The 72,089-nt window shown below is 25.4% G+C and overlaps 3 protein-coding genes and 1 pseudogene across 3 annotated transcripts; 2 read left to right on the top strand and 2 right to left on the bottom strand.

The window, feature by feature from the left end:
- The first annotated feature begins 5,720 nt into the window (after nucleotides 1–5,720).
- Nucleotides 5,721–8,506, top strand: LOC145836753 (ubiquitin-conjugating enzyme E2 J2 pseudogene; annotated as a pseudogene).
- An 11,524-nt stretch (nucleotides 8,507–20,030) lies between these two features.
- On the bottom strand, nucleotides 20,031–21,151 carry LOC145836754 (uncharacterized). The gene is made up of 3 exons (XM_082944529.1): nucleotides 21,049–21,151; nucleotides 20,574–20,792; nucleotides 20,031–20,263 (listed from the first exon to the last, which is right to left on the bottom strand). The coding sequence occupies exons 1-3, from the start codon at nucleotides 21,149–21,151 to the stop codon at nucleotides 20,031–20,033; spliced, it is 555 nt and encodes a 184-aa protein (XP_082800655.1).
- Nucleotides 21,152–45,187: 24,036 nt separating this feature from the next.
- On the top strand, nucleotides 45,188–48,127 carry LOC145836755 (uncharacterized). The gene is made up of 3 exons (XM_082944530.1): nucleotides 45,188–45,290; nucleotides 47,526–47,738; nucleotides 47,964–48,127. Exons 1-3 carry the CDS (start codon nucleotides 45,188–45,190, stop codon nucleotides 48,125–48,127), a joined length of 480 nt encoding a protein of 159 aa, XP_082800656.1.
- A 4,363-nt stretch (nucleotides 48,128–52,490) lies between these two features.
- LOC145836756 (polyubiquitin-B-like) lies at nucleotides 52,491–54,397 on the bottom strand. Its single transcript, XM_082944531.1, has 4 exons — nucleotides 54,190–54,397; nucleotides 53,516–53,749; nucleotides 52,947–53,067; nucleotides 52,491–52,530 (listed from the first exon to the last, which is right to left on the bottom strand). Exons 1-4 carry the CDS (start codon nucleotides 54,395–54,397, stop codon nucleotides 52,491–52,493), a joined length of 603 nt encoding a protein of 200 aa, XP_082800657.1.
- Nucleotides 54,398–72,089: the final 17,692 nt, after the last annotated feature.

Below are 72,089 nucleotides of genomic sequence, written 5' to 3' on the forward strand. Positions count from 1 at the left end.
AATTAAACAATTTACACTGAAAACATTATTTATATTTTATAAAATACTATAAAAAATGTTGTTATTTAAAACAAATGACATAAAAAGCTTTGCTTAATAAGTAGATAATGTTTGTTTTTTTATTTATCTTTGTGTGATTTTGGTATTTAGTCAGATAAAAGTTTTGTGGCATTAAGAACTTGTACGCAAACAGCTTATTAAAAGCTGCAAACATATATACTTATAGAAGTTTTAATCTAGTAGTGTTAAAGTCGAGTATTTCAAGCTGGATTTTGTTTTGGTCTAAAAAGTTATTAAAATTTTTAAATAAAAAAATTGAACATAAAAAAGTAAGCTAAAAAACGTGCGGAAAGCTTTTTTTTACAATTTCAAAATTTGCTGAATTGATGCACAAACCTGCAACTTACGTAAGAAAAAGTTTCTAAATTTTCTAAAATTAACTAAAATAAACATACTATTGTTGACTATTTTAATGGAAAAATTTCTTCAAAAGTTAATAATCTCTCAATTATTGTATAATCTTTAAAACATTTTGACATGTATCTGATATAAACAAAACTGGTACTTAAAAAAATTATGTGATTAAGTAAACTTTATAGTTGTTAGTTTCATAATAGAACATAAACTACAAAAATATACAAACTTATCTGTTTACAATCTTCATAAAATCTTGAAATTAGTACAATAGTACAATAATTAGTAAGAGTTGTAAATAGATATAATTTAATGACATATTTCATTGCAAATAATTTACTTTTTAATCAGCATTTTTTCAAACTTTCTAACAGTTAACTTTTTAACTGCTTATAGCTTTTGGAGTTTTAGCAATAAATTCAAAACGTAAAAAACTTGAATAGTTATTTTCATAATGTAAATAGTAAAAGTTTAGTATATAAGTAAGATTTATAGAAATAAATTATTTAAAAAAAAATTGTTTATTTGTTTTCAAATAATAATTTATCGAGTAATTGTGTGAAAACTTATTATAAAAATATGGCAATTATGCTGGTAAATTTAATAAAAGTATCAAAAGACAGTATAATTTTATCGTCTATATTTATTTAGTCTATTATATTTAGTCTATTTTTTAATTTTTTATGCATGTAGTATTAAGAAACTAGAACTTAATTTCATAAAAATAAGAACAAATTGGCAACGTGAGAGGTTTGAAGTTTTAGCTTTAAAAGTTATTAAAAAGTTAATACGATTTTTAGAATACTTTTAAAACTGATTTTAAAAACGTATGAGAAAGTTTAAATATTCTATATCCAAGTATTATTTTTGTTTGTTACAGTTACTCATAATCAAAACTAAGCATTTCTGGTTTTTAGAAAACTATTAATTAAAAAAACACTATAATGCATAAATTGCATAACTAAATATTAAAAATAAACTATATCAAAGCCATTAGGATAAAAATTAGGGTAACATTGAGTTTATAAAAAAAGTGAGAACTATTAACTCATAGTAAAATAGTTGTAATAACTTTACGGTGAGTTATAATACCACAAAAAAGAGCTTAGCTGAAAAGAAGCAAATAAAAATTAGTTAGACAATTCAATTTAATAGTTTTTATTTTATACAGTGTTTCATGCAAATGCGATGATCACGATTTAAAAAAAAAACTTTATAAAGTAAAAAAGACAAAGCCATATATACTACTATAAGTAGCTAAAGATCATAGTAATATAATTAATAGTTCTTTCTTAAATTCTTAAATAAAAATTTTAATTTATTTATTCATGTATATATAAAAAAGTTTCCTCAATACAGCTCGAGTAAGATGTTTAAGATGAAAATAAACAAAAGTTTACTCAATATTTAAAACTCTTAATTTTTGGGTATCTGGCAATTATAATATGCAACAAGAATATGCAAATAAAAGTATTTAAAATTAACCTTAAATGCATATTTGAGTTAATGTAATAATAGTTATATACATGAAGCATTAATTGTCTTTCTTTTTAATATGTAATTACAAATCATTCAGATTTAGTATAATCAAGAATTAAGGTTCCTCGTAAGTCAGCTCCGGTAAGGTAATATTTAAAATAAATTATTCTACTAGCGGACATCAAAGTTTCATTTATTATTAATTATTCATGATCTTAATTTTTATTTCTTGATAAATCTTACGTTAATATTTATGAAATGTTACTAGTTTTTTTTTGTAATTAGAAACTATAAAAATATTTGTATGCTAGTTAGTTTGAATTTTTAGTGAATGTTGAACTTTCTTTTTGTAAAGTTTACTTTAAAAATATTATTGAATTAAAATTTATATAATGTTCATTCTTTAAACCACCATGCTTAGTTATTTTAGTTGTAATTTGTACACCTATAAAACCATTTTTGAAACCTTGAATAAAAAGTTTTTTGTATTGTAAGAAATATCTTTTAAGCAAATCTATTTCATAGTTGTTTGAAAAAAAAATAACTGAGAAAATGAGTTATAATAAGTTAACAGTTTAAACCTGGTATTTAGTCTATTTTATATACATTTTCACTTAATAAATAATAATTAGATCCTAAAACAAAAGTTAAATTCCTTAACAGTTATACTTTATTTTGATTGAAGTCCCAAATAACTCTGGGTTATTTTGGATATTATTATTTTTGTCTTCTAATAGACAAATTTTAAATGGTAAACTTTTCTTTTTTTTCTAAAAGTTTAAATTTCAGGATGATTTTAAAGCAAAACAATTTAAATTATAAAGTGTAATAAAATAGGTTACAAGTTTACTTTATAAACTACCTGGTGATTTTTTTACAGAGGTTTATCATTCCCAAAAGGGTTAGTTAGAATCTTTAGTAATCATGTTTATTCTTGATTATTTTTGTTACTAAAATATATTTTCTAGTAGTTAGATTTTATCAAGTTATATACAATCAAACAGGTTGTTTTATTTGTTTAAAGCTATTTAGTAAGTTAGTAAACTTAATTGACTTCTGTTTTTAGTTAACTTATGTCCATCTCAGTAGACTAAAGTAGTTTTGGCTGTTTTTGTTTTTTAATTTTTTATTTACATAAAAATAAAATTAAGCCTACAAAAGCATTCAGGAGGCATTTATACCAGTTATTTTATAATTTATTTTACATTGGTTAACTCCACTTAAGTAAATTAAATTTTGCTTTTTTTAAACAGACAATTTTATTTACCTAGGCTAAAGTATTTTGATTTAATCAATCTAACATTGAAGCATTTATTACTAAATAATCATTTAAATTTAAAGCTAATACTATTTCATTAACTAAAGGTTTTGAACATTTAAAAAAGTTTAAAAAAAGTTGTTATATAACAAAGTAATGGTATTAAGTTTTAATAGTCTAAATTACATAATCTGATATCAGTGCAATAAATAACAAATTTTCTTTTTATTTCAAGGTAAAAGTATTTATTCATATAAATGCTTGATTTTACTTTAGAAAAAGGTTTGGTTTTAGTTATTTTTACATGTCGCGACACATAATGAATTTGCAGTTATTGCTTTCATTGTAGAATCAAATACCCAATTTTTTGGAGTTATTTATTAAACATAGTTTTTTCTGTCTATAAACTTGATGTTTTATAAACTACTAAATACTTGAAAATACTAAAGCCGCTCCTGCTATGAGGGATATAAAAACCAGTTTTATGTTTTTTATATACCTAACACTCTAATTACAAAATTAAATTTTAAATATATTGTGAAAAATGTAAAAACATCTGTTAATAAACTTTTCTTAAAAGTAAACAAAAGATGAACAGTAACTATATATCAGTTTTTTTATCAAACTGTTGAAAATCTGTACATATTATGAAAATGAAGAATTATTTGATTAAGTAAGTACTTTTACAAAAATGTTGTTTATAATGTTAACTTATGTAAGCTTTAGAATTTTTCGAAGTTTTTTTTCACTAAAGAATTAATAAAAGATTAGAAAAAGGTTCACTCAATGAAATAGTTTTTTTTAAGTAACTTGTTATGTAGGTTTTCTTTTTAAACCTGGTTTTTGTTTGTAACTTTAGTGTTAATCCTGTTTAATCCAACACCTAGGTCTTATGCTAGAGCTTATAAGAGTTTATGTGTATTTTCTTGTTTCAAAAGTTTTGATGATAATTTATGTATACAACTACTGCTCAATTATTTGTTGGTTTTAAAGAATATTACTTATAATACTAGAAAAAGTTGAGCTATTTATTGTTTTTAGTGAGAGAAGCTTGGTATTTTCTTTTTATTACTTATTCTGTTCACCAAAATTTGCATCATAACTTAATAAAATACACAAAAAAGTATTTTTTATTTACAAAAGTGTGTAATACATAATTGTTGTTCTTTGTAAACTAATGTCTAAATTTTAAGTATATTTCATTATAATTTTTCTTTTATTATTTTAATTTTAAAAGGTGTTAAATTATCATTCTATTTATTAACAAATGTCTACTACATTATTTTGTAAAATTTATTAACCATTATTTTTATTACAGTTATCATATTCTTGAGTACAAACTTTAAACAGAGCAAAAAAGTTAATTTTTTAAAGGATGTGTGTACCTAAAATTAACGGCTTAAATGAAAAGCTAATGATGAACGCAAAGTTTTTGACTCAAAAATGCAAATTCAAATTTTTGAACACATTTTAATTCGACCCTTGTTTCTTCGTCTGCTTTGCTATTCAAAAGTGCTGTTCTTAATTCTTTTCCATTTTTTATTGTTAAAAGATGGTCAGTTGTGTTGGTATTTAACAGCTCCTCTCAGTCATTAATGGTAACACTTAAGATCTTTAGATCACGTTTGCAGACGCCTTTTGAATGCAGTCTAAACGCGTTTGCGTTTGCCAATGACCAGTTAGCTGTACAGCAGAGTTTGGTATTTGTTCGGGGACCACTCTCATAACATGATCGAGCCAGTGAATTCTACTTTGGTTGAGTAAAAAGTACATAGTTGTTAGAATGTTTCGTTTCAACATTCCTCATACATTTTCCTTTTGTTGCTACCCATGTCTAAGGATGCGACAAAAGCACTGAACGTAAAGTTTTCTTCTCTTGCACATTCGACACAACAACGTTTCGCTACGATATAGCAGACTACTGGATACTTAAGCACAACAAACGTCAAGCTTAGTAAAAACACAATTTTATTTATTTCAAACTCTTGCAGACAGACGACTAAACAATATAATAACTTTTTCCACAATAACAATTCCTCTGAAGACGCATTAGACAAAAAATTAGAGCAAAGGTGTACAATGTTTTTTTACACTTTTACTGTCCATAAATATTTTCATTGGAACTTTTCTTAATACCCAAACAAATGTCACAGTAATAAATGGAAATTTATCACTATGACAATTTTTTAATATATTTTTCTATTGTAAGAACTTACTCTTCTTACAGGGTTGGTTAAAGTATGTTAATGATTTATTTACTTTTGCTAAAGAAACTAGAATAAATATTGTTTACTGTGTAGCTTATACAATCTATTACAATAAAATTCAATAAAATTAAGTTAAACTTCAGCTTTTCCTATTTTATTCAAACAAAAACGTTAAAAACATTAAAAAGTATTCATATTTTTAGTCATACTATTAACTAAACAATTGTTTTTCATAAGTACTATTAACGTCAGAAGTCTTAAGTATATCCAATATTTATTTTTGACTATTTTAGAAACAAATAGCCTATGATGTTTAATATTTCAAAAAAACATTTTTTAGATAATATAATATATGTAAAATCATGGCATCACCAACGGCTACCAAAAGATTACAAAGAGAGCTTCTAGAACTCAAAAAGAACCCTATACCATATGTCAGAGATGTAAAACCACTAGAAAACAATATACTTGAGTTTCATTTCTGCGTTAGTTTTTTTTTGTAATTTAACTTGAAATATTTCACGTTATCAAAACATAATATCTTTTTTATATATTAATGTATTTTTTTTTTTTTTTTTTTTAGTTTTTTATAAATCAAAACTTTTTAGATAAACATAAAAGTTGTTTTACTTTTTACTATTATTATGATGTATTATTGACTTCAATATCAGAATGAAAACCTGTAACCGTGACCAATAATGATGTTAATTGGCTTGGTTTTGGTAGGTTAAGCTGCTGTTAAATAAGATTAATAATAAAGGTTATTTAAAGTATTACAGACGTTCAGATGGAACACCGGCTTAATTTATATACTAGTACTTACTATAAAAGTGATGTTATAAAACTAGTTATAGCGCACATACTTTATATACAAGATTAATAGACATATTGTAAAATAATTTAAATAAAAGAAATTACAATAAAAGTGTTACCAATGACTTCCATTAGTAGTCACATTTACTCAATACTAAACCTTGTTGACATGGACAGAAAATAAACTCGACGAAAAAGTTTCATAACATTCAATATCAAGATATCCCCTCTCGATTGTTCTTCATACGCTTCGCTAAATCCTATCGTCAACACGTCGTTATGTGCGTTCTCCTTGCTTTTTGCGTCTCACCCGTCAATAATCCGACTCGCATCTGCAAGCCAAGTTTTAAACTCTTTCTCTCAAATTTACTTCACGCATCTTTTTTTCTTCTCAACACGAATTTTGACATCACATAAAATATTGAAATTCTTCAACTTTAATTCTTTTGAAATGATTAATAAAACTAAACAGTAAATTTAATGAGTGGTTCGTTATAAACCTTTTTGTTAGAAATAGATAGAAAAAGTTTATTTGAAATAAAAGAAATTTTAACAAGTTTTTGATAATCTTTTGTGGAACATAGAGAATAAAAAATCCATTATTAACTGTTTATCATAATTTTTATCAGTTTATTAACAACATTGCTCAATAATAACTTCTAAAAAAAGGTTTTTTTTTAGTATAAACAAATTGATTAATAACATTTTTTATCAGATTCCATAATTTATTTTAAACGGTTTGTTTAGTTCTAATTTTTACAAGTACCTCGTCATACAACTACCTCTATCAAATATGCACTATATCCTTTTCTTTTTGAAAATTACACCTAGTTTTATTTACGTGGTAGAATATTGTCATAGTTCATACATACAAAAGTCTTTGTTATTTAAAATTACTAAAAAAATTTTAGTGCTTTGATGAAAGCATTTTGTTATATAGAAAATTCTTTTAATACTAAATTTTTGATTGATCGTAAATCTTGTTGTTATTTATAACATTTGATAAAACACAAAAGTATACAGGTAGAAGGACCTCCAGACACTCCTTATGAAGGTGGATTGTACCACGGTGTCCTTGAATTTCCCAAAAACTATCCAATGATAGCGCCTGAAGTTAGAATGCTTACACCCAGTGGAAGATTTAAACCAAACGAAGCTCTGTGCATCACAATGACTAACTATCATCAGGAGTCTTGGTGCCCTGCTTGGACTGTTGGAACCCTTATAACTGGTAAGCTTTTGTTTATAGTCTACTTTATTATAAAAAGCATACATTTAAACGTTAAGTATACTATAAATACTTTAAAATAAGTAAGTTTTGATAAATAAAACTTTTTTAACTAGAACTATTTAATATTGTACACTTTAGCTATTTTAATTTTTTTACATTTTTTGTTATGTTCGTTTCTTCAATACAGTTATTCACTTTTTATGAAAGTAACCCACCGTAATGTCCTAAGACGGTGTGGGGGTTCACATCTGTTACCAAAACAGCTTCTATACCTGCTTGCTGGGCGATTATTCGAATGCCGAACGATCTTGTTAAGTGACGTTCTCATTCATGTGGCAGTTTTTACTTGTTACTGATAAATAAATAAAGTCCACTGTTATTGATTTTGTCTCAATAAATGAAAATTATATATCACAAACAAAAAGTTAAATGGAAAACAAATATTAAGTTAAACCACAATATCAGTAACTAAACACGAAATGATTAACTATAAATCAAAAATACAAACAATGTTAAGACCTCATAATCATTCATGCGTAGTTATACACAGTATTATTACAATCAATTTTTTACTTATATCTCTTGTATCTTTAACCATGCAGACCCGACTGCCAAATAGTATGAAAAAAGTATTCTATTCTCAAAATCTTTTTATTACAATAGATTAATAATTTAAAGTTTTTTAGATTTACTAGTTAGAAACCAGCTTTTCACCAGCTTTCATCAGCTTAAGAACCAAAAATTAATTCATCCCTTTAAGTTCGAATTTGCTATTTAACAGGCTTGTTATCTTTCATGGTCGACAAGGACACTAATCACATTGGAGCAATGCACAGATCAGACAAATACAAGAAACAACTGGCACTGAAGTCATTACGTCACTGCAGTAATGACGAGCAATTCAGCGAACTATTTCCTGAGTTGAAGCAGGAAATAGATGAAAAGTTGACGGCAAACCCTGAAAAGTACGAAGCTGCTGATGATAGTTTGATCGCCACTGAAGATAAATTGGTTGCCACTGAAGAAAGAAAATCTCGGATGTATCCATTAATAATAGCAGCAGTTGTTTTTGCAGTATCAGTTTTAATTATAGCTTTTACATAATTTCCTAACTAAAGTTTTAAGTGCCAATAAACTTTATTAAAAATATAACTTACCATCTTTATGTTATAAAGAGTTTAATATTTGAATATTTTAAAAACCGTTATGTGTTAGTTTTTATTTAAACTATATAAGTAAAATATTGGATAAACGATATTTACAACTTAATTTTTGACATGAATAAAACAAATTTCTGAAAATAAATCAAAACGTTTTTTTACTTTTGATTTTTATATATTTTACAGAAAGTTTTTTTTAATTGTGGTGCTGATAGAAATTAATTTAATAGTATATTTAACTACTTTAGGTATTTTGTACATCTTTTTTTAAATACAGATAGTAGTTATAACTTTTTAGTACTACAGATATTAAACAGAAATTTGAGACATGATTCTTCCAAAAACATTTCTATTAAGCAAACAACTAAAATCGATTTTAGCTAATATTTATCGATTACTTTTGTTAGCACCTAATTTTAAAATAAAGTTTTGAGTAAGTAGACAGTTATAGGTTTCGTTAGAAAATATTCAATTAATACCAATAAGCAAAATTAATTACAGATAAATTGAAAATTTTTAACTACACAACTGTATAAGTTAATTGGTAATATAACTAAGATAAGCAAACGTACAAAAATAAAACAACCAATAAGTAAAATAAACAAAGCAAAAAAAAAATTGTTAATTCAAAATATTTTTAATTTTAATTATTCTTAACAAGTTAATTTGTACGATAATAATTTTGTAATTTTATAGTTGTATAAAATTCATTAAAACAAATTATACAGTAATCTTCCTTTATTGTACCAACATATATTTTTGTGTGTTAACGAATCAACACACTTCAACTGGGTTCTGTAAAATAATAAATACTGTAATGAAAGAATAGATGCTAAATAAGGTGTATACATGTGTTCATAAAATCAAACTATTTCTACATATTTTTAGAGGTTAATAGTTAATAATAGGTAAATTACTTAATGTTAAATCCGACTGTTATAAAACTATATAGTATTTGTAATTATTAACCTCTAAAATTATTTAGAAATTATTTAGTGAACACAAATTGACAGCCCAATACAGCCCCATAATTATAAAGAACTCAATGATTTACTTAAACAAAAAACACTTTGATTCTAAAATTATGCTAGATAAACTTTTGTGTATATATCAGTTTCACTATGGAACTGTCCTTGCTACAGATCATCAATACTAAAAAGCTTACAAAATCTGCTTATTCAAATAGGGTACTTGTTCAATATGTTAATAGAAAATTTTTGCAGTTTTATAAAGGATATTTTACTAATTTATACTAGGTGAAAGCATTGGAAATAAAATTAAACATATTTTTTAAATTTATAGGAAAATTTTGGAATTTTTTTCTGACTTTAAAGGACTTTTAATTAATTTTTACCATTTGAAGGCTTTGGAAAACAAGGAATTTTGTAAATTTAAACTGACAAAATCTGACTTTTTTTTTTTATTAATTTTATCAAGTTTCCTGACTTTTTTCAAAACCCCCCATTTTTTCCTGATTTCCTGACTAAGTGGCAACCCTGTATATATATTCAGGGATAAACAACTAGTAATAATAAACACAATTGTTCTGTGAATGATTGTGGTAGTAATAAGTTAAATAATACAGCTCGCGAATTGTAATTGAAAAATTGTTACCTGATGGTTTTTCTCACAAAAAGTTTGAAGTTAACGAATAACATTGATGGATAATTAATTGATACCGATTTGCTAGCTCTAATTTTATATGACATAAAATCTTAATGGGAAATGCTGTTTTCTGCACTTAAAATGACATTATTTTGTTTTTATCAACATAATGATAAGATTGTAGTTTTGTACTTGAAAAGAAATTGGTAGTTTTTAAAATATAGTAAAAAGAGGATAACTCTATTAACCGTTGTAGTTTGATAAGCTTAATGCAGAGTAAATAATTATATTTTCATTGCTTACAGGAAATAAAAGAAATTTCACTGCTAAAACCGTGATATCTACTGAAAACGATGCAGAAATCTGCCAAAAAGAAGACATGGAAATCGCTGTGTACTTGTTGTAACATATATGATTAGTAAAATTCTTCTTAAAAAGTGGTTTGGTTCCATCTAAAATTGTGGAAACTATATGTATTCAGGGATAAACAACTAGTAATAATAGACACAATTGTTCTGTGAATGATTGTGGTAGTAATAAGTTAAGTGTTACAGCTGACGAATTGTAATTGAAAAATTATCACCTGATGGTTTTTCCCAAAGTTTGAAGTTAACGAACAAAATTTATGGACAACTAAATTGATCCCGATTTGCTAGCTCTAATTTATGATGACATGAAAACTTTTAAAGAAAATGCTGTTTTGAGCACATAAAAATGACATTATTTTGTCTATTTGTAAGTTTTCATTATACCACTTAACAACCATTAGCTTTTTATTTCAAAGAGTGTAAAAAAAACTAGTTCTAGGTTAAGTTTTAGGAATACAATTATTCTGTAAATCTTGAAGGAATAGATCTTTTACCAAATTTTTTTGCACTTTGAACCAGTTATGCAGTCCCTCAAACATAAAAATATTTCAAGCTAATATTTTTAAAACCTGATTGCTTTTTGAACAGATCAAGAATGAGGTATTGTGTCGAGTTTAAAAATAAAGTTAAAAATAAGCACTTCTATGTAATTACATGAAGAAAAAAAAAATCATAAATATTTAAAAGTGATCATAGAAGAAAACATATTGTTTCTCTTTTCTGCTGAATATAGATAAAAAATTGCCTCTTTGGACAGTCGTTTTAAATGTAGTAATTATCTTTGATAACAAAAAACAATTCACTTTTTAAAAGGACAAAGAAAAATAGTGTATATATGTAATTTAAAACATAAAAAATATATTCATTACAAACAAGAAGTTGATGTGCTGGGAGATGAAACAGTAGAGAAATTCTAAGCAGCACAAATTCTCTCCTGAAAACAAAATCAAGGAAAATATCCAAAGATCACCGTTTGTTGACGATTTCAACGTTTGTACCGATGAAAAAAAAAAAGCATCTTACTTCTGTTAAACTTGTTCTAAAAAAATATCAGAGGAAGTGCGAAAAATCAAGAGGGCAGAGCCGGCCATGGCACACAAAAATGGTCTGCATCTGTTTTGAAAGAACCTGGGCTGCAATTCTACCCTAGTGGACGGCCATCCTATCGTTTTTAATGGGGAAAAATTGTCTTTAACAACTAAGTACGTTTAATATTATTATAAATTGAAATTTTTTAAGGCTTTGAAATTAAAAATAATAATTTCAGAGCATAGAGAGCTGGTTTAGATATTTGAAACACAGAAATATGGACAAAAAACAGAACAGAAGACGGTTAAGACTTAGATAATTATGATGGAAAATCAAGATGGTCGTACCACATTTATCTTGAAAAGATAAATATATCTTTTTTAATACAAAAACAGAACTAGACAGAGTTATCAATCCTTGGTGGGAGATATGAATTATATAAACTTATAGAAAAACCACAAATAGAACCGAAGCTATGCAACTGCAGAAACAGAGAGCAATGTCCAGTAATGAATAAATGTAAATTAGAAAATGTAATATACGAAGCAATCGTCTCATCTGAGAAAAATAAAAGAATGTCATATATTGGATCCACCCGAAGAGCATTCAAAAACAGATTGTACGAACATAGAGTATCATTTCCAAAACCCAACAAGAAGAAACCCGCCAACTGTACACAACTCGCCAACTACATGTGGAAATTATATGAAAAAGGCGAGAAACCCACTATTGAATGGAAAATTCTCCAACAGACAAAAAGCAGATTTAAACCAAACTTCATGTGCTCGATATGTAACCTTGAAAGACTGTTTATAGCAAATGCTAACCAGAGAAAAAGCCTTAATAAAAGAAATGAACTAGTCACGCAATGCCCTCATTACCCTAAGGAATACTTTTAGTTTATTTTTTATCGCATTAACTTAGTTTATTTAGTTTATTTCATTCTATTTAATTATATTGTTACATTGTATTTATGTTTGTATTGTGTAAAGATTTTGTTTTAAAGTTACAACATTCCCGTAAAAAGACCATTTCTGTTTTCTAAAAATCCCCTACAAATCTTAGTATTTACATTTTTTCAAAATCCTAATATATTAAATGCTTAGTAAATAAATTTTCTAAATATATAAAATCTATAGTTAATAAATTATTTAAACTAAACTTACCTATATTTCATTTTAATTTAACTTAACTTTAAAATTTAACTTTTGTAAACCACATATTATTTAAAACTCATATTTCAAATGTAAATATTATTTTCATTTATGTGTGTATTTTTATTTTCCAATTCATCGCCCTGTATACTTTTGTTTTCAGCTTTTTTTAGCGTCTGATGAACTGCTCTGCAGGGAAACGGCGTAACGCAATAAAAGTTTAACAATAAGTTTATATAAGATAAATATATCTACAGGTAGAGAATAAAGTATAATAATTTTATTAACATGTTTTAATCCGTTTAAAAATATTGTTGTTTTTCAAACAGAAGAAACCAAGACTCCTACATAGTAAACCACGGTTTAACATTGCCACGAAAAGAAAAATCAAAAAATAGACCGCTAGAAGACAGTTGGGCAACTACAGCTAGTAAAAGAAAACCAGAGAAAGACAAATTCAACTACCAGAATGCCAAAAACGTAAATTTCAACTTAAACCAAGTACAAAAAGCAAAATCATTTAGATGTATAATGCTTAATATATAAAAGAATAAGTTAGTACTGATATTAAATATAAAACAAACTTTGTAGTTATTCACATACTTTTGTTCAAAGGTTACACATTAAATGAAAATCAATAAAGTTGCTAGTATATTTTTTGGTTTTCTACAAATTGAAAATGTTTGTTTTATAATAAACGAAAGATCTCTTCAAAGTGCTTGTATAAGACTGTGACTGATTTTTTTTGATGGTTCTAACCATTTTTTATTTCGTTTAAATGAGAATCAATCAGACAAAAATGCTTGTTGGATTGGTACATAGCAGATATAGCTTTTACTACGTTAAAACACATGAAGAGTACCGGACGTTAAAAAGGGCAATGACAATATCGAGCCAGATAATATATCTTCACCTAAGACTGAATATTCTACCTAACGGTAATTTTTAAAGAAAATAAAGGACACTATTGTAATCTTAAATATAATGAAACATATTGATAAATATTAGATGTTTAGATACCTAAATGCCACAAACCCTATAAAATTCAAAATCGCATTAAAAGGCCAAAAAGAAATCAAACTAACTATTAGGAAGGAGAACAAATTTATATGCCTATGGATTTTTAAAGAAAGTGTTGTCTTTTTACTATGGCCTTCAGTAATTATTTTTGATAAACAAGTACAATTTACTTCTAAAAGTCTAAGAAATAATTGTGTATGTTAGTAATTTAAAACATAAAAATTATTCATTACATACAAGAAGTTGATGTGTTGGTAGATGAAACAATAGAGAAAATCTAAGCAACACAAATTCTCTCTGCTGAAAACTTAAGCGCGGAAAATCTATAAAGATTTATTTGACGATTTCAAGGTTTGTACCGATGAAAAAAAAGCATCTTACTTCTGTTAAACTTGTTCTAAGAAAATATCAGAGGAAGTGCGTAAAATCAAAAAGGCAGAGCCGGTCATGGCACACAAAATGGTCTGCACCTGTTTTGAAAGAACCTGGGCTGCAATCGTACCCCTGTGGACGGCCATCCTATCGCTATTAATGGGGAAAAAGTTGTCTTTAACAACTAAGTACGTTTAATATTATTATAAATTAAAATTTTTTAAGGCTTTGAAATTAAAAATAATAATTTCAGAGCATAGAGAGCTGGTTTAGAACTTTGAAACACAGAAATATGGACAAAAAACAGAACAGAAGACGGTTAAGACTTAGATGGAAAATCAAGATGGTCGTACCACATTTATCTTGAAAAGATAAATATATCTACAGGTAGAGAATAAAGTATAACAATTTTATTAACATGTTTTAACCCGTTTAAAAATACTGTTGTTTTTCAAACAGAAGAAACCAAGACTCCTACATAGTAAACCACGGTTTAACATTGCCACGAAAAGAAAAATCAAAAAAGAGACCGCTAGAAGACAGTTGGGCAACTACAGCTAGTAAAAGAAAACCAGAGAACGACAAATTCAACTACCGGAAGCCTCAAAACGTTAATTGCAACTTCAACTAAGTACAAAATAGCAAAATCGTTAAGATGTATAATGCTTAATTTATAGAAGAACAACATAGTACTGCTGTTAAATATGAAAAAAATCATTATAGTTATTCACACAGATTTTTGTTCATAGCTTAAACGAGAATCAATCCGACAAAAATGCTTGTTGGATTGATACATAGAAGGATATAGCTTTTACTACGTTAAAACACATGAAGAGTACCGGATGTTAAAAAGGGCAATGACAATATCAAGCCAAATAATAAATCTTCTCCTAAGAATGAATGTTCTACCTAACAGTAAAAAATAAATAAAAATAAATAGGACACTACTGTTAACTTAAATATAAAGGAACATAATAATAAATTTAAGATGTTCAAATACTAAATTCACCTTATAAAAATTCAAAATCGCATTAAAAGAAATTAATAAAACTATGAGGAGGAAGAACAAATTTATTTGCCTATGGAGTTTTAAAGGAAGTGTTGTCTTTTTTTATGGCCTTCAGTAACTACCTTTCATAACCAAGTAAATTTACTTTTTTAAAAGGACAAAGAAAAATAGTGTATGTATGTATTTTAAAACATAAAAAAAAATCTTCATTACAAACAAGAAGTTGATTTGTTAGATGAAACAGTAGAGAAAATCAAAGCAACACAGATTCTCTCTGTTGAAAACTTAAGCAAGGAAAACCTCTAAAGATCACCGTTTGTTGACGATTTCAAGGTTTGTACAGACATAAGAAAATATCTTATTTCTGTTTAACTTGTTCTAAGAAAATATCAGAAGAAGTGCGAAAAATTCAGAGGGACAGAGCCGGTCATGGCACACAAAAAATACCAAATACTCTGCATCTGTTTTTAATGAACCTGGGCTGCAATCGTACCCCTGTGGACGGCCATCCTCTTGGTCCTGATTGAAAACAAGGTTGTCTCCAACAATCGAGTATGTTTGACAGTTTTGTTACGCAAGCTTTCTATTTAAAAATATCAAAGCATAAAAAGTCGGTTTGGAACGTTAAGGCAAAGAAAAGTGGACGAAAGTTAAAAGGAGGATGGCGAATATTTAGATTTCTCCCGTTACTTGTGCCACGTTTAACTTGAAATATACATGATACATACAGGTAGTCTGAAAAGTAATAAAAACTTTGTTACCCAAAAAATTAACCACCGTTGTTTAAACAGAATAAATCGAGACTTGAACATGCCAAACCACGATTTAATATCACCATTAGTAAGAAAGAGGCCACTTGGAGACAGTTGGGCAACTATAGCTAGTAAAAAGAAACTTGGGAACAATGAATTCAGCTACAAGGAAAGCCCAAAATGTAAACTGCAACTTTAACCAAGTAGAAAACAGCAAAAACACCTTGGCTGCGATTCTCCCCCTATGGACGGCCATCCATCCTCTTGTGCTTCATGGGATTTAAGGTTGTCTTCAACAACCAAACACGTTTGATATTCTTCAAAATTTATAAACATTGAAGCTTAAAAATACATAATTTTAGAGTACAGAAAGTTGGTTTGGAACACTGAAGCACATAAACATGGGTAAAAATCAGAAAAGAAAACGGTAAAGACTTAGATGAATATGAAACAAAACCATGCCCTGGATTTCACAAAGATAGAGAAAAAACACCCAAGAAGAGGAAGTTAGAAGACAGTTAGGGTACTACAAAGAAAAAAAAACAAAACTGGCAACAACAAATTTAATTACCGATATCCTGCTACAGAAGATGTCTATACAAGAAAGTACAAACCTGCACACACCAAAAAAATGTAAGCAATAAGCTTATAGAAATATTTAATTATTTATAACTGAATAATTTTTAAAGTTGAAAAACTTATTAAAATTTCCAACAAAAAAGATTTTACTAAAACTTTTTTTCGGGTAGATATACCTATAACCTAAATACTAATCTCACCACCGTTAATTTCAATACAATATATTGTATTTACTTTCTTAGATATCAAAATACTGGAAGGAGAAAAAATTGAAAAATGGACTTCAAATGTAAGGGTATCAAAGAAATGAATGATTCTGTGATAGAAAATGATAAAATACTAACCATAACTATTTTAATTGATTAGTAAGTATATTTGGTTGCAGATCAATCTCATTAAAACACCTGTATCATGGATACTTTCCCTATGTTTACATTAATCAGTAGAGTAGAGTTTTTATGTTTACTTTCTAATATTTTCATACCTTTCAGACATATATAGCATATAGTTATTTTTGAATTTCACTGCTATTTCTGTGAATCTTACAATAGTTAGCAGTCAAGTTTGTAGAATACAAAATTATAGAAACAAAATTGTAATACTTGGCTAAGGAAGGTTATTATAGTTTTGAAAACTACAACTGAGCTTTGTTTCAGTACTAAGCATATCAAAGTATGTTAGTAAAAGTTTTAGATTGTAAATCCAAATGTTTTAGTATCATAATAAATAGTTAGAATAATAGACTTAGATTGAAATAAACTATAAATAATAAAATAAACTTTCTTATTGATACTATATACTGATCACTGACAAAGAAGTTTCTGTAGAGCTTGAGAATTTTCAAATATTTTAGAAAGCCATGGTCTGTTAATGTTCAGAAAAACTTTAGAGATAGAAATCATTGCCATTTTTATTAAAAGACATATAAATTATGCAAAGCTCAGCTAACAGGCTAAAATTTTTTCATCAAATGTACCTTCTTAGTGTTTACATATGATCCTAGTAAAACCTAGCAGAATTTTTTGACAACTTTGTTCAGAATATAAATTAAAACATGAATGAAGTTTCATAGTTATTATTAGTATAACAATCAATTTTAAACTAATGAAAAACCTGCTGTTAAGCTATTAGATGGCACAAACTTTTTTAATTCAAACCTTAAAAACGACTTATAATCAAAATATTTTTGTTAAGAAATAACCTACAAAGCAAACTTAGTTTCACGTTTATCACTTATGTGTCTGTCTCCTAAGTGCATGCAGCTAACCAATGAATAGAAGAAAAATATTTGTTCAGATTGGCGCTTTTGGATCATGACGTAATAATCAAAACTTACTTAAAAATTTTCATTTGAAAAGTAAGCGCCAACTTGCAGTTTTAGAACAAAATGTCTTAATTCAATAATTTACCAACTCTAACAAAGAGTTTAACAGACTAATACATTTGCACAAAACCTTTAATTAACTTAGTAGATTACTAACTTACAATAATCTATTTCTATTCGAGGTTCGCATTCTTTTGAAATTAAATAACTACATTTTTTTGTGGTATATTTTGAAATTGTAACCGTGTTTAAAAACGATTAAATTTTATTTTTGCTTATATGCAACAGTTAGCTTTTTCTTATAAACAATCAAAGTAGAGTATCGAACTTAAGTTTTTTCATATAAAGTTTAAGTTGTTAAAATAAAAACACATTGTTAAAGACACTTTTAACTTAGTAATTTTTTTCTAAATTAAATACTATTATAACTTAAACGGGTTTTTGAAATAAAGTATGTGTAAGTGAAAAGTAAAAAAATAACTTGCCTTGATATATGCTTTAAGTTTAAATTACAATTATTTTTTGTTATATAAGCGTAAGAATATTTTGCTAATTGTTTGACAATCTCAGAGTTGTTTCTTTGCACAACCGATTATAAAATGATTTAATTAGCATGTTTATTACTTTTTACATATAAATAATAATAATAAACAAGCTAATACCTGTTGACGCTTACATATACTAAAAGTAAAAGTTAATTTAATAAGCTGAAAATTACTTTAAAAAACTGATAATTAAAAACAAAACATTATCAAGAAATGTATTACTGTAAAAGGTTCAGTAATTGTTTTCGCTTAGGTATTTTAAATAACTTACTGCTTCCTTTAAATAGAGCTATTTACTTTTAACGTTTTAAAACCAGTAAAACTGTTTTATTTACTTTTTAATCAACTATTTAACAAATAATAAATAACGTAAACGTATAGCAAGTTTGTTGTAGTAATAAGAAAATAGGAGTGTTTTAAAATATCTGTACTTATCTATTAAAAACAAGATACTTTAATAAGTAACACTACGTTTTTATTTTTAATAAGCTCCTAACTAAAATTAAAATTTAAATAAAACGTTGAAAAACAAGTTATTAAAAGTATATAAGAAGTTTATATAGATTTAGTTTTGTGAAAATAGACTTTCTTAACCTATATAAACTTTCAACTTAATTGTTGTTTGAATTTTAAGGTTTAGTTTGAAAGCAAAGAGTTTGGTTGACACATTAATAAAAAATGTACCTCTAAATACAATTTGTTTTGAAAATCAATTTATCTTTAGATGATCTTCTTCAAACTTTTTAATATTTTTAATGCCATACCAATTTTTTAATTGTTTACTAAAGAAAATTCAATCATATACTTTTAAATGAATAATTAATCTACTTTATTTACATTTAATGATACTTAAAGCTGTGGTTGCTATCAAACAATTAAAACTTATTAATTAAAATTTAAATTCTTCAATGACCCTTTTCTTTAATGGTTGAGTTTAAAGGTTATTTCGTTATTCTATTTTAAAAAATATTTTTGTGTATCAAATTATATCAAAACAATTTTCAAGATTATACAACAAACTTATCTCTAGTTTACGCACTTATAGATAACTTGATGACAATTTATTATAAATTATTTTTTTTCGTTATTAGTATTATTAAAACTTAACATATTTAATAATGCAAACAAAAATAAGGTTTTAATTTCTATAAAGTTTATTGTCTTAACTATTTTAATTACACTAATAAACATCAAAATGTATTGAAACAATTTTCAAGATTATACAACAAACTTATCTGTAACTTACGCATTTATAGATAACTAGATAACAATTTATTGACAAAAATGATTTTTTCCGTTAATAGTATTTCTGAAACTTAACTTATAAAATACGGTTTTAATTTCTATAAAATTTATTAACTATTTTAACAACACCCTTTGCATAATCTCGAACCCGTGTTTTTTATCAAGCGTATAGTCGATTCTTCTTTGATTTTGTAGTAGGAAAGAGTTGCTTTGTCACAAAAATTAATAAAATCTGTTAATTCTTTGCCCTTGAAAAACAGTCGTTGTTTGCAAGGCGGAAGACCTTAAAAAATTAAAAAACTTAGTTTTTAACATAAAATATTCTTTTTACAGGTTATATAACAGACTTTCGTTCAACATTTCCTAAAGTAAACAATAGTTAAATTACAAAAAAAAAAGCGTGATAAACTGTCTGTTTACTACAATAATGGTTTATTATTTTTTACCGTATGGTTACTGAACAAAATTATTCACCTATTCTGTCTCTAATCTTAGTTTTGAGAATGTCAACTGTGTCAGAAGATTTTACGATGAACCTTTTAGTTTTACCGAGATGTGTCTGCACAAATACCGTCAGTTTACCATTAAGTCTCAAGTAAATAGATGAGTTATTTTGAATGTCCAATTCAGACACTACCCTTCTATTGTCCAAGTTCAAGAAGAGTGGAACAGATAAAATTTGTCTTTCATAAGGGTAGCCTGTAACATTTCAAAATAGGTTACTGACATTTCTAATTTAAATTAGGTTTGTTGAATTAAAACGTTCTTTTAAGCCCTCATTTTTTTTTAATAAAATTTCATAAGTCTAAATTTTGTACAACATTACACCAAAGTTTAATGTTATTTAAAGCTTTTAAATAATAAATTTCGACACTTTAACCAAGCATTTTATTCAAAAAAGAATGTGGTTATTGGTTATCTACAGAAATTTTGATTTAAGTTTGGCACAGAAACTGTTTTATATTGAAATATTTTTACTTAAATTATTTAAAAGCATTTGAGCATTTACCTTGTTGTTCGTCGATTCTAGCTTTTATGATTCCAACTGTTTCGTGAGTTTCAACATTCAACTTGAATTTCTTACTACTTCCTTGCACTTCAACAGTCACTTGCAATCTTAACACCATCAGAAGAGTTGATTCGTTTTTGACGTTGTAAAATTTCAAGTCTTTTTCATCTTTCAACCTATTACCAGCAAATAAGATGCGTTGTTCGTCAAAAGGGATACCTAGAACATTTGTCATTGTAACTTTTTTAAACAGAAAAAAAAGCAATATCATGTATTAAACTACGTACTTTATTAGATAAATGTTATCATTTTAGCTATTTTTTACTTAATTCAAAATGGTTCTTTTTTAGTCAACAAATATCTTTATAAATTAACTTAATTAACTTATATGTTTTATTAGAAGTTTATTGATTTATATAGTTTTAAATGTTCTAAAAAAGCAGAAAAGAGGTAAATTTTAAGTTAACTTTGTTACCTTCTTGATCTTCAATTTTATTTTTTACAGCAGCAACTAATTGCCAAGGCTCAACTTCCAATATGAATGTACAACCAACCCATCTTTCCACGTATATTTTCATTTTAATTCATATAAGGTTCGAAGTATTGATAAAAATCTATAAAGCTGGATCTGTAAAATTGACATACAAGTGTCTTTTTTTCCCCAAAAATAATTATTAACAAAAATAAACGTTATAGTTTAAAAAGTTAAGATAAACACAATAACAAGTAAAATTTTGATTATTTATAGTTTTTACTTTTATGGAGCATTATGTTTAGACTTAATCATCTAAATCTTACAACTTTTTAACTACTTATCTTGTCAATTTATAAAGTTGAAATTAGGTGTGACTTTACAAAACATGTTTGCTTTTGAAAAATAAATTTAATTCTAAACAATATAAAAACTAAAAAAGTCATATTAACCACTACTCTTGCTCTACATTAGATTTACCCGAAGTGGGCTATTACAGAAATTTAAAGGGCGGCCATGAGTAGTAAAGGGGCAACATGGGTGGCCATAATTTGAAACTTACACCAGATATTCTAGAATTTAAGATGAAAAGCAAAAAAAGTCTTAGGCGCATTTAATGGTAGTTTTTGAGAAATCTTGTAAGAAGGGGCAATTAATTTTTTAATTTCTTTGAAGGGTACCTTTTGAAAAAAGTTTTTTAAACTTGCTCTATCTATATGAACAATATCAATTTAACATATTATAAACTTGACAATCGGCAATTATAAAACTTTATACTAACGGCGTTTTTTTATACAATTCTTCTACAAAACATTTCAAAATAGTGATTTATTGAACAAAAACGAAATATTGCTCAACATTTTTTGGATTTAGGACCTGGATATGCAAAAAGAACTCTCGGACATCGAGTTGCATACCCAACTTAATCAAAATTATAATGAATATGAAAAAATACAAATGAAAAAAAAGAAAAAAACTTTACAGTCAAAATTTAAACTCCAAAACAAAAAACTCTTTGAAAAATGAAATTATTTAACTTTACAACATTAAACATTTTTCTAAAAAAATATTTATTTTTTTTTATACAAACATGTCTAACATTAAAAACACATAAAATTTATATTAAACTCTACATCAAAAAATGAAATTTCTATCTGAAATGTTTTCAACTTTAAAATGTATCAATAACTTTAGCAAATAATTCAACTTTTTATATAATTTTGAAATTAAAAATAAAATTAATTAATAAGTAAATTTGAGGTTTTTTTTTAAGTATGTTTAAGAATTTAGACTCTACGATCAACTTATTTCAACTTATTAAAAAGTAAGCAAAAACTAATTTAAGCTATAACATAAATAAAAAATAAATCAAATAGCAATAAATATATAAAATAAAGCTGCAATATTCAAAAAAAAAGTAAAATAAAGCTGCATCCATAAACAAAGTTGCTTAAACTAAATAAATTTTATAAAATACATATTATTTTTATTGAAACTATTAGTTTTTACAATCTTGAAAAAATGTCTAAATATAGAAGTTTAACTATACCAAAACAATTATGTAAACAAACACAAAAAAAAAACACTTAAATAGTAAATAAGTCTTTTCTTTGAAAAAAAAATTAATAAAATAAATAATTCATTTTCACATTTTATCATTAACTAAACAATGTTTCACTCCTATATTGGCATATATGAGATCATCAGTTGTAATATTAATCTGAAAAAAAGTTGTTGAACAAAATAAATGGAATTTATGCAAAAATACTAAATAAATCAAAATGAAAAACAAAGTATTGAACTTTGAGCTTTAATTTTGAACTTTAATTTTCAACAGTCAATGTAAAACTTATAAATTGCAAATATTGTGTTTATTATTATTATTATTATATTTCTTTTTTTTTGGCAATATGAGTCCTGTTTTATTACTATTTTAACTTATTAATTATTATAGTTTTTTCTAGTCTATAATACCAATAAAGTTTTTTTAAATGTAACATAAGCATTACATTTCTAATTAATTTTAGCATCATTAAGCTTATTTTTTGTTGTTAAACCATAAGTTCAATACTTTGTTTTTCATTTTGTTTTATTTAATACCTTGAAATATCTTCCATTTATTCTGTCCAAAAACTTTTTTCAGATTTATATTACAACTGATGATCTCCTATATGCCAATATAGGAGTGAAACTTTGTTTTGTTGATAATAAACTGTAAAAATAAATAATAGATAAAAATCTCCTTAAAGATATTTAAGTCGAGAGCTTTGAATTGTTTGATTCAAAACAAACTACAATACTATAAAATCAATAAGATAAAAAACACTAATAATCATAAAGTAAGTCAACCTATTACTAGTTTTGAATTTTATCAGTGATTTCAGCTCATGATTTAAATACTTAACTTTCTATTTTTTTCTAACAAAAATATATTTAGTGGCTAATAATTTTATTTACACAGATAAAATGTATACTATGAAATTTTTTACTTATACACTAACAAACCAAAAATAAAACCATATGTATATTATCACTTTCTACAAACTAGATTAAGAAATAGATATAACATTTTTTAACAGATTATATTTTTAAGCTGCAATTTTAATGACTATAAGGATAACATTAAAGTACTTAAACAATAGTTATATAAAATCAAATTGTTTACATTCATGATAAATAAAATAAAGTTATCAGTTTTATAACCTAGATTTAGCCAATTTTTACCTCCTCTTGTAGTTGAAATTTTAGCTATACATAGTTTTTAATACCACACTTATCTGAAAATTCTACTAACTTAAAAGGAATATTTAGAAAATTAATTAAGAATAGTAAAATAGACTTATTTTACAAATTTTAAAAGAAATAAAATGTTTATTTAAACTTTACACAAATCAAGTGCAAACATTTTTGATATTTTATTTTTTGAATAAACTTATATCACGAAATTACTGTTTCAAGTAGACTGAAGGTTGCAAAAATATTATACCAAATTTAAATTAATAGCAAACTTTTAATTAGTTTTTGTTTTATAAAACTAATTACCTACACTTTTAAAAAAACTATAAAACAAAGCAAGATTTGTAAGTGTTCACAAAATACCAGCATCTTGTAAACAAAGAACTCAAACCCTAATACATAAAAATTTGACAAATAAAGTTATATAATTTCTAAAACCATTGCTATTAAAACCTGTAATTAATTCAAACTAATGTATACTAGCGCTAAACTAATATTTTTTGAAAGGTTTATAAAAATCCTCACGAGCAGTAATTACCAACTTATACCGAAAAAAAATAAAGGTAGATGATGTAAGTTATTTATAAATGTAGTTTTTATGAAACAAAAATTAAAACTAAATACATAAGACAAAACATAAAAACATTCTTATTCAAAAATCATTAAAAAAAAATAGTAGCATAATTGTTGCACTAATTTGGTAAAGAGTAACTGTTAAAAAAATAAAAGTTAAACAAATTTTAATAAAACCATCTAGCACCGGGCCTACTTTCTTATTTGTTCAATGAAAGTTTTTATAAATTATTGCTAACAAAAAATGCACGCAAAAATCATAACAGCTAGGCGAAGTTAACCTTTAACTTAACACATGTTATTCAGCTAACTAATATTACTAAAAAATAAACAATCAAGTACTTATAAAATAATTTTACTTAAAATTGTTTATGCAGAAAGTGCTATTTATATGATGAAAAGAATTCAGGTGCAACCAGAGGGTTGTTTTCACAAGTTATCTTAAGTCTGTGCATCTGTGAAAAAAAAACAACTTTGTTTATTCTTATACATACATATGTTATTAAACTTGACGAAGCTTTTGCTAAATTTTTCAACAGTGAATTTAAAATTTATAAGATGTAAAGTCATTTAAGTTTTACAATTGGCTCATTAACTGCTAGCTGTCAGCTTAAATATAACTGAAACTAAAATTTAGTTATAAAACGATTGTGTGTTCATAATTTAGAAAATCCAATTAGTAAAAGGAGTCTTACTACTAAGTTACTTATAGCTTTTAAATGAAAGAGCTTATATACGTAGTAAATGACTATTGTATATTGTTTTTAAACTAGAATGTAAAACTTTACTTAAATAATATTTTTGTAAGCCATAAAAGTTTGACTACATTTAGTTGCTTGTAGAAAAAAAATAAGAAGAAAGCAACTTCTTATTTTAATTATATAACAAATGACAATTTCGTTATATTAAAGCAGACTTCCCATGTCTTTTACTATAATATTTTCATATTAATGTTGAAAGTTATTTTTTAAATGTAAAGTTTTAGTGTTATAGTCAACTTAAAATAGACCACATCCTTTCAACTTTTCCACCACAACACTAATATTGTGACATTTCAAAATTTTCTATTTAACTAAAATACCTTATGTTTTTTCATGATTTATAATTAAGGTTTAATATTAGAACTAACATTAATTCAGTTGCATTTCAAATAAAAAAAAAATTGAATATTTTAAAACTAAATAATTTTATTAACAAAAGATATCCAAGTTTAATGAAAGTTATAGATTAAATTTCAAAAAAAGTTATAAAAGCAACTAAAATAATGTTTTTAATCCACATTAAATTTATTAAAAGTTATTTTAAGTTTATTTACTATTATTTTGATTCAAAAGATACCTTTTAAAATAGTCACTAAACAAATATTTAATTTTTAAAAAAAAGCGTATGACTTTATATTGATATTTAAATAAATTTTGTTTTTAATAAATATTTTTATTTACATTTAAATGAATAAATACTGTAACATAATAGCAGACTTTTCCTTTATTTTGTTAAGTACTTTACTTAAAGCTACAACAAAAAAATGTATTATTGAACTAAAAGTTGTGTTACCTAACCTTAAAAAGGTCTTATATGAAAAGTGAAGAAGTTTGTGGGTTAACTATACTAATTATTGTAAAATATTGAGTTTTAGTTGTATATTTTAGTTATGTTATAAATCAAGTATATGAACTAATGTACAAAACAAAAACCTACTCTTACGTTTATAAAAAACACTTCTAAATAAAAGTATAGAAGTATTGCACATATGGACTTAAAAATGGGTTCAAGCGGCTAATTATAAAAAAAACAGTTGGGCTGAATAGAAAATTATACTAGGTGTTAAACATAGTTAGACGCAATTTGATTTCTTTGTTTCAAAATTTATTTTGTTAGTTTTATGCTTAAAGTATGTAATAAGTTATATACATTTAAATCCAGCTATTTTTGCCTTTTACAGTGTAAGTAAAAACTAGTCAAAATTCTTATAAGCTTTTGTTTGCTTCATAAAGTTACTGAAAACTATCTCAAATATTTACTTGCAAAAATTTTTACCATTTTCCTAAAAACAGTAAAATATATATTGAAAAATAAAATATTTTTAGACTTGATTTTCATTGAAAAAAAAAATTTTAAACAAACAGGCATCAAAAAATCGGTTGTAAAAATCTAAAAAATAGTTATATGTCAATTGAAAGTTTTCATTTTTTAAATTTGTATATAGAAGTTTTATCATATTTTCTAAAACATAGAAAAAAAAAATTGTATTAGGCAATTAGATATTTATTATTTTATATACCCTATACTTAATCAAATACACCATAAAGTTCAGGGAAAAAAACAATCTTTTTAACTTAGAAATAACATTATTTTCTATTTAAATATTCAAAGAAACTTGATTTTTTTAAACCAACACTAAACAAAAGAAAAGAAAAATCAAAAAAAAATCTTTAATTCTTTTAAGGTGTTTTTTAGCAGATGCTGTAGGCCTTAACTTTGGGCTTTTTTGATTTATTTTCAAACCTCAAAACAACAAAAATGTGCAACAAAATTTGCATTTAAAATAAGAAGCCCAGCTCTAAACAAACAAACTAGACGCTTGGTTTAGTTTATAAGTCACTAAAATAATGGCCACTTACCGGCCCACTGTGTATTGAATCTAAATGGTATCAAATTAAAATACTTTACAGTAATTAATATGTTAAAATTCTATATTTATAACTAGCTGAAAAAATTAAATAAGTATTTGATTATAAAGCAGCCAACTTTAATTTTAGCTAAATTTAACAGTTATTATTTTTTATATTTTATAGACTGTACAAATGAAAACTTTCAAATCACTTAAGTTCATTATGTGAGTATTTAACTTATAAATAATTATTAAGAAAAAAATTAACCAACCTTAGACAAAAATATAAAAGTTTTTGTCTTCATTTAAAAGCATTAGAACAAATAAAATTTTAAGTAAAAAGTACTAGTTTTTGAGTAGTTCTAAACATTAACAATTTTTAGTTTTTAAAATATCTAAAACCATAAACAAAGTAGGTGTTTTACACAATTTGTTTTTCTTTTAATTTTAACTATATTGCTTAAAAATATTTGAGCGTTATTTTGTTTTGATGTATTTTTAATAGAAATTAAAAATTAGTCGTATTATTTTTTTCTAATAACTCTTGATTTTCTCATTAACCGAGCTAGCATACTAGTATAGAATTTCGACTCAGAAAGTGAGCTTAAAAAAGTGAGAAAGGTGAGCGGAAATAATTCAGTACGACTATAAAAGCATATTTCACGTTATTTTCGCGAGTTAGCTTTATATGTTACATATTTTCCTTCAGTATGAATTGTTGTGTCAGGTTTTCATAAGATGATGTTAATGATCTTTGATGATGGGTCTGTATACTAAGCTTTACTAGTTAACTAGTCTTAAAAATAGTTGTTGTGAAGTATAGGTGTATTATTATAAGGAAATATACTCTTACTTTAATATTATTATCATTATAATTACAAGAAAACGTTAAGAAGTCTCTACTTCATAAAAGTAGTAGTATTATTATAATTTATCAAAATACAAATATGCAAACAAGGTTTACTAAAAAGCTCGTTAATGCATATAACAAAAATCTAAAATATGTGTAAAAATTATTGGAAGTAGATTGTTAATAAAGCTATTAGGAATATAAAAAAACTAGCTGCTTAACTATCATTTCTAACTCTCTATCATTTCTAACCCGATCATTTCTAACTCGCGAACATTTCAAACCAATCACTTGTAACCTATAATTTCTAACCCAATCATTTCTTGTAGGATCATTTCATAGTTGTTAGTTATGTGTATATTATATTTTGTTCTTTTAATCATGTTGAAACAAATTTTACTGATCAGGTTAAAACTAACAAGCTAAAAATGATTGAGTTATATATGATCAAGGTGGGTAAATGTAAAATTTGCATGTGCGTACAAAATTGCACGAGTATACTTGTTTTTTTTTGAATTTTTTTATATTTTGTTTTTCTGTTTTTTTACTCTCGTGCAAAAATGTAACTCGTGCATAATAGACCCTTGGTGCAAAATTTTCTTCGTGCAATTTTGTTCTTGCACAATTTTTTCCCGTCGTGCAATTTTGTCTTCCTGCAATTTTGACCCGTTCTTAGTAAATACACACGTAAGATCATACAAGATATTAATTTATTTCAAAAATTCAATAAGACCCTAAAAAAGGGAAATGTAGATATAATATGGTTAGATATGATTGGGTTAAAAATGATCGGTTTAGAAATGATAAGGTTAGAAGCTTTTGGGTTAATTATGATTTGGCTAGAATTGATCGCAAGTTAACAATGATCGTCTCCCAACTAGACAACGTTAACCAAAACAAGTTATTATACCAAGACATCAACTAATTAACTATTTGAGTAACTATTCAAGTAGATTATAATTTAAAAAAAACTCTAAATTAGTCTATATACTATAAGCTAAATAACCTTTATTCAATATCCACACTTATAGTTTAAATATTTCAATATGGTTGATCTGCTATAGAGTAAAATAGAAGTAACTTAAGATAAAGTAGAATTTAAAATAATCGGTAATAAATCTAATATCTTTGTGTTGCTTTGTGAACTAAACTTCAAGTTAAGTTACAGTTTAGTTGAAAATAATTAAAACATTAACTAAACTTATAAAACATATGATATAGAAAGAAAGACATTAACTTGATGGAACATACATACAAAACTACAATACAACAACAAGACATGAATAAAAAAAAACAATAATGACCAATTTGACGTATCCATGGTACCACTCTTTGGCACAGGACTTTGTTGCTTTATAGTTGACAGTGTTTTTTAAGCAACCTCAGACGTTTATATGAGAACCATTAGTTAATTTACTATAAAGTTTTATAGCTTCAAACTTAGAGTTCTTATTTAAAAGCTATGATTTACTTAATTAGTTACTCAAATACTTACATAGCTTTTATCTCTTAATAACAAGTTCTACCGAATTGTATTGTATAATTTTGTTTTTCTTTCAAGTTTTTACTTATTTATCAATTAATAAAAATGTCCAATGATATTTTCCTAAAGTTTTTCTTTAATGTACTGACAAAGTCTTTGACCTTAATTTGTTTGCTAAATAAGTTTTTTAGAAAACAAAATAATGTTTTTTAACATTTTATAGAAAAATCAAAAATTCTTATTATGAAATTCGACGTACAAATTATTACTTAAAAGCACTTAATACTTTTCCGTTTAGTTACTTGTTTTGCTTTAAAATAAACATTATTATAAGGAAAGATAGTTGCCTAAAACATCAATTTTGAAACACGTGTAAACTAGTGTCTGTTTATATAACATACACGTTGTTCTTCTTTATTTATAAAGTATAGAACACTGATCTACCGTAAATTAGTATTTATTAGTGATGTACCGGACCCACAATTTCGGGTCCGGCCGGACCCGGATCCGGACTTTTTTTTCAAACTAGAATCCGGCCGGAACCGGATCCGGACTTTTTTTTCAAATTAGAATCCGGCCGGAACCGGACCCGGACTTTTTTTTCAAACTAGGGTCCGGCCGGAACCGGATCCGGACTTTTTTTTCAAATTAGAATCCGGCCGGATCCGGATATCAGACAAAAATAGCAATATCCGGCCGGACCCGGATAGTGAGTCCGGTACATCACTAGAATAAACTAGCCTGAGTCAGAATGAGGTTTTTAGAAACTGAAAAAAAGAACTTTAATCTAATAATAAGTAGAACAGCTAGCCACAAGGTTTACAAATTTAGATGTTATTTACAATTAAAAATCTGAAATCAAGTTCATGAACAAAATACACTAGAAAATTACAAAATATTGAAAACTGGATCAGCTCAAACTCATTCGAAATCTAAAAGAAAAATAGCCTGAGTTTTTATAAAAAAACTAAACTAGCCTGAGGCAGTCAAAGATTTTCTAAAATTCCCAAAAATTTTTAAACTAGCAGGGTTGCCACTGTTTAAGTCAATAAAACTAGCTAGAGTGAGTATAAACAAGCCTGAGTCAGAATGAGGATTTTAAAAACTGAAAAATTACTTTAATCTAATAATCAGTAGAACAGCTAGCAAAAAATGACAATTTGGTAGTAAAGTTGTGGACTGATTGTGGTACACTTAACTTATTAGTACTACCCATCATAATTAAATCCTACCTTATTTAATTAATATCTAACAAATACTAAATTCTAACTGAGACTACTTTCTATAATCAGACACGACAGTTTTGAGTTATGAATCTTTTATATAAAACACAACAAGAAATACTAGCATATACAAAACTATTAATTACTTTGGTAACACTTTAAAAACTGGAAGCTATTTAAATCTATATCAAAAGACTTAAAACAAAAAACTAAAAATTAAATAAAACTTTTAGTAAACAAGAAACTGTAAAATTTTTAACAAACTATTAAACTATAAACCTGGCTTAAATATTTAAACAATTAAACACCTGTTGAAATATTCACTTTTAAGACAAAACACCACTACTTACAATAAGCATTCACAAAAACGTTCAAGATATTTTGTTACTTTAAGCTACACACCAAACTAACTAACTGCTTACATATAAACTGCCTGTCATGTTCTGATGTTTTGTTGCATCAGTATTTAGTTTGAAACATTTCGTCGAATGATTCTCATTGGCTCGTACATTCAACCGTATTAACTCTAAATATTCTCAGAGCTCGACTTTAAACAATAAATAATGCAAGTATTCATTCCAAAGTTTTCAATTTTACAACATATGTAAAGAGTTGCATTTCATGAAATGTGTATTTATAGTTTAAATGTAAACAAATGTAAATTAGTCACGTGTACAAAATGAGCCAATCACGGTAGGTGTTTAATTTTAACTGACGAAAATGAATCTAATTAATTTTCACAGGGTTTGTTTTTGAAAAAATACTTTTCAGTATGCTCTTTTTTACTAACTAGATCCGGGTCCGGCCGGATCTCTGTTAGGATCCGGCCGGACCCGGATCCGGACTTTTTTTTCAAATTAGAATCCGGCCGGAACCGGACCCGGACTTTTTTTTCAAATTAGAATCCGGCCGGAACCGGATCCGGACTTTTTTTTCAAATTAGAGTCCGGCCGGATCCGGATATCAGACAAAAATGGCAATATCCGGCCGGACCCGGACCCGGATAGTGAGTCCGGTACATCACTAGTATTTATTCAGATCCAAATTCAATTAATTTTCCTAGTTACGATACTGTCGGATCCTATGAAATTAAATAAATTGAATCTAGTATCTAGTGTAAGTTGCAAAACTACTCTTATATACGCCTAAGACCTTATTTTTGCTTTTCATCGAGAACTCCTAAATGTTAAGTGTAAGTTTCAAATATTACCGTAATACATTTTTTAGGTTTCAAAAATACCTTTGAATACGCTTAAGTATTTTTTCGCTCTTCATCATGAACTCCAGAATATCTAATGTGATTTTGGTTACCATTTCATACTTTTAAGCTTTACAAAAACATAAATTATTTAAATGTGTAAATATTGAACTTTTATAAACTTACATTATAGCTAAGGACTCTCAACTATTTTTAGTTTTAAAATTATATATATTTTTATGTTTATAATTAAGTTTTAATTTCAAGAGTGATAATGTAAATTTGTCAATAATTATTTTAGTGTAAGTTAGTTTTAAACTATTATTTCTATTATTTTTCAATTAATAGACAGTTTGTAGTAAATAAAATTAAACTACAAGAAAAAAGTTTTTTTGTAAGTAATACACTATATTACTAACAGTTTTTATGAATAATATATGCATTATACAATAACACAAAATATTAAATTAACAAATACTTTTTTAATACTAAAAATTTTCTTTTATAACTTATGTTCAAAAGCTATAGTTCAAACCCAAAAATATCTAAAACAGTGGTCCCACCCTTTTTGATGCTCCGCGTCCCTAAAATGTTTTAAATTATTTTCGCACCCATTGCAGTACATGCAATGATTTTTTTAAAGAATAATTTTTTAAAAAGAACGATGAAGACTAGCATATCATTTTTTTTTGATAGTCTTACTATCATAACAAAAATTATATATATGGAAACTAGAAAATACAACAAACTGTGTTCCAACAAGTTTTACTAATTTTTACTTTATCTAAGCTAGAAAACATCAGAGCTCACTCTTCCCTCTGCAACGATAAGCCTTTTCTGAAGTTTAAGCAAGTGATTTTTGAGCTCATCACTTGTTATCCTATCTACCCTATCTTTTAATTAATTTAAAACTATTTTATACTTTTCAATCAAACTATAACCACCTGTAATAATGTCATAACGATCTGACCTACTATTATTATGACCTAATGACCTACTGACATTGTAAGGATCTAACCTAGTAGGATTGAAGCCGTCTGATCTAATACAATTATAACCTACAGGTCTACTGTCATTTTGACTAAAAGGTCTAATAGGGTTATGAATTATGATTATAACCATCTGTAGTAAAGTGGTTACGAGGGAAATGACTCTAAAGGGAGCGAATAGGGAAATTTAAATGTTATAATATTGTTAATGTGCAACTGAAAACTAAGTAATTGTATAAACAATATTCATCTATAAAATGGTTGGATCGGCTTATGATAAAATGTTATAAGGTCTTTGTGGCAAAATATTTATAAGTTAAAATACCCTAAGAGTAAGTACTTAATAACTTAAACAGTATTAGAAAACTCGAAAACTACTAGCGTTAGTTTTCGATCTAGTTAAACGACCATTTTAACTTATACATGGTATGTGCTGCAATAACTTTCAAACACCAAAATATTTAACTTAGGTGATATAGTTACGTTACAGCAAAATTTAAACAAGTAGAACACACACTACGATTTATTTCTACTTTTTAAAATTACGGAAAAAAGATAAAAGTATGTTACAGTAACTTCCAAAACGATTAAAATATATACACAATAAGTAATTACTATTATTCAAGCGACTAACTTAAAATACAAGTAAAACACTAATTTTGACAACGACTGGAAGTAAATGAACACTCACTTTAAATTTGAACTGGACAAAGAAAATGAGAAATAGTGGCCGAATATAGAACGGTTGCTGCTAAATCGATCAAGAGCTGAACTTCTATTAAAGTTATATGTTAGAAGATGCGACAATTTGTAGAATAACGATCTGGCACAATGAACAAGATAAAACTATACTGGCTACTTTGCGTTTTTGATTGTGGGAAGCACGCTGCAATAGGCAAAACTCGTGTGTATATGCACGATTGATTCAGCAATTTGCTTTGCAAGTACATATTTTAAACCAAGCATTCGTTTGTTCTAAACACCCAGAACTTATCAAAATAAAAGTTTAGTAAATCAGACTTACAATTCTTATTCAAGTTTAATATAAAACATTTTAAACGATTTATTCATCTTAAGAGTTACCACATTTTTTATTTTAACTAAAAAAGACCCCTAAAAAATTATACGAAATTACAGTTCAACTAACTGTATTGTATTTATTCTTGCTATATGCAAACACTGTACTTATCTGAAAAAATTAATCACATTTTCAATAGTTATTCTTTCTTACGAAAAATAAACACTTTGAATAAAACATGTAGCATACTGAATATCAATTTTTTTAATAAACAACACAAATAAAATACGTTTTACAACCTTTAAATCTAACTAACATTTTTCGTACTTTTTCTTTTTTAAAAGCAGGCACATTGACAATAAAATTTTTCAAATCTAAAATGTTTTGTCTAAAACAAAAGTATTTGAAAATCTTTAGATAAATGTGTTTAGTTCTACAAAATAAAAACACACTAAATGTACTTTAAGGCCAATTAATTTGTTTTTATATTCTTCAATAATCTTAACAAAAGTTGACAATTGATGATATATAAAAGTAAGATAAATAGCCTAGGACGTTCGATCTTAAAAAAAACAAAAACTTTATGCATGGTTTAATCAATTTAAAAAAAAAATCAATATACGAACACTTCGTTTTAGATTTCGATAATTTTTTAATCATAGTCTGTATCAGAGGTGAGGATCTCTATTTCTTATGCGACCCCTGAAAAATAAAATAAAATAAAGCGATCGATAATGGTTTTATTTCAATATATTTTACTAAAAATTATATATATATGTGCTAATATTTTTATATCAAGTAAAGTTTACTTCATTTTTTTTGAAAGAATTACGTCTAAATAAGGTAGTTTCTAAGTTTTTTTTTTTGTAAAAAATTGTATAAACTATTAAAGATTGTGTTTTTATAAATGTTTAGCACTTGGAAAATGTAACTTTTTATTTAAAGTTAGCCAATTAAAAGTGTTCTAAAAACTATTTGTGAATAATTTTACAATTCGAAGGGTTTAATTTTTAATTTTTGAAACTTTTGACCAAATAACATACTGTTTTGTTTGTTACAACATTAGAAAAACCGTAGTTTTACAATTTCTTTTACATCAAGTTAAAAAATAATTGTTCACGTCTGCGATAAAATCGTTTATAAAAAATATAAATCATTTATGATTTAATTTTGATTTTTAGCAATACTATTTTTGTTGGATTTGCTTGAAAAAGTAATTATTTCGATATCATTGAGTACTTTTTTCTATCATCAAATAGGTTAATTACTTATTTTGGTTAGTACTTGATTTTTAGTTTCTTATTTGTAATACATTTTGCATTTATGTTAGCTCATAATGTAAGGCAAAAATTTTACATTGTTTTTAAAAACAGAAACTAAGTTTATACTTAAATTAATATACTAAAAATCAAACAACTAAAAATCAAATTACCTATCAAAATTTTGCATTCTTTGTTACGGGTTTTTTCATAATTTTTAAAGTTTAAACACACTTATGCACCCAAGAAATTTAAGACAACGTAGTTATGCAATTTGCAAAAAATTATTACAAGCTACTACCTAAAATACTCTACTATTTAACAACAAAAATGTGCAACTCCGCTAAAAAACTTCTAGACACGCCCCTAATCTGTATGGTTTACGTAATATTTATTGTGTTCAAAAGTATATTTTATTTACTTTTGGTATATATAAAAAACATTTCTTATTAATTTAAACTTTTATCATAAATTAATGTGATTAGATGATACTTTCAAAACATTTTAAATTGAAGTATTTGTGGTCATTAAGTGACATTGAAAAACTAATGACAAAATTTTTAAGACTAACTATATATTCATCAGCATATATACTCAAGCTTAATATTCTCATAAGTATAATTACAAAAAAGTAAAATTCATAATAGTTTTATTTTGTTTTATAAGACTCATAAGTTTTCTTTTTGTAAAATTAAAGTAACTATAAATATATTTCCAAGATTTGTATAAAAATTTTAAATACATTAAATTTTATATTGAGTGTTATTGCTTTTTTAGAAATTTTAATTAAGAAATAACTTTTTTTGTAATAATAACTTTTAGGACAGATTTCATACGAAAAGGAATTATTAATACTTGCTTAATTTTCTCAAAAAAAAAAACGTAACTATTATATTATTATTATTATTATTATTATTATTATTATTATTATTATTATTATTATTATTATTATTATTATTATTATTATTATTATTATTATTATTATTATTATTATTATTATTATTATTATTATTATTATTAGTATTATTATTATTATTATTATTATTATTATTAATATTATTATTGTTATTGTTATTGTTATTGTTATTGTTATTGTTATTGTTATTATTATTATTATTATTATTATTATTATTATTATTATTATTATTATTATTATTATTGTTATTATTATTATTATTATTATTATTATTATTATTATTATTATTATTATTATTATTATTATTATTATTATTATTATTATTATTATTATTATTATTATTATTATTATTATTATTATTATTATTATTATTATTATTATTATTATTATTATCATTATCATTATCATTATCATAATAATTATCATTATCATTATCATTATCATTATCATTATCATTATTATTATTATTATTATTATTATTATTATTATTATTATTATTATTATTATTATTATTATTATTATTATTATTATTATTATTATTATTATTATTATTATTATTATTATTATTATTATTATTATTATTATTATTATTATTATTATTATTATTATTATTATTATTATTATTATTATTATTATTATTATTATTATTATTATTATTATTATTATTATTATTATTATGTTGTTTATTGTGCAATGTTGGACTCAGGCATCAAAACCTGAGCCACTTAAACAGGACACACAAAAAGAGAAGAAGAAAATAAACTTATATTCAAAACTTTAAGATAAATTATATATATATATATATATTTATAAGTCTGTATCAGTCTGATACAGACCAAGTCTTAATATGGTTCACTGGTTTGGAAAAACAAACGTACAGCTTTTTTAAGTTTGATGTCGTCGATTATATATATTTATATATATATAAACATAATTTAAATGACAACGCAAAGTTAAACACAATATGATATACAAATGAACTGAATTAAAAATTCAATTCAAAAAATTCAAACTTATATATTACTTAGTACACACAACAAAGAAGTTTGTCTAAAATAATCGCTTACAAAAGAAAAATCATAATTACAAAATAAATAATTAAACTAATAGTTTGTAGGGGGGAGGCGTAGGGAAACGAATATTTTTTCTTTTGGAAATTTAGTGAATTTTACTGGTACTTATTGTATTTAAATCAAATCTTTTTAGCTTTAAACGAAATTGTTTTATCCTCTCACAAGATACTATATCCTGAGGTAGTCTGTTCCACATAGCTTTTGCTCTGTGAAAAAATGCGCCTTGCCACTGACTGTTTTGAAAATCATGTTTACATTTTATTTACAAATTATTTTCTCTTAGTTGATATTTATTTTGGGAAAAATTAAAAAAATGGTTAAAAAAACTTTTATATTTGCCATTGATAATTTTGTAAAGAGTTAATAGATCAAATTCCCATCTTCTATATTCCAGTGATTTCAAGCCAAATTTAATCATTCTATTATTATATGATGTGTAAGATATGTTGCAACGACTACAAATATGACGGGTAAAACTCCTTTGCACAGATTCAATTTTGTTAATATCCTTTTTTAAATGGGGTTACCAAATTTGGGTACTAAACTCAAGTTTAGGGCGAACGTATGTTTTAAATAGTTTTGTCAGAATTGAAGCAGAATTAGTTTTAGAACTTTTTAATATTTGATAACATGTAGTTTTTGCAATCTTATATAAATAGTTGATATGTTCATTCCATTTTAAATCTTTGGAAATATAAATTCCCAAATCTTTAAAAACTTTGATTTCTGGTAACTTGACGTTATTGACTAAGAGGTCAGTTGGAGAAGATTTGTTTTTGTTAATGGTTAGAATTTTACATTTGCTAGGATTTAAGTTTAGTTTTCTTGTTTTTAACCATGTGTAAATATTATCTAAATATAGTTGTAATGAAGTATTTGATTGACTAAAGATTTTGGCATCATCTCCAAATAAGCTTAACTCACTTTAAATATCAATGTTTGTACAAATATCATTAATATAAATTAAAAAGAGAAGGAGACCAACTACACCACCTTGTGGTACTCTACTGTAAATTGTTAAAGAGTCAGAAAGCGTATTATTGATGAGTACTCTTTGTGATCTATTATTTAAAAAGTTGTCAAACCGATCAATTAAGCTTTCATGTAGCCCATACTGATTTAAAATTTTTAATAATCTTTTGTGTGATACTGAATCAAAGGCTTTTTGAATATCCGTATAAACTACTTTAGTAAATTCATTTTGAGATAATGAATTAACCAAGAATGTAAGCAAGTTAACAGTTGAATGGTTGATGAGCGGTTTGGGACAAAACCAAACTGTTTGTTAGTTAACAATTTGTTATCAAAGAGGTGATTGAGAATTTTTACAGATACAATATGTTCATAAATTCTTGAAAAGCCACTTGTTAGAGATATTGGTCTGTAATTTAACGCATCGTGTATATTACCTTTCTTGTGCACAGGAATAATAAAAGATGTTTTCCATTGTTTAGGAACATCAGATAGTTCTAGAGAGCGATTAAATATTAATGATAGTGGAAAAATTATTGACTGGATAACATGCTTGATATAATAGGGTGGAATGTTTTCTGGCGTTCTTATAATTTTATCTTTTAAGTGGTTAATTGAACTTATAATGTCTTCATAGGTTATGAAAAAATTTTGCATTTTACTACAATTCTTTTGGGGTAGCTTTAAAAACTGGTAACTCTCGTCTTTTTTAAAAACTTTTTGAAAATTTATGTTAAAAAGTGTGGCTATTTCAAAATCTGAGGTTACTGCTTTGTTTTTATTGTTATCATATAAGAGATGTATGAAGTTATTTAACTTACGTTTAGATTTCACGCAGCTATAAAACTTTTTTAAATTTGGGTTTTGGCAGAATTTGTTTTCATATTCAAAGTTGTATTTTTTAACAGCTAATTGATATTCTATATATAGATAAATGAAATAGTAATGTAAAAGAAAAATCTTTTTAGCTAATCTTTATATTTAGTTATAAAGAATTCCAAAATTACTAAAAATTGTCCTAACAAAAAAACATAAGATGGTTAAAAGAAACGTCAATTAAGGAAACTACCTAGAATAGACACCAGTTTTTAATTTGATATAAAAAAGTCCATTTTTCACTCTAGGTACTTCGAGGAAAGTTAAGAACATTGGTAGACAAAGAGTTTCATCTAGAATTCTTGAAAACTCTCCACTGAATTTACAATTTTAAAAGGATTACATTTGTTATATAGCTTTTGAACTCTGATAAACTTAAAACAACATAAAAAAACACAGCATTAATGTTATATATACTTTTATCAATCAAGTGTGTTTTTAAATGTGATATTGTTAATTTTAAATTTAGTTCAGCTTTTAAGATTTTAGCAAAATTTATTTACAATTAGATATTGAAATGTAACATTTGTAATTCCCTTAAAACTTATATGCATTGAGCTTTTATAATTAATAAACACTTTTAACAAAATTTTTTTATTGATTGTGCTTTTACATAACTGATAAGATGGTTGAGATGTACTATTATAATTGTATTGATTTTACTGTAGAAACTTAACATTAAGTAAAAATCTTTTTAAATTATTAGTGCTGTAGAAAAACTATCTTAAAAAAACAAACAAAAGTGTAACAATATTATTTACCATTAACTGTAAAACTTTTGAAAGGGATAGAACTTTTTGGGATGAAAGTACATAAAAAATAGTGATAACTTTGTAGGTCACAATCAATAATTAATTGAATTCAAGTTCTTTCAAGTAGTTGTAAAACTGAATCAGAATTAAATTTGATTTGAAGGCTTTATTTAAGCAATATTAGCAATTTATTTGCTGTTTTTATTCATGTATTATATATAACAATACAGTTAAAGTTTTTTTTGTAAATCAATATTTAGTTTTAGATTATAAGAAAAAAAGTTTAGTTTACAAAAAGTTGGTAAAAAAACAGTATATTCAAAAACTGTTGTTGCAGAAGTTAAGATTTTTTTAAATCTCAGTCCATTTAAGGTTGTAGTAAATAGTTATAAATTACTTTATAGATTATTAAACTATGTAGTTAAGGTTTTGTGCTAGTTATATTTGTATAAGTTTTTGGCCAATAAAGATAAATCAAAAAAAAAAGCAGATTTTTAAACAAAAACAAAAAAGCTTATAAAATTTGTACTATTTAATAAGTTTATAAATAAATTACTAAGGAAATCAAAAATAAAATTAGTTTTTTTAGTTAATTTTTATAGAAAACAAGTCGTTTTATAAACTTAATATAATAAGAATTCTTTTAAATTAAAAAATAGTTAGTAAAGAAAAACTATGTTTTAATTTTTAAAGATAATTTTGTCCGCTTGAGGTCTAGGTAAGTTTTAGAATATTTATTATCAATGGTAGTAAGCTTTTAAGACCTACCTATTAAGTTAAAAGACCAAAGCCATCTTAGAAGGTTCTAGGACCAACTATTTTCTATATGTTTTATATTATTTAAATGCTTTTAACATAATAAAGTAATCATTAATACAATATTTTTAAAATAATTTTATTTACCAATATGGTGTGCAAAGGACTTATCCTATACTTATCTAATGTACAGTCAACTTAACTTTAAGAATTTAGTGAGACTCAAGCAACATTTCATGTGGATATTTTACTTACTCTTTTATTTATGTACTAAAGTTTTATGAACATCTATCTATAAATGTATAAATGTTTTTCAGTATCTATATTAACAAAAGACAAATCAATTAAACATTTACTTTAAAAAGTTTAATCTAGATAAGAAATTCCCAAAAGTATTTTCATCAAATTTCCTTTAAAAAAATAAAAATAGCTATGGCTTTCTCTGAAAAGATTTCTTCAAAAACTACCTATAATTACACCTAATATATTTTTGTCTTTCTCTTCATCATTAACTTTAGAATATCTAATGTAAGTTTTAAATTATGGACTCTTGGCCCCTTTATTACTCAAGGTCCCACTGGCTTTATTGCAGCTCATGGCGCCCTAAATTTCTGAAATGAATGACCCACTTTGGAAAACCCTGATCTAAATTCTATATCAGTTTTTTAGGTTTTAATATTAAAGTCTTCCTTGGTACTTTTAAACAGCACGATCTTATTTTTTCTAATCAAAAACCTAGACTAAAAATTTTATTTATTACTATCTGTTTTACTTGACTTAAAGAAAAAAGTGCAACATATTTACACAATTTATATGGTCTGTTATGCTGGGGCAGAACTAAAATAAATAAATAATATAATGAAATCAATCTATCCATAAATAAAGAACTCGGGTGTATTCACTATAATAAAGTACAACGAGAGTGTAACTAGTCAAAAATAAAATACTAAATGTTAAAAATTTATTAAAATATAAGTTGGGAGTTTTTCTGTTCAAATTTTTATATAACTTTTTACCAGTAAATTTTAAGTATACTTTAAAAATATGACTAAAATACATAGCCATTCAACAAGGTCCTCAAAAAAAATTTTTTTCCTACAAAGATTTAAAAGCATTAGTGGTCATAAATTACTAGCTTATCAAGGTAGTAAGCTTTTGGACAGACCTAACTATTAAGTTAAAAGACCAAAGCCATCTTAGAAGGTTCCAGGTTGAACTGAAGTGCATCTACTACTTTAAGTGCATATATTGAATTTATTATTATTTTGGTTTGGTTAAACTCTTATATTTAGATATTTATTCAAGTTTATAATAACTGATAGTTTTAGTTAAACAGGTATGCTTATTTTATTCTTTTTATTTAGTTTAAGCAATTTTTTTTTGGATTTAGCTTTATTTCATTAATTTTTTTTTAATTTTGCAGGTTTTTATTTGTATGTTTTTTAATGTAACAGCTTATTGTATTAATAATTATTTTTTGATTAATTAAAATAAGTTTATAGTAGAATTGTAATGAATACTTGCATTATTCATTGTTTAAAGTTGAGCTTAGAGAATATTTTGAGTTAGATACTCTTGAATGAACGAGCCAATGAGAATCATATGACAAAATGTTTTCAACTAAGTACTGATGCAACAAAACATCAGAACATGACAGGCACTTTATATGTAAGCAGTTAGTTAGTTTGTTTTGTGTGCAGCTGGAAGTAAGAACTGATCTTGAATTATTTTTTGAATGCTTATTGTAAGTATTGTTTTGTTTTAAAGTTAATATTTCAACTGGTGTTTGATTGTTTGATATTTAAGCCAGGTTTATAGTTTAATAGTTTATTAAACCTTTTACAGTTTATTGTTTACTAAAAGTTTTATTTAATTTTTAGTTTATTGTTTTAAGTCTTTTGATATAGATTTAAACAGCTTCCAGTTTTTATAGTGTTAATAGTATTTTATAATTTTGTATATGCTTGTATTTCTTGTTGTGTTTTATATAAAAGATTCATCACTCAAAACTGTCTGTCTGATTTATATAAAGTAGCCTAGAGTAGCATTAAGTAATTTAAAATTATTATGTCCAAATTCATAAGTATAAATGAGAAGTATGAACAAAAAGGTCAGGTTGACTATCTGCCCACAGGAAGTCAACCTGACCCAACTAAGGCTTTAGATGTTGGCCCACCAACATCCATAGCCCACAGAGTAAAAATCTTTAATTGCTTTTATTAAAACTTGATTTCAAATTTTGACTTAAGTTTTTTAAGTCTTATAAAATGTATAAAAGTTTAAGTTATTTGCAAAAATTATGGATAAATTTAAAAAAAAAAAAAAATCTGATTAAAACTCAACCTTCTAATGTAGAGTTCAACATATACTTTATGTGCGTTTAATCTTAGATACTATCATATAAAAATTTTATTTTAGTTTTTTGGATATTTTTGTTTGGGAAAATATTAGATGTTGTAAAGCTTACTAGTTTAATTTTTAGTTTTTCCTTTTAGAGTTGCAAATCTGCAGAAACGTATACTTATGCGCGAAAAAACTTGCTTTTATTTTAGCTTGAAAATACTCTGCTTTGTTAGTTTTTAGTATTCATTTATACTTAGTTATGCACTCTTGAGAGATAATTATGACATATATGCACTCTTTAGCATTTTAGTGTCATAAAGATTAAACGAATTGAATACATCCAAATTGTAACATTTAGCGCGTTAAAGCTTTTTTTGTCAAAATTGATTCTAATGGAAGCTATAGTTTCAAAAACCAAAATTATACAATTTTATGTTACAAAAATTTGCATAACTAGTTGTTACTATTGACTACGTTAAATGTTTGATTTTGAAAACAATATAAATGTTTTTGAGTTAAATTGTGATTTTCTTTTACTTATTTTTAATGAATGTTTTCTGGGTTTACACAAGTGGCAACACATAAAGAGTCATATGGGGTGTGGAGCAAAATAAATTGCCTTGTATACAGTTATCACTCGTACTTCAACATTCCATTTTTGAAATAACAACATAAATGCATATTTTCACAATAAATTCAACAACATTTAGGTAGTTTAAGTTGCTGTGTTCCTGGGTCATTTCAGATGTTTTAATTTTTGTAGATTCGTAACTTTTTTGAGCTAGCTACGCCCCTAATTTTAACTGTTAAATTCTTTTCTTATGTCTTAGCTCATTATAATTTTGATAAAGTTGGGTATGCAACTTGATGACTGAGAGTTCTTTTTGTGTTCCCGAGGTCCTTGAACTAAACGTTTTTAAGCAATGTTTCATTTTTTTTGTTTGTTGAATAAACTATTTATAGTTTTTTAAAAAGTATAATATTTTGTTTTACAATGCAGCCTGCAAACTAAGTTGTGACTAAATTCTATTTGAGTATTTGAAGTACGGTACTATTTAAATTTTATACAAACTAAATTTTCTAGTAAGTTATAACCCTTTAATTGTTAAAACATTTTAATTCAAAAACTGATTTTACCAGCAGTAACTAATTACTTGTTAACTTAGTTTATTTTCCAGTTTGTTAAGCTCAATTAAAACAATTATTTGTAGTAATTTACATCTGCAAGAAGTTTATTTTTTATTAAAGCTCTAATAAGTATTGAGTTAAACACTAAAGATAGTAGATTGTCTAAATTGTTTTGGTATATAAATTACTCAAATGTACTTGATTTCTTAACAAATGTCTATATAATGTATTTAGTAATACCAAAAAGTTTTTAAAGTATGGAGTTTATAAGAACTCATTTTAAAGCAATTATGAAAACACTGATACAATCTCCTTGTCAATCTCAAAAAGTAATTTTTTAAAAGTACTGAAACTAGCTTATCATTTAGGCCAGGGTTTCCCAACCTTTTTTTCGAATGGCCCCTTTAAAGAAATTAAAAAAAACTATTGCCCACCTCAACAAGAATACTCAAAAAACTGCCATTGAAATACCTAAGGTCTTTTTTTTTGCCCTTCATCTGAACTCAAGAACATCTACGGTAAGTTACAAAGCTACCATTAAAAACACATAAGACCTTTTCTTTTGTTTTTCATCATCAACTTCAGAACATCTAGTCTAAGTTTCAAAATATGAGCTGATGGCCCCCTCAGTGGCTCCTTTACTGCTCATGGCCCACTTTGGAAAACCCTGATCTGGGCTATGGTTCATTAAACAAGTTTAATTTAACCATTGTAAGATATATTAAAAACAGTTACTAAATGCTTTTTTTGAAAGAACACATATTAGTTTTAAAAGTTAATATAATAAGATGATAACACAGACTCTTCAACTGTCAAAGCTTTTAAGTGGAGCCCAAAATTTTTATTAAAAACAACTATTCCATTATAAGTATTAATTCAAATAAAAGACTAGTCAAAATTATTTAAACTAGAACGCTTAAGATTATTATATAGTGGGTTTAGTTTTTTTAATTTAAGACATAACCTACTTTATAGAATTTAGTAACTATATGTTTTCAATAACTTGTTTTTTTTTTAATATTCCTAAGTCTAAATTCAACTAACTTATAAAACAACTTTATACAATTTAAATGACTGAACAGTGATTTTTGTAAAGTTGTGAAATATATTGAATTGTGTATATATATTAGCATTATTTGTTGTGGATATTGATTTTATAAAATCTTCAATATTGAAAATAATTAACAAAAAGGTAATGTTAACAATTTTTGTAAGTATAATAATAAGCTGGTCAGTAAGTTAAATTTTTAGTCAAAGCTTACATTTTACTAACACTAAATACTTTATCTTAGTCTTAAAAAAGTTAGTTTACTATTTGAATTTTTCTTTAGTATGAAAAACTTATTATTTAATAAATCATCACTTGATAGTTTTATTTAATAAGAAATGATAATATTTGTGGATAGATGGGCTGGTGATGACATCACACTGCAAGTTTCACCCTCTGAAACAGTTTCCTCAGCCAAGCAAAAAATACAAACTAAAGAAGGTAATTTTAGGGATTTTGTATTTTAACTTTTCTAATTTTTATAAAAAAAAATCTCTTGAGACTGTTACATTTTGTACTACTTAGTTATTAATAAAACTTAATATTAAGTACTATATAAAAATAGGTTACTTCAACTGTTTAAATGGATATTATACTTTTTTTACACATATCTTTCACGAATTTAGATAAAGAATTTAAATATAAAGTTACCTAAAAATAAAAAACTTTAACACTCTTACTAATTATAGAACTAACAAAAAAATAATGTGCATTCTAAACCGTTTAAGTTGTAAAACAAAGTATAGATTAAAAGTTTTAACTTTTATAAAGTTATATTATGTATGGCTATTTAGTATTAAAATTGTTTATTATTGTTGTTTGAAGTATTAATTATAGTTTATAAATGAATTTTTGTTGATTCTATTTTTAAAAAATAAATATATAAGGGTTGTCACATATCAAGCTAAAAAAAAGTTCCTGACTTTTTGATCAAATTTTAAGTAAAGCCCATTGAAAAGTACAAAAACAAAGACTTGAAATTAAGTTAAGTTTTCAATCTTGATTACTCTGCTGGATTTAATCATATAACTTAAATTGCACCATTTAAATCATCTGTGTATGATCGATGTACATGCAATAAAAAGCTTTACAAGAACTTGTATTTTAAATATTTACCATATAGTACATACCCACGTAAGATTATACAAAATTTTAATTTATTTCAAAAATTTAATAACACCCTGAAAGAAAAGAAATGCAAAAACATTTTTTTTTGAAAATAACATTAGCAATATACAGTTTATATAATGATAATAAACGTTCTGATTAACAACATTTTTTTATCAAACTTCCTGACTTTTCGTGACATATTTTTAAAAAACCTCTTTTTTTTCCTGATTTTTTTTACTCACTTTCCTGACTTTTTCAAAGTCTTTCTGTCTTTCCTGACTTTGTGGTAATCCTGTATATACAAGCTAATAAATACAACAAGTTTCATTAAAATTAAACTACCATTTAAGTCAAATGAAAAACTAATTTAATTCAATATCACATTGCTACAAAGGTTTTAACTTATAAAACATTATTTTAAAACTTAATTTTAAGATTAACAACTTATATAAGTAGTTTATGTATTTTCATTTTAAACTTATGACTTCTCAGCACTTTTATTTATATTTTATAATTAAACCTCATTTATTTAAAAACTTGAAAATTTTTTTTTAATGTTTTCACTGAATTGTGAGTAAAGTTCTTAAGAGTCAAAGATTTACAACAGATAGAAAAAAAAACTTAATTTTGAACTGTAATGATATATTTTGTTTTTAATTCAGGTTCTACGTATATTTTTAAATGATAAATTACAGTCATTGCTTAAATAATTAAAAAAAAAAAAGAAGTTTGAAAACAGTTTTTTGAGTATTCTGAATTATACCAAACAAAGTATAGTTACAAACTTTTATTCAAAAATCAAAAATTTTTTAAGCGAATTGTTTATAATTCATTATTAAATATCTAAGGTATTGCTATCAATACGCAACGTTTGATCTTTGCTGGAAATAGACTTGAAGATGGTAAGACCTTGTCTCACTACAACATCACGAATGGATCAACTGTTAATTTAGTTATAACTTTTAAACTAAACGTAGATATAGTATCTAGTACGAGTTTCTGCATGGAAGTTACAACTGAAGAAACTATAGAATCATTGAAATACAAAATCAGTAATATAAAAGGTTAATTTTTTTTTAGATAACTGTGAAGTAAATCTAATTCATTCCCGTAAATTTTTATAGTCTTAATTTTTTATTTTCTCAATAAAAAAACAGTACAAGAAAACATTATTATAAATATTTTGTACTACTTTAATTAAAAACATATAAAAATTAAATTAAATTTCATGTAAAGTGTGTTTATTTAACGTTTAAAAACAAAGAACTTGAAGGTTTATATATTGTTTTTTTAAGGCGGTTATATAAAGTTTTACAAAATGACAGTTAGAATATTAGAATATCTAAACTGGGAAGCTACTTAATTTTTACAACTAAAAAATAAAAACTTAAAGATGTGTAACAAGTCATAAATTATAAACTAATAAGAGGCCTTTGTTATTTAGAAATACTTTACTTATTTTATATGCCTTCTTTAAGCTTTTATTTTGTAGCCAGAGTTTAAAACTAGCCAAAAAAACTACAGGTATTTCAGTTGAAAGGCAAATCCTGTCAATTTTTGCTATAGTCAATGGGAGTTGCCAACATGTTCCATTGGAAGATAAAAAAGCCGTGTCTGATTACGACATCACACAAAGTTCAGTTGTTTATTTGAAACTGGAACCTGACACGCAAGTCCTCGTAATCCCTAAAAATCCCGTATTCGGAAGATCCAGAAGAGTTTTCATCAAGCCGTCTGACACCGTTGGAAGTCTCAGGGATAAAATTAGACGCGAATACGGTGAAAATTTTAAATATATTTTAAAATAAATGAACATTTACTAAATGAATCTACATTTAATTCGTGACTGTTAAAGTTTAAGCATAAATTTCATAAAAAACTTATTTTCAATCTATACAGCATCTTCGCAAAATAGATGTGTTAAATATCAATTATAAATACAAAGTACGCTTATATTTGTTGTGATGTAATATGTTTTTGATAACACGTTTTTATACTATCAAGGGATCAGACCGTGTAGGCAGATTCTCTATCTCGTACACGGTCCTCAATATCGATTCCTTCGAGAAGATAAAAATCTTTCCTGCTACAACATTGGAGATGGATCAAACGTGCATTTCATGTTTGAAAAAGGCTCGACAGATTGTAAAGGATGCTGCCGTAGTTAGAGACATTAACGAAATCTGTTTATTTAGCATGCTTCAGTTTTAGCAATAAAATACAATGGTATTATAAATATTTAGTTTATTATAATTTTAAATATGACTTTACGCTAAGGACTGGTAATTTATAGTATGCGCTACAAATTTACGAGAAAAAGTATACTGCAGGATATGCAAGTTTATAGTATATGCGAAGTTAAAAGATAATTTTAGTTTTATTAACTTTAAACCCATTGAAGTTCATATCCTCATATTTTAGGATCATTTTTATTGTTAAGTTTTGGACAACTTTAGAGCAAAATCTACAGTTCTCAAATTGAGTTCAAGGAGATAACTACAAACTCAATATAACTTCAGAAAGTACTTTTATAAAATGATGTTTCAACCTGTTAGAAATCTTAAGCTATATTTATATTATTAATAAAGATAAGTCTTTTTTTAAATGCTAAGTACTGAAGACCTATTATAGTCTCTTGTTTTTGGAATTATTTTTTCTTTGACTAACTACAGAAATTATAACTACTTAAATTTTTTGTGGTAAACTCATTTGAACTTAGTGGAGATCATTTCTTACTACGTCTTTTCAAATTAAACCTCTTAAACATCTTATTTTCTGATTTTATACTATAGATTATTACATCCAAAATATTTTAGTAGGGAAAATTAAGCTAGAACCGTTATAAATCAAAGTCCACTCCGAATTAAGAATATAAAGTTGACAGAATACAAGATAAAAATGATAATTAGGATGAAGTTATAGGTATTTTTGATTTGTATAACTTTACTCATAGATTTAGGTTTAGTTCAACTTAATTTTGAATTTAAAAATATTTCTGAATATCCTGAAGGTAAAAAAAATAAACTAGTATTTATCTGATTAAACTTACATAAAAAAACCATAATAAATATTTTACAAAGTTAAAAAATAACTAGTGGTTAATGTAGTTAAAGTAAGCTGTTTTAGTAGTATAAACTGTTACTTAATCAATGTATTCTAAGCACATTGTAGCACTTAACTTTTACGAATTTATATCTATGATTAATAATCAACAAACGATCTTTTATGTAATAAGAAAGTTTGTTCATTAAAGCTGTAATAATAACGAGAGTAAAGCACAGAAAAAAGTCACAAAGTAAAGGTTTACTGCAAGTTATTCTTGTTTTATAAGTTATCAAAAATATGATGGTCGTATTTATTTTATTACAAATTTTTGTATCTTAAAGAGGTGTCAGTGTTTGTAAACAACCAAATGGTATTTTGTTAATGCTGAAAATTTGGCACAGGTCAAATATGCAGAAAGAAATTTGTGCACGAAGGGTGAAAAATGTACGAAGAGACACTATTGCACGAAGACACTTTTGTATGAAGGGACACTTTAGCACTAAGATATTTTTGCACAAAGTGTCACTTTTACACGAAGGGTCGCTTTTGAACGAAGAGTAACTTTTGCACAGAAGTAAAAAATACATTAAATTAAAATATTAACAAGAAAAATAAGAAATAAATTTTTAACATAAGAAAAAATAAGTAACCGAGCGAGGATGAGGGTTAGGGGTAACAGTGATACTAAAACTAAAAAAAAAAATATATAAATAGAAGTTAAAAAAATGTATATATACATAAAAAAAATCAACCCCTGAAAAAGTCTCTTTGTGCAAAAATGTCTTCGTGCAAAAGTGTACTTCGTGCATATTTGACAACTACCCCTAAATATTATACCTCTTTTTGAAGTTGAATTATTCATTAATATCTATATAAAGTGTTGTATCTTACTAGATATAAGTAAAACTTTTGGTTGTGTGGACATAGGAATATTTGTAAAAGTTTGAGCTGTTTGGTATAAAAGGAGAAAAAATTTTTGTCAAAGATATTTCTTGCTAATAGAAAACAGTGTGCAAGACTTAGTAAGGTTGATTTAGCATCAACCTGGAAATATTAGTAATAGAATAGAACTTTGGTAATAGGATCTTTAATGTTTCAAATTTGTATTTAAAGTTTACATTTCATATTAAGCAGAAAAAAAATATTTTAAACACTCTTAATTTCACAGATAAAAGAGTTACATGACAGTTCAAATTCGAACAATTCAAATTAGAAATTAAAAACTAAAAGGGCCACAACTCACAAATTGGTCTCAGTAACACCTACAGAAACTTTTTTTTTAATTTTAAATATTTTAATAAATTAGTTTAGTATAAGTTTTAAATTGTAGTATTTTTAGTAATTTAGAATTATTGTTTACTAAATAAACACTTTTTTTCCAAAATAAAAATGATTGTAGGTTCTTATTAACTCTATTATAGTTTTTTCAAAATTTTAATTACTTTTTGATATTTGGCCCTTTTAATTTTTTTAAATAATTTAAATTGTCTGAGTTTGAATAGTCGTGCGTCCGATAAAACAATACTTAGTTAAAAAAAAAACGAATCTTAAGAAAATAGTTCCAGCATACTTAGATTTATAACTTTAAACAGTTTTGATTTTTACTTATAGAAATTAAACTAATTAGAACAATTTATAAAAAAGTTAGGTAAAAGCTCTGAAAAAAATAACTGTAAGCATGTTCGCCAAATTTTATTCAGCCTGAAAGCATCACGTATTCAAAATATATGTATACACATGAGCAAATTCAAAAAGTATGATAATTCTAGTAGATAATTATAGTCCACAATGTTCTGTTAGTTCTAATGGGTCAGAAAACATTAGAAGTTGTTGAAACCAGATTATGATAGCAATATTTTTATACACAATTTTTTTTTAATATATTTTAGTAGGCTGAAACAACTTAAGTAAAATGACCACAAAAAATTCCTTTTCTATTTAGATCAACTGACTATACATATAAACGTTGAGTTTTTACCTTTTGATTTAGACTATTTCTAAAGATTGGGTTCAAAAACAAAACTATTTTCCTAGTAACAAGTTAATTCAAAACTAGTTACAATACAGTAGTATTTTTGTACTACTTATAATCACACTATTGTGTAAGTACAGGTTTTGACAAACTTCCTAGTCAATAAGCAAAATATAAGCAACTTCAGTGATCTAAGGGATCCACAGAATAGGATCTGGATCTTTTTTTGAAGTTTAGACTATGACCGGATCAAGGTCTTGCATCCGATGGATCACTACTTAAAATTTTTGTAATTTAAACTTATTTAGCATTAAATGATTAAATACATAGAGTTCATTTTGCAAATAAAAACAAACTGTTTTAATAAATTTAAAAGACTAATATGTTTGTCATAGAAATATCTTTTATTAAATTCTGTAAACTAATTTCTCTTATTTTAAGTAGCCTGAAAATAAAACTATGTAAACAAACGTCTTCTAAACATACAAAAGATGGTTTTTTAAGGGTAAAAACAAATGTTATTAATTATTGTGAGAGTAAAATACTAACATAGATCCAAGAAAACTGATATACACTATACGTAAAATTAAAACATTCTCAATAAAACTAAACAATTTTCATTAAATTAAAATCAATATATGATTCTAATCTTTTGTAATAGTTCAGTAACAGTGATAAATGAAAACTACAAATCTTGAAATTTTAAAAGAAACTCAACAAGATTTGTTATTTTCATTTATCACTGTTACTGAACTATTACAAAAGAATCAAAATATATATTGATCTGTTTTCAAAACTGTTAAAAATATTTTGTATTGATCAGTTTTAAAAACAATTAGAAGCGTACTCAACAACATTGAATAAATTTTTTGAATAAATTTTTTAAAGCTGCTAATTATTTTTAAAATTTATCAATGCAAAATATTTCTAATAGTTTTGAAAAGTATTGATTACGGATTTTCTTTGTAAAATTCTTAAACAACAACTAAATGCTATTTTTATTTCACTGAAACATTAAGTAACTCACAATTCTCTATATTAGCCTATTTTTTGAGTTACTCACACTGTATTAATCTTTTGTTGTGGTAGGTTTTATGTCTAAAACAAAATTTACTTGCTTTATTTAACTTTAAATAAAGTTTGCTCTTTCTAAACTCTAAAAATTGATCTACTTTATTGAATATGTACTATTTTCAAGCAATTAAAATAATTTTTTTCTTTATAAAAGATGTAAAATTTAAAAAAATATTATCATTTTAAGCTCTATTTTAGTTAAGCTATAAATTATGTAGCTAAAAAAACAAGTTAAAGAGAAAAAATAATAATTACTTCAGCTAAACTACTAAACATAATATTTTCTGATCCAAATAGCAAAAACCTTGCAAATAAAGAGCAAGTAAAACCTCTATAACAAGGCTTTCCAAACCTTTTTTTTAAAGCCGTTTTAAAGAAAGTAAAAAAGAGCTATGGCCCCTCTTACTAAATTACTCAGAAACAACTATCATTAAATGCAACTAAGACCTATTTTGGTTTTCACCATCAACTTCAGAATATCTAGCGTAAGATTTAAGTTGTTGCCTCACGACCTTATTTATAAATTACGTTCTCGTCGGACCGGATCAAAGTAAAAAATATCCCGATCAATCCGGTAGATCACTTGAAAATTTAAATTATGTAATACTTATCATAAACACTATTAACTTATTGCGATTTTGGCCCACTCTGCGTTCGTTGTGTACGTAATGCAACTATTTTATTCTGAGCAACTTTACTTTCTGTTAGTTCAATATGACGGTGTAAATAATTACATACTCTATTGTTGCTTTTGTTAATAATGATCACTAAAATATTAATAAACACAACAAAACACAACAATTTTCTTTAATTAACCAAGTCAAAAACTAGGTTAGCTTTTATTTAAACGAAAATAATTACAATTAAAGCATCCGCTACAAGGCCCGGCGCCCAACCTGAAGACCAGTTGCACTTTGGTCCAGATGTCTCCGGGTTCGAAGCCGCATTCGGCCAAGGTCTTACCATCTTCTATTTGCGTTCCCTTGAATATCAAGCGCTGTGCGCACGGTACCATGCCTTGAAACAAAAAGCATAAACTTTTTTAGTATATATTATTAAGTAACAAAAAAATGTTTATACAAGTAAATTATTATATTAATACTTTTTAGTAAGTGATAGAATAATCAAAAAAAAAAAAAACTTTTCAACTTTGCAGTTTTACATGAAATGATAAACTTAATGAAAGCATTGGCGAAAGTCTACAGAGCCTAAGCCTGGGCTTTTGCTTGCCGTGGAAGATCACACCAATTCGATCTTTAGGCCATAATCCATCGGTTGACTTAAGCGGTTTCATTCTTATTTCGCATTACTTACTTATTAACAAGGACATAACTGGTCTCAGTCTACCGAAGGCTTGTGGTCTGATGACCGAATTGGTACGATTAGACTTTAGGAAATAATAAAGAGCTTATCTCCCTAGTTATTACTTAAAACATGTTTTGTTAAGAAATGCAGGGTTTCTTACCTGTTTTTTGCTGGACTTTGACCCTTAAGCTTTGTACTGAATTCCAAGGCTCAACAACAATCTTATACTCTTTGTTCCAACATTGTACAGAGATTTCATATTGATCTTGAAGATACAAATAAACAGTTCTACCATTTGTTACTTTGTAGTCAGACACAGGCTTTTTATCTTCCAGACTTTCCTCAGATGAATGTCGAGGAAAAAGTTTTAATTGTTGCCTTTTCGCCGAGATTCCTGAAAAATTTTATACAATAAAAATACTCACAAAAAAAAAATTCGATTGTTACTTACATACTTTGGTACCGTTTGTGAGTAAAAGATTTTTAAACATCACATTATTTTTTGATTTCGTTAGTTACACATGAAGCGATCCCCTTAATTTTGAAAAACACAAAAAAGTTTTAAAACTTATTATTTTCACTTTAAACCACAAAAATATTGTGCTATACAGACTAAATCACGGTAATTTATTATAATCAAACCTTAAAATTAGATTAGTATTTAAAAATGTAGTCTGGTATTAAATTTTTATTCTTATAAATTTTTTTTCTAATAATCACTATAAACATATGTGGCCTATAGATGCTTTAAAACAATAAAACGTTTTCACTTAAAATACATTGTGTAAAAAAGTTAATTGATACAATTTCTAATTATAGTTTTTTATCTTTTACCTTCTTGAGCTTCAATTTTGGCTTTGACACTTGAAATTAAATCATGAGTATAAACTTCCAACTCAAATTCTTTTTTAGTCAGCCCGTTTAAAACATTAATCTTCATTTTAAGCACTAAGCGAAGAAGTGTTTCATTCTCGATACCGTAATAAGCCAAAGATTTATCATTGTCTAATCGGCATCCACTACGAACTTTTATTATTTCCATATCATCAAAATAAAAACCTGTTATACTTATCATTAAATTAAACCATTTCCTTTTAGTACCTTATTTTGCTTAACTATCAAAATATTTCGTTATATTTTGAAGTAAAAATTAAATATATATATACATTATCATACACATTATGTGTATATTTTAGAATATTTATCTTTAATTTTTCTTTTGTAGAACCTTGTTAGGCTTGACGATTTTACTTAAATTTACAGTCAATAAGCTATCTAAAATCTACAGTAGTTTTATATTTGTTATAGGTATTTTGTCCTAAAAAAAGGACTCATCTTCTTGAAAAAGACACTACAAAACAATAGGCACAGTAACCTATGATAGTTATAGACGTCATTAAATTCGTATTAAATTTGCTTGGTATTCAAAATGACAGTTGTTATATATTTTTATATTGTTTAATCAATATTTTGATATATTTAAGTAATAAAATACATTAATATGTTTATTCAGAAATTTTAAACTTTTAATAAACTTTAAAATCAAACTGAAAATTGTTGATAACATTTTATACAACGAAGTATAATAAGTTTTCATATAATGTACTTAAATTATTTTAAAGCCAACTTAACAGGACAAAGTATGTTTTAGCAAAGTAATCAACTAATTTTAAGAAAAAAAGTTTTTCCAATAAGAATCAATCATACTTGCGTTCTTTACTTTCTTAAAACAGTTAGAGATTTTGAATTTATTTAAACTTTTTTTTTATCAATACCATGTTAAAAAATATACTGATGTGCAAGATCTCGATACAAGTACTATTGATAAATAGTCTATTTTACAAACTAATTGCTGATTTTTGTTAGTAAAGTTATCAAATTGTAAAAAAAAGTATACTTACTTTACATTTAATTGTTAGAAGAAAAAAAGCTGTTTAACAAAAAAAATAAAACAAGTAAGTGTATTATATTTACCTTCTTGTTTAAAAATTCTCGCTTTTACAGAACCACATGTTTCTGATGGTTCTACTTTTAACTCAATGTCTTCTCCAACAAATCTTCGTAAATATATTAACATTTTGTTTATAAGTAACACCTATAAAATGATATATTTTTAAACTCAAGTTGTGTTCAAGTTGCATGGAAAGTTGCAAGAGAAAAAGAAAATTGCATGGAGTAGAATCTGTATACTAAATTGTTTTGACTAAATTATATATACTGTAATATATAAAATAATCTTATAGCAAACTAAGCTTCGCTCAAAGAGCTCGTCATTACTTGAATTAAATAATACTATTTAAACTGAATAAAAATGTATGATGTATAAAGTTTTCAGGGTGGAGAATATTTAATTTTTTATGAAAAATAAAAATCTATCTATGACAAAAACATATTTTAGTCATTTTATTATGATAATTGTTGTATTTTTAAGTTTGTTTAACTAATATTTCAATACGTTAGAGTAACAAAAAAAAAAAAGTTTAACTTGCAATGTTAAATATCTAATGAACTTTAAAATCTAACAAAAATTTAACAGGTGTTTGTACTACAAAGTATAACAAGTTTTCCTAAAGTTAAGATAATTTAAAATTGTATATAATGACTTTAAACTGAATACAATATATTAGAATATTTTAAGTTATTAGATTGGTTTTCTTTTTACTCTGCACTATGGTACATCTATGATTTAAACATTTTGAAATTTGTTTGATTAATCAAATCTTAAACTATAGAGCTACGTAGAGCTAATGCGCATACTTATGTTATAAGATTTGTATGATAAGTAAACTAATCTAGACATGTTGTTCTAAAAGCTTTGTTTTTAAATCCAAATAAAGTTAATGCACAATTCACCATTAGTTAGTCAATATCGTTTTGCACACAAACTACTTACTTTTTTTTTGTGTTAAAAAACAAACATAAAAAACGTACAGTTTAGCATATAGAATTTTATATTAGAAAAATATATAACTAAAAGAAAAAAATGATTTTATTGGTAAAAATTGATCAAGCTAAAACTAAATAGTCGGTTAGGTTTTGAGAATTAGTTAAGATAGTAATTGAATAAAAAGTCTAACTTAGGTGACCAAAATCTAGCCAGAGTTACATCAAACTAGTTTGTTTTCTTATTTGAAAAATATTTAGTAAAACCGTATAAAAATTTTACTGTTACTTAAACTCGAATACTAAATAAAATAATAATAATTACAAATTTACTTAACGTCTAGTAAAATACGTGATTGCTAGAACACAAAAACAGTTTGAAGTCATAAAAAATACTCTGAGACTTTTAAATAATAAACTCAGAGTCTTGCCCCTGAACTTCATAAACAAAGGTTCTTGACTAGCCTGAGTTGATGTAATGTTTAGTAGAAATAAAATCTAGCCGGAGTGTGTGGAAGTCAGTTATGTAAAAGACCTATGGAAACAGTGATCAATTTGTAAACTAAAAAACTTTTAAACTAATTTAGCTATCTTAATAAAATAATATTAAATCTGCATATCCAGCTCCTTTATGGCACAATTAAAAACAATTAACGAAATAAGTTTATAAAAACTTATAACTTTATTTACTAGACTAGGCTTAATAACTATATAATTGTTAAAGTTTAAATCTAGCATATTTTAAGAATAAAGGCTGATATAACAAGCTAATTGAAACATAAAATGCATGATTACAATCAGTTAACAAATTTGTAAATGTGAACAACAATTCTCTAATTGAACTCTAAAAATATGTTACAAAATCTATAACACTAATTATTTTGTTATCAATATTGTCATTATGTTTTGAAATATACTTTAAACTAAAGAAAAAACACTATTTCTAATACTGTTGAAAGACATTATTAGAATGTGTTTAAACTTAATTCAACTATTACACTTCAGCTGCCACTGTTTTTCCTAAAAGGAACTTCAGAGCTTTTAAAGTAAAAATGAAATATAACGAATCACACAAATATATATAGTAAGTTCAAGTAATGAGAAAGTAATTAGTTAGTAATTATCTATTCAGTATAACTACGTACTGAGATATATACAAGTATATACAATTATGTACTTAAATATAAAGGAGATGAACTAATTGTAAAATGAAAACTAAGCAAAAACACTTGTTCAAATAAAACAATGCTTATAAAAAACTGGCAATAATAATAAATAAATTAGACTTAGAAAAAGACTTATTTTTACAACAATAAATTATAATTAAAAATAATCTAAAATGGGGTAACATGGAAATTAGTTCATTTCTTATATTAAATCCTGTAGCTCTGTCTGCTTCGGCAACGGGTTTACTTTCTAGATTGCAAGTAGAGCAATTACTTGATTTTTCTGGGTACTGAGCATCTGTACATACTACTAGAATATATATTTCAAATTTTTATCGTATCGAAAATATTAGGCGCACATGCTATATCGCTTTTTTAGTTGAATAAAATAATACTACAAAAAAAATATACAAAATAATATCTTAAAATATGAACTGGTGTTTTTAAGGTATTATTCTACAAATTTTATACTATATTTTGACTCTTATAATGTGATAAACTTGATGAACTTAAGACTAAATGTTTCAGATAAGTATCATTATCCGAGCAGATAATAAAAATAACAAGCTTGACATTATGCTATGAGTTGTAATAAAAATAGAACAATGTATTAAAACATTCTCAACCTGAAAGTTTTTTTGACATTGTTTGATACATTTTCTAAAATTCTGCTCCAACTAGTTTTTTTTTAACAGTTCGTATGTTCGGGAAAAACAATGCTATTTTACAAAAAAATACTTAGTTATGTTAAGTGTTTTTATTTCGTTTACCTACTGTTAATAAAAATCTAAAGAAACTATAAAGACTCTACAGTTTTAAGTTACTTAATACTATAACAGTCAAAGACGCTTTTCATTTAAAATATATGCTAGTGTAAATTAGCTTCAGCAACTAACAAGGAAAAACTGTAAAAAATTAAAAAAAAAAAAATTATTTATACTGTGAAATCTATTTTTGCTGTACAAATAACATACAATTATACTTTTAACCAGCTTACAGAGCTGCAGCTTATTAAAAAAAAACTTAAGCGACTATAAGCTAGCTTACGTTGAAAAAATAAATATAAAATAATCTTAATGTTTTTTTGTTACCTAAAAACATCAAAACAATAAAATATAAAGTTGATAAGAGCACTGTCATTAGGGTATTTAAAAGTTTAAAAATTAGCCTAAGATGTCGGTAAAGTATCTAAACTAGCTTGAGTTTTCAATGAAAATCAAACCTGCCGAGTATGGCTGAGATAGCCTTAAGTTTTTTAACTGTGAAGTAATCCAAGTTATCTAGGGAAGCCTTACTGTGTTAAAACTCTGAATATAATTGAATTCAGTACTTAACTCATTAGTACAAAATTTATTTATAAGCATATTGAAATTGTTTAAGTAAGTATTGAAATATTTCGAATAAAGAATACTAGTAAAAGGTTACAAGATAAACACAGTTTTCGAGAAAAAATAGTTAAAGGTAAAAAACGATAGCCTAAGATAGATAAAATTTGGGTAGGAGTCTAAAATTCACGAAGGGAAACTTATGCACGAAGATCGAATATTTAAATATGCACAAATACGCTTTTGCTCGAAGACACTTTTGCACGAAGGGTCACTTTTGTACGAAGAGATATTTTTGCACAAAGACTTTTTTGCACGGCGTCAACTTTGCACGAGGGGTCATTTTTCCACAAAGACTTTTTGCACGGGTTCAAAAAACTTTAAACTATTGTTTATTAATTTAAATTGATTATTTTTACTAACACTGTCACCCCAAACCCTCAGTCGGTAATGTATACTTTTTCTTATTTTTTTTTTAATTAATAATTTTTAAAAGGTTTTTTTTTCTATCACTTTTACTGTTAATCCTTACCTTTGGTCAGTAACTTTTTAATTTATTTACCTTTTTTTTATTGGAAAGTTTTAAAAGAAAGTTACATTACAAACGGTCTAGAATCTAGATCAATCATACTGGCCTGCAGACATATAAATTTAGCCCACTTTACTATATTCTTTTTTTAGTAAAATGCTGAAGTTTTGTTAAACTCGTCACAAGTCCCTGGATAACGTTTTAACACCACATCAAAAATTACTACTTGAGCTTAAAAATTTTAAAAAGACTGGTTGGTGTTCTAGCATTATTTCTTACAGGTTCGTATTTCTTTTTCTTTTAACTCTGGCAAATGAGGAAGTAAACTAAGTGTTTTTGACAATTCTTTATCTTGAACTCAGTAAGTCAACAACTTATTAGTTACTAAATAAATTAATCAATCAAATGTTTACAAAAGCTATGCTTACTGCACAGTATTTCTAAAGAACAAAATAATATGAAATAAAACATGTTTTTAATAGGTACTCCTTTTCACTCTTAAAAACTTTTTTTTTTTTTTAATTAACTTCTATGCAAACTAACCAACAAAAACATCGGCGAAAGTCTGCAGAGCAGAAGCCTGGACTTTCGTATGCCGTGAGACAAGCTCACTTTTTAGTTTTCACTCTTTGTAACATAACCAAAGTATACAGCACAAGTTTCAAACTTTCAGTGAAGTATACCTAGACTATTTTCCTACTCTTCATTTCAATTTCATAATATCTAGCACAAGTTTCAAATTACTTACTTGTGGCCCCTTATTTCACAGCTTCTTCAACATGCTGCCCTTCAACACACCTAAGACTTTTTTTGCTCTTAATCATCAACTCAAGAATATAATGTGTAAGTTTCACAATATGGCCTCTTTATTACTCACTGCACGTTTGCAGTCCGCAGGTTTTGCCTTCATGGGCCGCATCCCATTTAAAACAAAACCATGCTCGCGGGCCGCAGTATGTCTGCCCCTGTCGTAAAGAATTTATACAAACTTGTTCGTAACTTTTAGATTTCTAAAAAACTACAAAAAAAATTAAACGCTTTGGACGAATTAGTTACCTAACAACGAACAATCGAATGTATTTCAAATTAGACTTTTTATACAATAAAATTAAACGAATAAGTTCTTAATTTTGTTAAAACAAATTGTTTCATTATTTAAGCCAAGTAATTCAACCAAAGCTAGAAAATTATAAAGGTCGGAAATTCAAGGTTTTGTATCTAATTGAAAAGTAAGCTTGTTTCTCATTTATAAAGTTAATTAATGCTTTAGTGTTAAAGACGCTTTTAAAGTAAATAAATGATGTGTTTGTGAAAAATATGAAAACCTTTAAGTTATGATTGTTTATAATTATTTACTGTATTTTTTTCAAATATATATGATAGGCTAAACTTAAATGCTTATTTAAATTGTAGCACCTGAACAACTCGAGAACAACAAAAATATATTTAATAAATGTATTCTCTAAACTAAAGAAACTAGTTTTTTCTTAATTCATAACTAGTTAAACTGCAAAAAATAAAAAATTTTATTCTTATAGCTAAATGTTAAAGTTATGAGACTTGTGTGTTTATAAACACAAAATTATTATATTTTGGTTACTAACTTATCAATATTTTTTATAGTATTTTAGTGAACTTAAATCTTTTCACATTTGTTGAGTCTAAGTATAATATTTTAGTTCTTCGAAAAAAGCTTATATGTTTATATGTTATTTATAACTTGCGTTGAAATCAAAAGATTAGGTTTATTATGCTAAAATTGAAAAACAATTCTGCCAGACTACCTCAAACATATCTATTTGTTCTGTAAAATGAGCTTAAGATTAACTTTTTCTTTTAAAGTTTAGTATTTATTAATAAAATTGATACTCAATCACTTTAAAATAAGCTAGTATAACTCTGCTTAATTAAAAATACTTTAAATAGCTTCAGATAAACGATAAACGTTTATCGTTTAATAAAGTTGATAAATGTTTATTTTTATTCAGATGAATTTCAATTTAGAAAATTATTTGCTAAAAAAAATAAAAGCGACTATTTCATACATAAATACTTTGTTGACTTACAACGTTTCGCTGCTAATAAAACATCGACAGCTTTATCAAAATTTATTGTACTTAAGAAAACATCATGCAAAACAATGCATTTAGAATAGGCTACGTATTTATGTGCTGTTTAGAGTTGTAAATAAATATTGCAATATATATGAACATGTAAACTATATCTGCATATATTGTATAATATAAAATATGGGAAATTTTAAGCATTTATTTAAGAAATTTTATATAGTTATTAAATAACTATAAGAACAGTCATTTTTATAAAGTAAACTTAGTATAAACTATTAATAATGTAAATTTTAAGAGTTAAGTTTGAAATAGTCTCGAGTTAAATTTTAAGTTTAAAATATTTTAAACTAGTTTTTTACTGCTGGAAAATTTTGCATCTTTTTTGAAAATATAATATTTTTCTACAAAAATTGTATACCAAAGCAAGAACGAAAATGTTTTTTTATGTTTTTATATAATCTGAAATAATAATAATCTTAACTAGTTTATTATATCCTTAGCAACAGTTTTACTTCCTCCCTAGCAACAACTTAATATTTTCTCCCTAGCAACGAAATGCGAGAGGAGTACGACTTGAAGGTGGACAAGGGAGGCACGTTCGCCACCTGCATGGTCGTCATAACGTTCCTCCTGTTGCTAGGCACCGCCCTCTCCGTCATCATCCTCATCAACAACGGCGAGCTGGACCTCACCGATTGGATGGACCCCAGCAAGTATACGGGTGCAACCAACGCCACGGCTCCCGTTGCCGAGGGGGGAGGTTTTACTGGGGACGGAACGGGGGGAGGGGCGCCGGAGGAACCCGTAAGATTGTTGTTTTTTTTGGAACTTTTTTCTTGGTGTTGAGATTATAGTACATAAAAAATTACTTTAAAGATTATTAATTTAACTATGTTTTAACACAAAACAGACTTTTTAAAACTTTGTTCTCCTAAAAAGTTAAGATAAAGCATATAGTTCTATTTAGTCGAGCTAATTTGTATCTTTTTTGTTTAAAGATTAAAAGAAAAAAGCACTCAAAACTATTTGCAATTTCAATGCCATACTTATAAAATCAAGTTTAGCTAATGAAATAGTATATAATGCTGTAACATAATTTTTAGTTTAGTCTTAAGCTATTCCATAAGTTTTTTTTAATTAGAATTTAAAGGAATTTAATTAAGTTTATTCACTAGAAGTTTTAACGATATTTAAGCTTGTATAAAAAAAACCATCAAACTAATTACAGAGTTTCGTATTTGATGCACCTTGAAAATTAAAATCGAGAAAATAGCGAGAAGAAAACAAAAAAGTGATGGAACATTCTTTTCCTATTTAATCTTTGAGTATAATTGAAAAATGCATGTTGAATAAAATTACATTTTAAAGTGTCGTTAACTCATTTTTATCTAATTTAATTATAAATACATATCAAATGCACACTTAAATAATGCATAACTTTAAAATAAATTTGGTATACAGAACGCATGTTCAATTTTTTTACGATAAAATAAATTTAGGGTTCATAAATATTTATTTAGTGCAATATGCGAATACAGTTTCGGATAAATATTTCGGTTTTTTTCGTGTAGTCAGTAAGTACATATTTACCAGTGGGTATTTTGGTGAGGGGGTGCGCAATTTTTTTTTCTCAAAAAATCCCCTAAATTATTAGATATAAAAAGATCTTTTTATAAGTGATATAATTAAAATAAATTCATTAAGTAAAACAAGTTCGAAGTAACTGTTTTAAAAAATACTTATATTTTACAAAATTCAACAATAAAAAAAAAAAGTATAAATTCCATTAGAATTACTTTTACTTGCACAAATGTAAACTTACTAAATAAAAGTTGTTTTTACTACTTACAGTAAACTTTATATCTTTAAAAATTAATATATTTAACAAAACGAAAGTATCTGTTTTATTTACGAAAAAATATCAATCTCTTTAATATATACGCACTTTGGGTGGCACGCATGCTCCAGTGTCCTTCCCCACGCTACGCCCCTGATATTTACTACACACTAAATGAGCTGCACATGGTTTTTATTTAGTAAGTAACTTTTTTAAGCTAATAGTTACTCCTGTTTTATTGTTAGCTTTGAATTGACAAAACTATTTTGTATTTAAGAAAGTTATATAAAATTGTTAAGTTTGTTCAAATTTCTTACAAGCATTTACTTTATCCTTCAGTTTATTAGTATTTGTAATTAAAGTATATTATTTTAGCTTTCTTTGAAAATCTGTGTTGAAGTGAAACTAATAACTTTCACTCCTGCTTTCTTATTAGTTAGCATTTTGTTTTCATTTTTATAAACTTTTTTATAAACTTATAATCATGAAATAAGTAAAGTTAATTGCACTGTTCATTAAGTTTATAAAAGTTTATAAAAGTTCATGTTTTGTTTATCTAAACTTTTTTTTACACTTATTTTAGAATTTTTGGGTATATATATAGAAATTTCACCGTTCATTTTTTAGTTTGTCTAAACGTTGCATGATTTTTAAAGTATTTTTTATTTGTATTTTTAACAATGGGGTATGCAGAATTAAGTTGCACTGTTTGTTATTTTCATTATATACATAAACAGTAACATGTTTCTTTCAGATATTAAGTTTGATATACAGTTTAATAGTTCGTAGCTTTTTTATAGTTCCTTTAATAGTAGTTGATTTAAATTAAAAGAATATGGTTTATTCTCAAATATAATAAATTTGTAGTACTACTTTTAAGTTTATTATTTTGATTTAAAAAAAAAAAAGCATTTTGAACACAGCCTTTTTCGGCTTAAAAGTGCGTACCATACCGGCAGTTCGTACATAGGAAGTGCGTACATAATTGGCAGGTTACTGTAAAGGAATTTTTTTTGATTTTAATAGGTAAATTTTTATGGTAATGTTAGACTTATATTGCTATATAGGTCAAAATTGCTTTAAATGAAATGAATTTAGTTTAATAATTGGTGTGATATATTAAAGTTAATATATAACTTTGGTTAAAATTAATGTAGAGAAAACTTTAAAAACAAAAAATACAGTACAGATTATCACTAATAAAATAAGAAAAAATAAAAATAAATTATTAGCCTAAAAAATATATAAAGTTTTACATAAGAAATAACTACAAATACTTTGCATTTTTATTTAAGTTCAGTAGAAATTTTCCCGTATCCGACCCGCCGATTAAAAACGTTGCCCGCCCCTTTTTTAAACTGTAGTTAATGCAAAATTAAAGTTATCGCATAGAAAACAAGAACTATACATGAATTATACAGATAAGTTAGGCAACAACAAAAATACTTAAAATTACTATTTTTTTAGTTTGTTTAGACATCAAATAAAGTACATTAATTTTAAATTATGAACATAATCCACCAAATATTTACTTATAACTAATATATAATGTGCTCTGATTTTTAATTTGAGTATTTCTATTAAAAAAGACTATTTTTAATTAAACATAAGCACTTTATTCTAAATATAGCTGTTCACTTTGAAAAATTTATATTGTGTTTTTAAAGTATAAATTTTAAGTTACTTTTTATTGAATAGACAATATTAACAACAATAAGATTTTAAAAATTACTTAAATTAGCATTTTTTACGTAATTTTCAAAAGGATATATTCAATCTAACTCGAGCCCTAAAACACAATAAACTCATTTTAAAGAAAGATTTTAAATTTACATCTTTGTGGCAAATTGCATCAAATACAGAATAACTTTAAGCAATGTAACAACCTTTAAGCAGCAATCAAGTATCTTCACCATTCAGAACGCCAATACTTCAACTTCGAGCTACATTCAGCACTGCTTCCCAAACGTTGTAAAAACTAAACGTTCACTCAGCTAAGCTTTGATCTCGTTCACAAATTGAAATCTGGCTCCGAGCTGTCAATCTACTCAGAGCTGGAAATATTTTGCGCTGCGGTCAGATGGCTCGATTGTGAAGATTCGGTAAGAAGCGAGTTTGCTAAAAACATGTTCCTGACATTACGCTTTCCTCTGCCGTCCAATGAAGTAATAGTGAATCTTCTGATTGGAAAGTTCTCCACCTTTCACAAGAGTAAAGAGTTTTTCGAACTGATAAAGGAAGTGTTGCAAAACAAGGATATTTTTTAAAGAAGAAAGTCCAGAAAGTATTACACTGACAGGTATTGTACCAGTAACGCGTTCGGTACTTTATTTTTGAGTAGTAGCAAAAAAAGACATGGTGAAGTAGAAACTAACGTGTACCAATATGAAGCGGACAGTTTCAACGATCTACAAGTTTTATTTAAAGCGCATATTTTCACCGCAATATGCTTGAAAAGGAGAACTTTATTATTTTTACTACCTTTTCGGGGCTCTTGGTCATAGAAAACAATGTTTCAAAAAATTTTCACTATTTTCAAACACTGTAGAGAATTTAAAGGTCACCATTACAGATTTTTTTTTTGAGTTTTGTCTTTAACCCTTCATAGACAGAAGTTTGTTTAAGTTAGTTTTAAGTTTGGTTTTCAATAAGTCGGCTCTGCCTGAAAAAAAAAAAAAAACTATAATTAGTTTAAACTACGTCTTTAGTTAGACTATTAGTTTTGTGAGCTATCAATTGAAAAAAAAAACATGTATAAAATACTTTTTGAAAGTAGTTAATAAATTATAGTGACAAAATAAGAAAAACATAACTTTAAAATGAAAAAATCTTTGCTGTTACAAGAAGTCTTAAATTTAAACTACTTTTTATGCTATTTTAAAAAATGGTTCAAAATACACACAATTCAGCTTATCTTATGATTTTTTCATTGAAATTCCGCTGTTGGAAATCTTATAAATCATTGTTATTTTGTAGCGTGTGAGTAAATAGATATATTTTTTTTATTAATAAAGTAACTTTTATTCTGTATTGCTTTTAAACTATACAACGACTAATAACAAAAAAAAAGATTAGGATAAAAATTTATAATACTTTTGAAATGCTTCGTACTGAAATCTTTAGTGAATTATAAAAGCATATTATTTTTTGTGATTTTTTTATATGGTTTATTTATTATAAATACTTAAGTTAGAATTTGTTAAATAATTTCCAAATTATCTTTTCTTTAGTAGCCTACGAGTACATAGATATGTTTTTTTACTAGTCAAGTTAATTTTACTCCAAGTTATCTTTAAACTACAAATACACCTAAGTAGTAACCATGGTATTGAGATATAAAATTCATAATGTTTTTAAAGTTCCTTGTACTGTTTATTAATATAAATTATAAATGTTTTTTCAAGAGTATCTTAAAGTACTTTTTAAAGTACTTTTTAAAGTATTTTTTAAAGTATTTGTTAGTAACTTAATATTGTCCTTACTGTATCTTCTTTTAGGTTAAATACTAAAGTAGCAAAACTATTTTCTTAAAAGTTCAGAATTCAAAAAAATAATTAGTGCATCAAAAAAAAAAAAATTAAGCCCTTTATCTTTTAAAACGACGAAAATAAAAAATGTTTTGGTTTTAATTACTTGTTTTCTCGGTAAACAATTAAAAAGCTTTTGCAAATCTTTTACAGTATTAGTTTAAATTGTGTATTTTACTATATTTGTGTTAAAACTTGTAGTAGTACGACTAAGCCCTTTTAATTCTTACATCTTACTAAGATTGTTTTAGTTGTTTTAATGAAATAGTATACCTATCGCTATGTAAAAGTCATTATGTTATTTAGAAGTAAGCATGCTCAGTTCTAACCTGCGATCAATTCCCACTCGCGCTCATTTCCCACTCGATAAAATCCGAGAAACGCTTACCGACCGAGGGTAAGGGTTAGGGCTAACCTTAATAAAAAAAAAGTAAACAAAAAAAAAAAAACGTAATTAAAAAAATAATGAAACGTTAAAAAAAATATTCCTGAGTTGTAATTGTGCGGGTGGGAATTGTAATTATCCCCTATAGAGAGAGAGTAATATTTAATACAAAAAAAAAACGCGTGTATGAAAAATCACGAGAAGAAATTTAAAAAGCCTTAAATAAATAGTAAATATGTGATTTTAAATTTGTTAGTTAAAATTGAAAGATAGATGCAAAGCAACATAGTTCAACAAAAACGATATGCTTTAGAAAGTAACTTACACAATTACTAAAAAAGAAACGTTTTATTCATAACTTATTAAATATTGTTATAGTTTTAAAAATTAATTTAAATTCTTTACAAAAGCACGTAAATATTGTTTTAAAATTATATAAAGGTCGATAGTTTTACAACTAAAGCTCAACTTCTATTGATGGAAAATTTTATAACATCAGTTTACTATTTTATTATATTTGAAAAGGTTGCAACTTTTTGTCACCCCAACCTTGGAAATAAAATACTTCGTTTCCACATCTTTGTTTTAATAAGTTTTTTACATTTTAGTAAATAAAGCAATCTTTTTTAGTTAAGACTAATAACTATATAACATCAATATAAATATTCACTTAGTGTATAACGGTCTTTAAAATAAAAAGAAAACCCGAAGTAAAATAACTGAAAGGTTTCACTCTTGGCACGTGTACTTATTTTATATTAGTAACTTGCTTTAAGAAGAATATTATAATTAGACTAAAAGAAATTACATCGTTATTTGAACTAGATAAAATTATTTTATAGAAGAAAATAAAAATTGAAAAAAACATTACAAAGTTTAAAGCCACATTATTTGATAAAGCACATAAATGTAAATTGTAAATTATTCTTGTCATTGCTAAATATGAGTCTTTTAGTTAAAACTCTTAATCTAAATTGTATCTACTCAGTATTTTTAGTTTTTGTAAAGCTTTTAGTTACTTTTGTTAATTCTTTAAAAGAATAAATTTCAATTAGTTAATATTAAACGGTCTAAAGTTTAAATTCTTTTCACACTGTTTATTACTACAAACTTTTTATTTGGCATATTCTTCTTGGAAAGAAAAGTTTCTGTTTCTATGTTTAAATGGTTATTTACAAAGAATTCTGAAATTTAAATCATATTAAAAAATTAAAATCGTATTTAGAGATAAAGAAAAACTTGTAAAAGCTTAACTGTAAACCTAAATAGTTTTTATTGTGTTTATAAAAAAAATTAAAAAATTACATTTAAACATTTAATTAGAAATTAAAAAATTTAAAAGCAATTATTAAAAAGTCTTAAAGTTTTAAAATTCATATTATAACCCTATCTAAAACAACTTTCAGTCTTTAAGTTGCTCGTATCGTTTTCAAAAAGCATTGTTATGTTCAATAGCGTTTTTAATTGAGATAAAAAAACCTACAAAGTTATACCAATTTGTAAAAAAAGTTGTACTTACCTAACCAAGATCTTTTTATGCCATAAGTTTTTTGAACTAGTTCTTAACTAAAGTGGTTTTTGAAAACTTTTAAGATAAAAACTATCTTTAACATTAAGTGTCAACATTTTTCTACTGTGTTTGCTACTAACCTGCTTGATTTTCAAAAAATTGAAGGAACAAAAAAACAATTATAAAAACATAAAAAACTACAAGAAATATTGATTAGATGCGAAACAACCTAGAACTTAATTTTTTCGAAATATAATCGAATCCTTCATGTACAAGGGTGCTTGAAGGTTGACACTAAGGGAGCTGATAATCTTCCAAATAAATTATAGCTTATATTTGTAACCCTGTTGGTATATTTACAGCTTTTATGGTTAATTACCTTTTAGGTGGTCGAACAAAAAAAAAATTTTTTAGCCATTAATTATTGGAGCCTCTATTATTTCATAGAGTTGAATAAACACTTCAATTACTTGAACTATTTATAAAACATTAATAAAATAGCCAATTAAAAAATAAAAAAATATTATTCCAAAATAAAAATAAAATTTTTTTGCTTTAAAAATTAAATTAAGTATCAAGTTTGAACAGAGAAAATAAAGAAAAGAAAAATTTTATTTACGACGGTTACACTTTTAATGTAGTAAAACAATTCTAGATGATAAAAGTAGTTGTTTGTTTTCGAATATGTAAACTATCGACATAAAATGAATTTAATTTATTATGTAAGTAAATAATATGTGTTCTAATCTTGATATTACGGTACATACTAAATAGGTATGTTTAGGATACTTTTCCAATTTTAAAATATACTTAAAACATTGACAAGGTTGCTATGTGGTTATAGCATTTGTAATTTGCTGCTTTAATTTAAATGTTTTATTTTAAATCGTTGAAAATTATAAGTTAACTAGCTTATCATTTGTATTTCTAAAATCATTAGACTATTTGTTTAAAAAATAATAATTTAAAAAGTTTACTAATTAACCTTTTTTTAAAATAGTTGAAGACAAAATATGTAAGTGAGCTCTTAGTATTAGTAAATTTTTTATTTTTTATTATTCAGTTGTCTATTATAAGTTTAAATTGAATTTCAATTAAGTTTACACATTCAAGTAGTTTCAAATAACAATATATTTTTCTTAAACTTTTTATTTTAAGAAAAAAAAGTTTTACGTACTACTTTTCTTTACTAAAAAAACTTACGTTAAATAATTTCCAAGTTATTTTGCTTTTAAACATGCCAAAAGTCGTAAAACTTGGTTTATACAGGTATCAAAAATATTACATATTTTCACATCATTTAGTACTTATTTTTTCAACTTTTGAAAATTTTGAGTTGAAGTGTTTTATTTAATAATTCCTATTTTTTATTTATGTTCAAAATGTTGTCATTATATTTATCCATTTTATATTTTACAAATTTACTTAAATATGTACTAAATTTTCTACGTTTATTTGAATCATTAAAATCATTCATAGCATGTTGTTTCGAGAGATTTATTTTTAGTACCAAAAAAGCGTGTATGAAAATACAAGAAAAAGTTTTGCCATATAGTGCATGAAAAAAACAATAAAATTTTAGAAAAGTCTAATGTTTATAAATGCAGAATTTTAATTTAATGCCAATCTAAAATGGTTTAGTGTTGACTAAAAAGTTTATTATTTAAAATTCTTCTCATGAAACTGATTGATATATTCAAACAAGAAAAGTTTAACAAAAATGATGTGCTTTAAGAAGTAAATTAAAGACTAATGTAAAATTAAGTAAATATAAATTCAAGTTTAAAAAATACTTTTTCAAGCAACAAAAATCACTTGGATATTGTTAATACCTTCGAAATGAGTAATATTTTTTTTAACTAGTATAGAAAATTGAGTTTTAAAAGATTGCTCAAGTTTAAAGTTTCAAAGTAGAAAACTCATTTTAGGAAAAAAAAGAGCCAAAACAAAACGGTTGAAAGATGTCACACAAGGCCTGCCTATTCGATGCAACACAATAGTCGTTTAATAACTAGACAGTAAGTTTAGAAAAAAATAATAACTAGCTCTTTTATCTTTGTGAAAATAAAAAGTTTTCTCCATATTTTTAAATTGCTTTTTTGTAGTTTATGTAAATTTCACAAGTAACTTTTTAAACAGCCTCAAGTCACTAGCAGGTAAAAATGAGATAAATCCTAAAATTGAAGTTGTCATCAATGATGAAAGTAAGCTTTATTTAAAATGAATAAGTTCAGTACATTAAGTAATGTAGTTAGCTGAAATGTATTTACAGTATTTAGGTAGTAAAATAATTAAAAAAATATAAACTAGAATTATTTATTTTTCATCTTTAAAAGGTTTTCTATATATATTTTTTTAAGTATTACATTTATCTCATTTGATATCGTAATAAATAAAGTTACAATTATTTCTTTGAATTCTTAAAACAAGAATACAGTGAAGAGAATCTTCTGTTTATATCCGATGTAAACGATTATAAAAATCTTCTAAACATAAAAAAAAGGAAACAAAAAGCAGAATACATTTATGAAAAGTATATAAAGCAACAATCAGCTTTTGAGGTTATTCAGTGTTACAATATATATAAAAGTATAATAATAAAAGCAAACGAAAATAAACCTTGAAACTTTAAACATTGACAGTCAGAAATTTCAATACAGTTCTTTGTAGTTTAGGTATGCACTTTGAAGAAAGCGTGCGTACTAAGTTGGCAGTGAGTCCATAATAAATTTGGCTCATTTTTTACCTCATTTAAGCTCAGGATAAACACTTCAAAGCAATTAATGTGTATTTGTCTGCTTGTGATTTTACAATTTTTTAATTGTTTGAGTAAATCTAGTTCTGATTAAAAAAACGTCACTAATGCTTGACCTTTGTAATTTTGCAAAAGCTTGTTTTTCTCTAGTTAGGTTAATAGTTTACAATTTACGTTTATTAATCATTATTAACTTATTAACTGCAAATGTATGTAAGCTTAACGTGGATTGGTTTAATTAAAGTTTTAGAAATGAATTTTCAACAAAATATATACAGTTTTTTTTTGTTTGTTGATTATGTTAGCTTTATGTTGTGTTGGTTTTTGAAACATAAATAGTATAATAGAAATATTTTATATTATTTAAATCATAAAGTTTGATTGCTTTAAAGATTGTTGTAACGTAACCAACTAACTATTCACAAAGTAAATAAGATTCAGTAGTTATAGTATTTATTGAATCAAAAATACTTTTTATACTTTCAGATTTAATTTAAAGTTTAGTAATTAAAGTAAGGTTTAGTATAAAAAATGAATAAAATTACTGTAAGCATAAGAAATAAGTACTTTTTATACACTACAATTTTGAAATATAGTTGAATAAAATGCATATTATACTATTAGAAATATTGACAATAAAACAGCATTGGTAGAAAATGTTGTTTATAACTTTCATTCGATTTTTAATCAAAGGCTTGTATGTTAATTTTAAAAGTAAAATCGAATATAAAGTTTTTACATTTACCCT

The sequence above is a fragment of the Thalia democratica genome, chromosome 5 (assembly GCF_965202585.1).
Source record: "Thalia democratica chromosome 5, ktThaDemo2.hap1.1, whole genome shotgun sequence".
Lineage (NCBI taxonomy): Eukaryota > Metazoa > Chordata > Thaliacea > Salpida > Salpidae > Thalia > Thalia democratica.

What these genes read in the sequence shown, in the direction of transcription:
- LOC145836755 (XM_082944530.1), top strand. Translation starts at nt 45,188, where the DNA reads ATGATAATATTTGTGGATAGATGGGCTGGTGATGACATCACACTGCAA. An exon ending in AAAAATACAAACTAAAGAAG is followed by an intron (nt 45,291 to 47,525) that starts GTAATTTTAGGG and finishes TTTTTGCTATAG; the next exon opens with TCAATGGGAGTTGCCAACAT. An exon ending in TAAAATTAGACGCGAATACG is followed by an intron (nt 47,739 to 47,963) that starts GTGAAAATTTTA and finishes TATACTATCAAG; the next exon opens with GGATCAGACCGTGTAGGCAG.
- LOC145836756 (XM_082944531.1), bottom strand. Translation starts at nt 54,397, where the DNA reads ATGGAAATAATAAAAGTTCGTAGTGGATGCCGATTAGACAATGATAAA. An exon ending in CAAAATTGAAGCTCAAGAAG is followed by an intron (nt 53,750 to 54,189) that starts GTAAAAGATAAA and finishes AAAATTTTTCAG; the next exon opens with GAATCTCGGCGAAAAGGCAA. An exon ending in CAAAGTCCAGCAAAAAACAG is followed by an intron (nt 53,068 to 53,515) that starts GTAAGAAACCCT and finishes TTTTGTTTCAAG; the next exon opens with GCATGGTACCGTGCGCACAG.
- LOC145836754 (XM_082944529.1), bottom strand. Translation starts at nt 21,151, where the DNA reads ATGAAAATATACGTGGAAAGATGGGTTGGTTGTACATTCATATTGGAA. An exon ending in TAAAATTGAAGATCAAGAAG is followed by an intron (nt 20,793 to 21,048) that starts GTAACAAAGTTA and finishes CAAATGTTCTAG; the next exon opens with GTATCCCTTTTGACGAACAA. An exon ending in TAGAATCGACGAACAACAAG is followed by an intron (nt 20,264 to 20,573) that starts GTAAATGCTCAA and finishes GAAATGTTACAG; the next exon opens with GCTACCCTTATGAAAGACAA.